We start from the raw sequence: 72,089 nt of genomic DNA, 5'->3' as shown, positions 1-72,089 counted from the left end.
GGTCTACAATGACTTGAAAAACAGAAACTTCACGGTGGGATGTAGAATTGCAGAACTCAAATATATAGATTGCACATATAAAGATGAAAAAAACAAGATAGCACAAAGAATGTCTACCTATTAAAATATATTTTTGAACCTAAATACATCATAAAGTACATGGCCTCAAGCATGCTAGAAGTGGATTCAGAGTATTTATGTGTTCCAGTCGTACACCAAGGAGTAACTTGTGTTTGGTGGATGTGTGATATCTGCAAAAATTGAAGAATGCCCTGCCCACCTAAAGTGTACACATAACACTCTAAATATGAAGGATAAGACATCGCCAATTTCTGGTGGATACCTGGCATACGCCAAAAATTGACAGATACCTCGTCTTCCTACTTAAAGTGTATTCATACAATCTAAACTTGAGGACAGTAAGTACATATGCCAATTTTTGATGGATGTTCCAAATTCACAAAATTATAAGTATCCTCCACAGACATGTTTGCACTGTTTTCATTTTGGTAGTCCAAATTTGTGAGGCTTTATAATATTCATGTCTGTAGTCTCACATGGGGAGACTGTATCACAAGATCAATGCACGAGTTGAGGGCACACGCTACTCACTCTTTTCACAGGGTGGACACCGTCTACCCTGGCAAGAGGTTGGACCCTACAGAAATATGCTAAACTTGTCCAAGTGTAATTTTCAGATACCAGGACACATTTAGTAGTAACTGCATGTTGTCTGTTACGGTTCCGAGCAACAATGTGCAGGGGCTTATCAGATTCTAGCTAGACCCATAACAAAGTTTAAAGTTAAGATACCATAAGGCATCCTTTTGTTGGAGTATCCGGCCTGGGACCTATAGGTAGCCTCAAACCTATATGGAATGCAGGGGAAACAAAGGCACATAGCTTATCAATTCACAGGTACTTAAGTGAGACATGCTTTTGACTCTGTTAATTACCTATATATAAGAGATATGCATGCACTTTAAGACTATCAGATGTGTTGGTCTGTCACAGTATTTAAACAAATAATAATATAAAAATCTCTATTGTTTTACTTCTTTTATAGTTCTATAGTGCTGCTCATCCCAATGCAGGGTGTCTTAACACCTTACATCACGTGTACACATTATACAATATATTGTATGTGTGTAAATCAATGTGCAGGGTGTGTTACATAAAACAGTGAGGTTTACAAGGTGTCAGAGCCACATGTCCTTCATAGCTCTCTGTACAATTTTATAAGGATTCCAATTTATGAACAGCAAGTGACAAAAGGATCTCAGTGTTGAAAGCAGTAGCCCACTTACACATTTACATAAAATAAAAATGTGTAATCTGTGTGTTACATAATGTGCTTTGCAGGAGACATATTAACTCTTTATGCTACTTTGATTCCAAACTGGGACTAGACAAAACACACATCGGTCCATCAAATATATTAACCTGCAGAGTTCTTACCATTATCATTATTATTCCCTGAGATTTAATTGCCAGAAAAAGATCTCTGTGGGAGGTGCATTAACCACATAAGATATTTTAAAATGCAGACTTTGCAACCAGTGAAGTAGAACAGATGTACTGCCACATTTATCCTTGTTGCCAATTTCTTTGTGGGAGGATTTAAAAAGAATGTAAAAGTTGAGGCCCAGATTTTGTGTCAGGGTTGCAACACTTTTTTGGCACAACCCGATGCAAAATCTCATTTGTTAAATATTGTAACACACTCAAATGTACTAATGATAGACCTGCTAAATATATATGAGGTCTTGAGATCAAACTTCACTTCCTGTGAGGTCATGGGTTGTGACACCAAGTGTGATGTCACTTGCATAGTCCCCCCCATTTCGTTTTTTAGGACCCGAGCTTCAGCATGTGGTACCTCTGCTCGACTCCATGATGTTTTCAGTTTTGAAATTACTCATCAGAGTTGATTCAAAGGATGTGTTTCATATAGTTGATTACAAACATACAATGTGATCGGCCCTCCTGCGTTATTTATTTCCGGTAGAGGCAAGACCCTAAAGTGAATTGCCTGAACACCTAAAGAGGGGGGATTTCTTATCTCAAGAAAGGCGGGATCAATATAGCGAAATAATTGCATACATTTGGTTCTCACTAACAGTGGAGCAAACCAGCCTGCTATTATGATGTGGTAAATCCAATTTAACAGTTGATCCTGGACAATGCTTTAAATGGTAAAATAGAAATGCAGCTACTCTGTACCAGTGTACCTGCTTGTTTCTGAGAAATGCCGGTACTCTCCAATTAAAAGTATTATGTCTCTCTTGAGACATGCCAGTACTCTACCTCTCAAAATAAAAAAGTGCCAATACTCTATACTAGACAGTCCCGGCCCATTTAAAGCACTGATCCTGGAATTATTAAGAGTTAAGAACTGTGTCAGGGAGCACCAAGTTTCAAACAGTTCCTAACCCTCGGTTCTTGGTAAGCAGTTCCTTTCCTATGCCTGTGGATTTTGAAAAACTCACCTTCTCCTAGCAATGAATCTTAGTTTCTTCAAATGCGGAAAAATCAGGAGGGTGAAATTAGAAGGGCATTTATAGCTGCATGGGTTGCTCCAGAGACACCTCTTCGAATAGCATCTGTGCTTCAAATAATTCTCCGGGGATCAGGATGACAGAGGATCAAAAATGTATCTTTAATTTGATCCTTTGTGTCCCAGCAGATAGCAACAATCTTCAAGCGACAGTGGTCAGGGGAGCTACTCTACTGCACCTATTCCTTAGATGCATAGTTGGAGAGATAATGAATTATCAAGGGGTCCTCTGAAATTATTCACATGAATGCTGCTGTTACAGAAAGAGGCTGCATGTCAAACTGCGATCACTGCGTTTATGCTGAATAACAACCCTGCAACGTTATCAAAATATACAGCAAGCTTGGGTAGAAAACAAATACCAGAAAACTGAGCTGGTAATTTATTGATTTATTAATTTAAGTAGCTTCTAAAGCACATAAATGTCACTTTACTGTCCTTAATTCAATAAAGGACACTGGACACGGGAGCTCGTGTACTAGACCTCCTTTATTTTCCTCCGTCTATATTCCACTGCCCCTCCCCTTCCGCTTCCTCCCTAGCCCTTCCTTTTCCTGCCTGCCCTGTCTGTGGATCAGGGTCAGGCATAACGACATGACACCTCCCCTCTTTGTATTATAAGTGTTTGCTGTATTTCAGAGTTCTTCGATTAGTCAAACAGGTCTTCGAATGGTTCTTCGTGGTCGGTTGTCTTGTATCTGGTCAGGCGAGCTACTTTCTCTCGCGTTGTCAATTTCCAGCGCTTGTCTATATTCCTGTTCACTGTTTCCTTCTTGACTTGACGAGCCTATGTTCCAGTCAGGCTCTCGTACTCGGGTATAGGCAGAAAGGTTGCACCTTTTGAAGTGTAATATGTTTCTGGTCGTCCGCTTGCCTCCAGACTCGGGTGTAACCATGGTCCCTTTCCTTCCTGTCACCTGCAGGGGGTGGGTAAGGTATCGGCTGTCCTCTTTGGATCACTGAAACAATATCGATGTAAAGAATATCGAGTTACAAAAATATCGAGGTAAAAATATAGAATACCAAAATATCGACCTCCTATCTCCAAACAGGTAAGTACAAAAAAATCGAATCAAAAATATCGATGTAAAAAATATAGTTAGTCAAAATATGGAATTTTTTAAAATGCTTTAAATTAATTAATAATTAATGAAATCATAAATATAATTAACTTAAGCATACTCAAACTACTTAAATACCCTGAAAATGAATAAATAATTAATGTAAGTAAAAAAAATGTTTACAAAATATTTTGTTAATACATATATATATATATATATGTAATATTATTAAAATATGTACAATATTTTTACCGTAGGATAGCGGAAAGTGTAAAATTTACTATAATCACTCCATTAAGTGCAACAGTAGAGAAAGCGTTGGATAGCGTAGGGGTAAACATTACTATTTCAACTCCAGGGAGTGCAACAGTAGGGAAAGTGTTGGATAGCGTAGGGGTAAAAATTACTATTCCCACTCCAGAAAGTGCAACAGTAGGGAAAGCGATGGATAGCGGGAGTATTAAAATTACTATTCCCACTCCAGAGAGTGCAACAGTAGGGAAAGCATTGGATAGCGTAGGGGTGAAAATTACTATTCCCCCTCCAGAGAGTGCAACATTATAGAAAGCGTTGGATAGAGTAGGGGTAAAAATTACTATTCCCACTCCAGAGAGTGCAACAGTATGGAAAGCATTGGATAGTGTAGCGGTAAAAATTACTATTCCCACTCCACAGCGTGCAACAGTAGGGAAAGCGTTGGATAGCGTAGGGGTAAAAATTACTATTTCCACTCCAAAGAGTGCAACAGTAGAGAAAGCATTGGATAGCGTAGGGGTAAAAATTACTATTCCCACTCCAGAAAGTGCAACAGTAGGGAAAGTGTTGGATAGCGGGAGGGTTAAAATTACTATTCCCACTCCAGAGAGTGCAACAATAGGGAAAGCGTTGGATAGCGTAGGGGTTAAAATGACTATTCCCACTCCAGTGAGTGCAACAGTACGGAAAGCTTGAGATAGCGTAGGGGTGAAAATGACTATTCCTACTCCAAAGAGTGCAACAGTAGAGAAAGCATTGGATAGCGTAGGGGTAAAAATTACTATTCCCACTCCAGAAAGTGCAACAGTAGGGAAAGTGTTGGATAGCGGGAGGGTTAAAATTACTATTCCCACTCCAGAGAGTGCAACAATAGGGAAAGCGTTGGATAGCGTAGGGGTAAAAATTACTATTCCCACTCCAGTGAGTGCAACAGAACGGAAAGCGTTGGATAGCGTAGAGGTAAAAATTACTATTGTCACTCCAGAAAGTGCAACAGTAGGGAAAGCGTTGGATAGCGGAAGGGTAAAAATTACTATTCCCACTCCAGAGAGTGCAACAATAGGGAAAGCGTTGGATAGCGTAGGGGTAAAAATTACTATTCCCACTCCAGTGAGTGCAACAGAACGGAAAGCGTTGGATAGCGTAGAGGTAAAAATTACTATTGTCACTCCAAAGAGTGCAACAGTAGAGAAAGCATTGGCTAGCGTAGGGGTTAGAATTACTATTCCCACTTCAGAAAGTGCAACAGTAGGGAAAGTGTTGGATAGCGGTAGGGTTAAAATTACTATTCCCACTCCAGAGAGTGCAACAGTAGGGAAAGTGTTGCATAGCTTAGGGGTAAAAATGACTATTCCCCCTCCAGAGAGTGCAACAGTGTAGAAAGCGTTGGATAGTGTATGGGTAAAAATTACAATTCCCACTCCAGAGAGTGCAACAGTACGGAAAGCATTGGATAGCATAGCGGTAAAAATTACTATTGCCACTCCACAGCGTGCAACAGTAGGGAAACCGTTGCATAGCGTAGCGTTAAAAATTACTATTCCCACTCCAAAGAGTGCAACAGTAGGGAAAGCATTGGATAGCGTAGGGGTAAAAATTACTATTCCCACTCCAGAAAGTGCAACAGTAGGGAAAGCGTTGGATAGCGGAAGGGTAAAAATTACTATTCCCACTCCAGAGAGTGCAACAGTAAGGAAAGCGTTGGATAGCGTAGGGGTAAAAATTACTATTCGCACTCCAGTGAGTGCAACAGTAGGGAAAGCGTAGCATAGCGTAGGGGTGAACATGACTATTCACACTCCAGAAAGTGCAACAGTAGGGAAAGTGTTGGATAGCGGGAGGGTTAAAATTACTATTCCCACTCCAGAGAGTGCAACAATAGAGAAAGCGTTGGATAGCGTAGGGGTAAAAATTACTATTGCAACTCCAGGGAGTGAACCTGTAGGGAAAGTGTTGGATAGCGTAGGGGTAAAAATTACTATTCCCACTCCAGGAAGTGCAACAGTAGGGAAAGCGTTAGATAGCATAGGGGTAAAAATTATTATTCCCACTCCAGAAAGTGCAACAGTAGGGAAAGCGATGGATAGCGGGAGTATTAAAATTACTATTCCCACTCCAGAGAAAGCAACAGTAGGGAAAGCATTCGATAGCGTAGGGGTAAAAATTACTATTCCCACTCCAGAGAGTGCAACAGTAAGGAAAGCATTGGATAGTGAGAGGGTTAAAATTACTATTCCCACTCCAGAAAGTGCAACAGTAGGGAAAGTGTTGGAAAGCGGGAGGGTTAGAATTACTATTCCCACTCCAGAGAGTGCAACAATAGGGAAAGCGTTGGATAGCGTAGGGGTAAAAATAACTATTCCCACTCCAGTGAGTGCAACAGTAAGGAAAGCATTGGATAGTGAGAGGGTTAAAATTACTATTCCCACTCCAGAGAGTGCAACAGTAGGGAAAGTGTTGGATTGCGTAGGGGTAAAAATTACTATTCCCACTCCAGAGAGTGCAACAATATAGAAAGCGTTGGATAGCGTAGGGGTAAAAATGACTATTCCCACTCCAGAGAGTGCAACAGTAGGGAAAGCGTTGGATAGCGTAGGGGTAGAAATTACTATTCCCACTCCATGGAGTGCAACAGTAGGGAAAGCGTTGGATAGCGTAGGGGTAAAAATGACTATTCCCACTCCAGAAAGTGCAACAGTAGGGAAAGTGTTGGATAGCGGGAGGGTTAAAATTACTATTCCCACTCCAGAGAGTGCAACAATAGGGAAAGCGTTGGTTAGCGTAGCGGTAAAAATGACTATTCCCACTCCAGTGAGTGCAACAGTAGGGAAAGCGTTGGATAGCGTAGGGGTGAAAATGACTATTCCTACTCCAAAGAGTGCAACAGTAGAGAAAGCATTGGATAGCGTAGGGGTAAAAATTACTATTCCTACTATAGAAAGTGCAACAGTAGGGAAAGTGTTGGAAAGCGGGAGGGTTAGAATTACTATTCCCACTCCAGAGAGTGCAACAATAGGGAAAGCGTTGGATAGCGTAGGGGTAAAAATAACTATTCCCACTCCAGTGAGTGCAACAGTAAGGAAAGCATTGGATAGTGAGAGGGTTAAAATTACTATTCCCACTCCAGAGAGTGCAACAGTAGGGAAAGTGTTGGATTGCGTAGGGGTAAAAATTACTATTCCCACTCCAGAGAGTGCAACAATATAGAAAGCGTTGGATAGCGTAGGGGTAAAAATGACTATTCCCACTCCAGAGAGTGCAACAGTAGGGAAAGCGTTGGATAGCGTAGGGGTAGAAATTACTATTCCCACTCCATGGAGTGCAACAGTAGGGAAAGCGTTGGATAGCGTAGGGGTAAAAATTACTATTGCCACTCCAAAAAGTGCAACGGTAGAGAAAGCATTGGCTAGCGTAGGGGTTAGAATTACTATTCCCACTTCAGAAAGTGCAACAGTAGGGAAAGTGTTGGATAGCGGGAGGGTTGAAATTACTATTTCCACTTCAGAGAGCGCAACAGTAGGGAAAGCGTTGGATAGCTTAGGGGTGAAAATTACTATTCCCCCTCCAGAGAGTGCAACAGTATAGAAAGCGTTGGATAGCGTAGGGGTAAAAATTACTATTCCCACTCCAGAGAGTGCAACAGTACGGAAAGCATTGGATAGCGTAGCGGTAAAAATTACTATTCGCACTCCACAGCGTGCAACAGTAGGGAAAGCATTGGATAGCGTAGGGTTAAAAACTTACTATTCCCACTCCAAAGAGTGCAACAGTAGGGAAAGCATTGGATAGCGCAGGGGTAAAAATTACTATTCCCACTCCAGAAAGTGCAACAGTAGGGAAAGCGTTGGATAGCGGAAGGGTAAAAATTACTATTCCCACTCCAGAGAGTGCAACAATAGGGAAAGCGTTGGATAGCGTAGGGGTAAAAATTACTATTCCCACTCCAGTGAGTGCAACAGAACGGAAAGCGTTGGATAGCGTAGAGGTAAAAATTACTATTGTCACTCCAAAGAGTGCAACAGTAGAGAAAGCATTGGCTAGCGTAGGGGTTAGAATTACTATTCCCACTTCAGAAAGTGCAACAGTAGGGAAAGTGTTGGATAGCGGTAGGGTTAAAATTACTATTCCCACTCCAGAGAGTGCAACAGTAGGGAAAGTGTTGCATAGCTTAGGGGTAAAAATGACTATTCCCCCTCCAGAGAGTGCAACAGTGTAGAAAGCGTTGGATAGTGTATGGGTAAAAATTACAATTCCCACTCCAGAGAGTGCAACAGTACGGAAAGCATTGGATAGCATAGCGGTAAAAATTACTATTGCCACTCCACAGCGTGCAACAGTAGGGAAACCGTTGCATAGCGTAGCGTTAAAAATTACTATTCCCACTCCAAAGAGTGCAACAGTAGGGAAAGCATTGGATAGCGTAGGGGTAAAAATTACTATTCCCACTCCAGAAAGTGCAACAGTAGGGAAAGCGTTGGATAGCGGAAGGGTAAAAATTACTATTCCCACTCCAGAGAGTGCAACAGTAAGGAAAGCGTTGGATAGCGTAGGGGTAAAAATTACTATTCGCACTCCAGTGAGTGCAACAGTAGGGAAAGCGTAGCATAGCGTAGGGGTGAACATGACTATTCACACTCCAGAAAGTGCAACAGTAGGGAAAGTGTTGGATAGCGGGAGGGTTAAAATTACTATTCCCACTCCAGAGAGTGCAACAATAGAGAAAGCGTTGGATAGCGTAGGGGTAAAAATTACTATTGCAACTCCAGGGAGTGAACCTGTAGGGAAAGTGTTGGATAGCGTAGGGGTAAAAATTACTATTCCCACTCCAGGAAGTGCAACAGTAGGGAAAGCGTTAGATAGCATAGGGGTAAAAATTATTATTCCCACTCCAGAAAGTGCAACAGTAGGGAAAGCGATGGATAGCGGGAGTATTAAAATTACTATTCCCACTCCAGAGAAAGCAACAGTAGGGAAAGCATTCGATAGCGTAGGGGTAAAAATTACTATTCCCACTCCAGAGAGTGCAACAGTAAGGAAAGCATTGGATAGTGAGAGGGTTAAAATTACTATTCCCACTCCAGAAAGTGCAACAGTAGGGAAAGTGTTGGAAAGCGGGAGGGTTAGAATTACTATTCCCACTCCAGAGAGTGCAACAATAGGGAAAGCGTTGGATAGCGTAGGGGTAAAAATAACTATTCCCACTCCAGTGAGTGCAACAGTAAGGAAAGCATTGGATAGTGAGAGGGTTAAAATTACTATTCCCACTCCAGAGAGTGCAACAGTAGGGAAAGTGTTGGATTGCGTAGGGGTAAAAATTACTATTCCCACTCCAGAGAGTGCAACAATATAGAAAGCGTTGGATAGCGTAGGGGTAAAAATGACTATTCCCACTCCAGAGAGTGCAACAGTAGGGAAAGCGTTGGATAGCGTAGGGGTAGAAATTACTATTCCCACTCCATGGAGTGCAACAGTAGGGAAAGCGTTGGATAGCGTAGGGGTAAAAATGACTATTCCCACTCCAGAAAGTGCAACAGTAGGGAAAGTGTTGGATAGCGGGAGGGTTAAAATTACTATTCCCACTCCAGAGAGTGCAACAATAGGGAAAGCGTTGGTTAGCGTAGCGGTAAAAATGACTATTCCCACTCCAGTGAGTGCAACAGTAGGGAAAGCGTTGGATAGCGTAGGGGTGAAAATGACTATTCCTACTCCAAAGAGTGCAACAGTAGAGAAAGCATTGGATAGCGTAGGGGTAAAAATTACTATTCCTACTATAGAAAGTGCAACAGTAGGGAAAGTGTTGGAAAGCGGGAGGGTTAGAATTACTATTCCCACTCCAGAGAGTGCAACAATAGGGAAAGCGTTGGATAGCGTAGGGGTAAAAATAACTATTCCCACTCCAGTGAGTGCAACAGTAAGGAAAGCATTGGATAGTGAGAGGGTTAAAATTACTATTCCCACTCCAGAGAGTGCAACAGTAGGGAAAGTGTTGGATTGCGTAGGGGTAAAAATTACTATTCCCACTCCAGAGAGTGCAACAATATAGAAAGCGTTGGATAGCGTAGGGGTAAAAATGACTATTCCCACTCCAGAGAGTGCAACAGTAGGGAAAGCGTTGGATAGCGTAGGGGTAGAAATTACTATTCCCACTCCATGGAGTGCAACAGTAGGGAAAGCGTTGGATAGCGTAGGGGTAAAAATTACTATTGCCACTCCAAAAAGTGCAACGGTAGAGAAAGCATTGGCTAGCGTAGGGGTTAGAATTACTATTCCCACTTCAGAAAGTGCAACAGTAGGGAAAGTGTTGGATAGCGGGAGGGTTGAAATTACTATTTCCACTTCAGAGAGCGCAACAGTAGGGAAAGCGTTGGATAGCTTAGGGGTGAAAATTACTATTCCCCCTCCAGAGAGTGCAACAGTATAGAAAGCGTTGGATAGCGTAGGGGTAAAAATTACTATTCCCACTCCAGAGAGTGCAACAGTACGGAAAGCATTGGATAGCGTAGCGGTAAAAATTACTATTCGCACTCCACAGCGTGCAACAGTAGGGAAAGCATTGGATAGCGTAGGGTTAAAAACTTACTATTCCCACTCCAAAGAGTGCAACAGTAGGGAAAGCATTGGATAGCGCAGGGGTAAAAATTACTATTCCCACTCCAGAAAGTGCAACAGTAGGGAAAGCGTTGGATAGCGGAAGGGTAAAAATTACTATTCCCACTCCAGAGAGTGCAACAGTAAGGAAAGCGTTGGATAGCGTAGGGGTAAAAATTACTATTCCCACTCCAGTGAGTGCAACAGTAGGGAAAGCGTTGGATAGCGTAGGGGTAAAAATTACTATTGCCACTCCAAAGATTGCAACAGTAGAGAAAGCATTGGCTAGCGTAGGACTTAAAATTACTATTCCCACTTCAGAAAGTGCAACAGTAGGAAAAGTGTTGGCTAGCGGGAGGGTTAAAATTACTATTCCCACTCCAGAGAGAGCAACAGTAGGGAAAGCGTTGGATAGCTTAGGGGTAAAAATAGCTTTTCCCCCTCCAGAGAGTGCAACAGTATAGAAAGCGTTGGATAGCGTAGCAGTAAAAATTACTATTCCCACTCCAGAGAGTGCAACAGTACGGAAAGCATTGGATAGCGTAGCGGTAAAAATTACTATTCCCACTCCACAGCGTGCAACAGTAGGGAAAGCGTTGGATAGCGTAGGGGTAAAAATTACTATTCCCACTCCAAAGAGTGCAACAGTAGGGAAAGGATTGGATAGCGTAGGGGTAAAAATTACTATTCCCACTCCAGAAAGTGCAACAGTAGGGAAAGCGTTGGATAGCGTAGGGGTAAACATGACTATTCCCACTCCAAAGAGTGCAACAGTGGAGAAAGCATTGGATAGCGTAGGGGTAAAAATTACTATTCCCACTCCAGAAAGTGCAACAGTAGGGAAAGTGTTGGATAGCGGGAGGGTTAAAATTACTATTCCCACTCCAGAGAGTGCAACAATAGGGAAAGCATTGGATAGCGTAGGGGTAATATTTACTATTCCCACTCCAGTGAGTGCAACAGTAGGGAAAGCGTTGGATAGCGTAGGGGTGAAAATGACTATTCCCACTCCAAAGAGTGCAACAGTAGAGAAAGCATTGGATAGCATAGGGGTAAAAATTACTATTTCCACTCCAGAAAGTGCAACAGTAGGGAAAGTGTTGGATAGCGGGAGGGTTAAAATTACTATTCACACTCAAGAGAGTGCAACAATAGGGAAAGTGTTGGATAGCGTAGGGGTAAAAATTACTATTCCCACTCCAGTGAGTGCAACAGTAGGGAAAGCGTTGGATAGCGTAGGGGTAGAAATTACTATTCCCAATCCAAAGAGTGCAACAGTAAGGAAAGCATTGGATAGTGAGAGGGTTAAAATTACTATTCCCACTCCAGAGAGTGCATAAGTAGGGAAAGTGTTGGATGGCGTAGGGGTAAAAATTACTATTCCCACTCCGGAGAGTGCAACAATATAGAAAGCGTTGGATAGCGTAGGGGTAAAAATGACTATTCCCACTCCAGAGAGTGCAACAGTAGGGAAAGCGTTGGATAGCGTAGGGGTAGAAATTACTATTCCCACTCCATGGAGTGCAACAGTAGGGAAAGCGTTGGATAGCGTGGGGGTAAAAATTACTATTGCCACTCCAAAGAGTGCAACGGTAGAGAAAGCATTGGCAAGCGTAGGGGTTAAAATTACTATTCCCACTTCAGAAAGTGCAACAGTAGGGAAAGTGTTGGATAGCGGGAGGGTTGAAATTACTATTCCCACTTCAGAGAGCGCAACAGTAGGGAAAGCGTTGGATAGCTTAGGGGTAAACATTACTATTCCCCCTCCAGAGAGTGCAACATTATAAAAAGCGTTGGATAGCGTAGGGGTAAAAATTACTATTCCCACTCCAGAGAGTGCAACAGTACGGAAAGCATTGGATAGCGTAGCGGTAAAAATTACTATTCGCACTCCACAGCGTGCAACAGTAGGGAAAGCGTTGGATAGCGTAGGGTTAAAAATTACTATTCCCACTCCAAAGAGTGCAACAGTAGGGAAAGCATTGGATAGCGTAGGGGTAAAAATTACTATTCCCACTCCAGAAAGTGGAACAGTAGGGAAGCGTTGGATAGCGGAAGGGTAAAAATTACTATTCCCACTCCAGAGAGTGCAACAGTAAGGAAAGCGTTGGATAGCGTAGGGGTAAAAATTACTATTCCCACTCCAGTGAGTGCAACATTAGGGAAAGTGTAGCATAGCGTAGGGGTGAACATGACTATTCCCACTCCAGAAAGTGCAACAGTAGGGAAAGTGTTGGATAGCGGGAGGGTTAAAATTACTATTCCCACTCCAGAGAGTGCAACAATAGAGAAAGCTTTGGATAGCGTAGGGGTAAAAATTACTATTCCAACTCCAGGGAGTGCAACAGTAGGGAAAGTGTTCGATAGCGTAGGGGTAAAAATTACTATTCCCACTCCAGGAAGTGCAACAGTAGGGAAAGCGTTAGATAGCATAGGGGTAAAAATTACTATTCCCACTCCAGAGAGTGCAACAGTACTGAAAGCATTGGATAGCGTAGCGGTAAAAATTACTATTCGCACTCCACAGCGTGCAACAGTAGGGAAAGCGTTGGATAGCGTAGGGTTAAAAATTACTATTCCCACTCCAAAGAGTGCAACAGTAGGTAAAGCATTGGATAGCGTAGGGGTAAAAATTACTATTCCCACTCCAGAAAGTGCAACAGTAGGGAAAGCGTTGGATAGCAGAAGGGTAAAAATTACTATTCCCACTCCAGAGAGTGCAACAGTAAGGAAAGCGTTGAATAGCATAGGGGTAAAAATTACTATGCCCACTCCAGTGAGTGCAACATTAGGGAAAGCGTAGCATAGCGTAGGGGTGAACATGACTATTCCCACTCCAGAAAGTGCAACAGTAGGGAAAGTGTTGGATAGCGGGAGGGTTAAAATTACTATTCCCACTCCAGAGAGTGCAACAATAGAGAAAGCTTTGGATAGCGTAGGGGTAACAATTACTATTCCAACTCCAGGTAGTGCAACAGTAGGGAAAGTGTTGGATAGCGTAGGGGTAAAAATTAATATTCCCACTCCAGGAAGTGCAACAGTAGGGAAAGCATTAGATAGCATAGGGGTAAAAAGTATTATTCCCACTCCAGAAAGTGCAACAGTAGGGAAAGCGATGGATAGCGGGAGTATTAAAATTACTATTCCCACTCCAGAGAGTGCAACAGTATAGAAAGCGTTGGATAGCGTAGGGGTAAAAATTACTATTCCCACTCCAGAGAGTGCAACAGTATGGAGAGCATTGGATAGTGTAGCGGTAAAAACTACTATTCCCACTCCTCAGCGTGCAACAGTAGGGAAAGCGTTGGATAGCGTAGGGGTAAAAATTACTATTCCCACTCCAAAGAGTGCAAAAGTAGGGAAAGCATTGGATAGCGTAGGGGTAAAAATTACTATTCCCACTCCAGAAAGTGCAACAGTAGGGAAAGCGTTGGATAGCGGAAGGGTTAAAATTACTATTCCCACTCCAGAGAGTGCAACAATAGGGAAAGCGTTGGTTAGCGTAGGGGTAAAAATGACTATTCCCACACCAGTGAGTGCAACAGTAGGGAAAGCGTTGGATAGCGTAGGACTTAAAATTACTATTTCCACTCTAGAGAATGCAACAGTAAGGAAAGCGTTGGATAGCGTAGGGGTAAAAATAACTATTCCCACTCCAGTGAGTTCAACAGTAGGGAAAGCGTTGGATAGCGTAGGAGTGAAAATTACTATTCCCACTCGAAAGAGTGCAGCAGTAGAGAAAGCATTGGATAGCGTAGGGGTAAAAATTACTATTCCCACTCCAGAAAGTGCAACAGTAGGGAAAGTGTTGGATAGCGGGAGGGTTAAAATGACTATTCCCACTCCAGAGAGTGCAACAATAGGGAAAGCGTTGGTTAGCGTAGGACTTAAAATTACTATTCCCACTTCAGAAAGAGCAACAGTAGGGAAAGTGTTTGATAGCGGGAGGGTTACAATTACTATTCCCACTCCAGAGAGAGCAACAGTAGGGAAAGCGTTGGATAGCGTAGGAGTGAAAATGACTATTCCCACTCCAAAGAGTGCAACAGTAGAGAAAGCATTGGATAGCGTAGGGGTAACAATTACTATTCCCACTCCAGAAAGTGCAACAGTAGGGAAAGTGTTGGATAGCGGGAGGGTTAAAATTACTATTCCCACTCCAAAGAGTGCAGCAATAGGGAAAGCATTGCATAGCGTAGGGGTAAAAATTACTATTCCCACTCCAGAGAGTGCAACAGTAAGGAAAGCGTTGGATAGCGTAGGGCTAAAAATTACTATTCCCACTCCAGTGAGTGCAACAGTTGGGAAAGCGTTGGTTAGCGTAGGGGTAAAAATGACTATTCCCACTCCAGTGAGTGCAACAGTAGGGAAAGCGTTGGATAACGAAGGGGTGAAAATGACTATTCCTACTCCAAAGAGTGCAACAGTTGAGAAAGCATTGGATAGCATAGGGGTAAAAATTACTATTCCTACTATAGAAAGTGCAACAGTAGGGAAAGTGTTGGATTGCGGGAGGGTTAAAATTACTATTCCCACTCCAGAGAGTGCAACAATAGGGAAAGCGTTGAATAGCGTAGGGGTAAAAATTACTATTCCCACTCCAGTGAGTGCAACAGTAGGGAAAGCGTTGGATAGCGTAGGGGTAAAAATTACTATTTCCACTCCAAAGATTGCAACAGTAGAGAAAGCATTGGCTAGCGTAGGACTTAAAATTACTATTCCAACTTCAGAAAGTGCAACAGTAGGAAATGTGTTGGATAGCGGGAGGGTTAAAATTACTATTCCCACTCCGGAGAGAGCAACAGTAGGAAAAGCATTGGATAGCTTAGAGGTAAAAATTACTATTCCCCCTCCAGAGAGTGCAACAGCATAGAAAGCGTTGGATAGCGTAGCGGTAAAAATTACAATTCCCACTCCAGAGAGTGCAACAGTACGGAAAGCATTGGATAGCGTAGCGGTAAAAATTGCTATTCCCACTCCACAGCGTGCAGCAGTAGGGAAAGCGTTGGATAGCGTAGGGGTAAAAATTACTATTCCCACTCCAGAAAGTGCAACAGTAAGGAAAGCGTTGGATAGCGTAGGGGTAAAAATTACTATTCCCACTCCAGTGAGTGCAACATTAGGGAAAGCGTAGCATAGCGTAGGGGTGAACATGACTATTCCCACTCCAGAAAGTGCAACAGTAGGGAAAGTGTTGGATAGCGGGAGGGTTAAAATTACTATTCCCACTCCAGAGAGTGCAACAATAGAGAAAGCTTTGGATAGCGTAGGGGGAACAATTACTATTCCAACTCCAGGTAGTGCAACAATAGGGAAAGTGTTGGATAGCGTAGGGGTAAAAATTACTATTCCCACTCCAGGAAGTGCAACAGTAGGGAAAGCATTAGATAGCATAGGGGTAAAAAGTATTATTCCCACTCCAGAAAGTGCAACAGTAGGGAAAGCGATGGATAGCGGGAGTATTAAAATTACTATTCCCACTCCAGAGAGTGCAACAGTATAGAAAGCATTGGATAGCGTAGGGGTAAAAATTACTATTCCCACTCCAGAGAGTGCAACAGTATGGAAAGCATTGGATAGCGTAGCGGTAAAAATTACTATTCCCACTCCTCAGCGTGCAACAGTAGGGAAAGCGTTGGATAGAAATGAAATGAAATGAAAAATTACATTTCTATAGCGCATAACTACCCGGAGGCCTCGCAGCGCTTTATAGCGTAGGGGTAAAAATTACTATTCCCACTCCAAAGAGTGCAAAAGTAGGGAAAGCATTGGATAGCTTAGGGGTAAAAATTACTATTCCCACTCCAGAAAGTGCAACAGTAGGGAAAGCGTTGGATAGCGGAAGGGTTAAAATTACTATTCCCACTCCAGAGAGTGCAACAATAGGGAAAGCGTTGGTTAGCGTACGGGTAAAAATGACTATTCCCACACCAGTGAGTGCAACAGTAGGGAAAGCGTTGGATAGCGTAGGACTTAAAATTACTATTCCCACTCCAGAGAATGCAACAGTAAAAAAAGCGTTGGATAGCGTAGGGGTAAAAATAACTATTCCCACTCCAGTGAGTTCAACAGTAGGGAAAGCGTTGGATAGCGTAGGAGTGAAAATGACTATTCCCACTAGAAAGAGTGCAACAGTAGAGAAAGCATTGGATAGCGTAGGACTTAAAATTACTATTCCCACTTCAGAAAGTGCAACAGTAGGGAAAGTGTTGGATAGCGGGAGGGTTACAATTACTATTCCCACTCCAGAGAGAGCAACAGTAGGGAAAGCGTTGGATAGCGTAGGAGTGAAAATGACTATTCCCACTCCAAAGAGTGCAACAGTAGAGAAAGCATTGGATAGCGTAGGGGTAACAATTACTATTCCCACTCCAGAAAGTGCAACAGTAGGGAAAGTGTTGGATAGTGGGAGGGTTAAAATTACTATTCCCACTCCAAAGAGTGCAGCAATAGGGAAAGCATTGCATAGCGTAGGGGTAAAAATTACTATTCCCACTCCAGAGAGTGCAACAGTAAGGAAAGCGTTGGATAGCGTAGGGCTAAAAATTACTATTCCCACTCCAGTGAGTGCAACAGTTGGGAAAGCGTTGGTTAGCGTAGGGGTAAAAATGACTATTCCCACTCCAGTGAGTGCAACAGTAGGGAAAGCTTTGGATAACGAAGGGGTGAAAATGACTATTCCTACTCCAAAGAGTACAACAGTTGAGAAAGCATTGGATAGCATAGGGGTAAAAATTACTATTCCTACTATAGAAAGTGCAACAGTAGGGAAAGTGTTGGATTGCGGGAGGGTTAAAATTACTATTCCCACTCCAGAGAGTGCAACAATAGGGAAAGCGTTGGATAGCGTAGGGGTAAAAATTACTATTCCCACTCCAGTGAGTGCAACAGTAGGGAAAGCGTTGGATAGCGTAGGGGTAAAAATTACTATTTCCACTCCAAAGATTGCAACAGTAGAGAAAGCATTGGCTAGCGTAGGACTTAAAATTACTATTCCAACTTCAGAAAGTGCAACAGTAGGAAATGTGTTGGATAGCGGGAGGGTTAAAATTACTATTCCCACTCCGGAGAGAGCAACAGTAGGAAAAGCGTTGGATAGCTTAGAGGTAAAAATTACTATTCAACCTCCAGAGAGTGCAACAGTATAGAAAGCGTTGGATAGCGTAGCGGTAAAAATTACAATTCCCACTCCAGAGAGTGCAACAGTACGGAAAGCATTGGATAGCATAGCGGTAAAAATTGCTATTGCCACTCCACAGCGTGCAGCAGTAGGGAAAGCGGAGGATAGCGTAGGGGTAAAAATTACTATTCCCACTCCAGAAAGTGCAACAGTAAGGAAAGCGTTGGATAGCGTAGGGGTAAAAATTACTATTCCCACTCCAGTGAGTGCAACATTAGGGAAAGCGTAGCATAGCGTAGGGGTGAACATGACTATTCCCACTCCAGAAAGTGCAACAGTAGGGAAAGTGTTGGATAGCGGGAGGGTTAAAATTACTATTCCAGCTCCAGAGAGTGCAACAATAGAGAAAGCTTTGGATAGCGTAGGGGTAAAAATTACTATTCGAACTCCAGGGAGTGCAACAGTAGGGAAAGTGTTGGATAGCGTAGGGGTAAAAATTACTATTCCCACTCCAGGAAGTGCAACAGTAGGGAAAGCGTTAGATAGCATAGGGGTAAAATTATTATTCCCACTCCAGAAAGTGCAACAGTAGGGAAAGCGATGGATAGCGGGAGTATTAAAATTACTATTCCCACTCCACAGCGTGCAACAGTAGGGAAAGCGTTGGATAGCGTAGGGGTAAAAATTACTATTCCCACTCCAAAGAGTGCAAAAGTAGGGAAAGCATTGGATAGCGTAGAGTAAAAATTACTATTCCCACTCCAGAGAGTGCAACAATAGGGAAAGCGTTGGTTAGCGTAGGGGTAAAAATGACTATTCCCACACCAGTGAGTGCAACAGTAGGGAAAGCATTGGATAGCGTAGGACTTAAAATTACTATTCCCACTCCAGAGAATGCAACAGTAAGGAAAGCGTTGGATAGCGTAGGGGTAAAATTAACTATTCCCACTCAAGTGAGTTCAACTGTAGGGAAAGCGTTGGATAGCGTAGGAGTGAAAATAACTATTCCCACTCGAAAGAGTGCAACAGTAGAGAAAGCATTGGATAGCGTAGTGGTAAAAATTACTATTCCCACTCCAGAAAGTGCAACAGTAAGGAAAGCGTTGGATAGCGTAGGGCTCAAAATTACTATTCCCACTCCAGTGAGTGCAACAGTTGGGAAAGCGTTGGTTAGCGTAGGGGTAAAAATGACTATTCCCACTCCAGTGAGTGCAACAGTAGGGAAAGCGTGGGATAACGAAGGGGTGAAAATGACTATTCCTACTCCAAAGAGTGCAACAGTTGAGAAAACATTGGATAGCATAGGGGTAAAAATTACTATTCCTACTATAGAAAGTGCAACAGTAGGAAAAGAGTTGGATTGCGGGAGGGTTAAAAATACTATTCCCACTCCAGAGAGTGCAACAATAGGGAAAGTGTTGGATAGAGTAGGGGTAAAAATTACTATTCCCACTCCAGTGAGTGCAACAGTAGGGAAAGCGTTGGATAGCGTAGGGGTAAAAATTACTATTTCCACTCCAAAGATTGCAACAGTAGAGAAAGCATTGGCTAGCGTAGGACTTAAAATTACTATTCCAACTTCAGAAAGTGCAACAGTAGGAAATGTGTTGGATAGCGGGAGGGTTAAAATTACTATTCCCACTCCGGAGAGAGCAACAGTAGGAAAAGTGTTGGATAGCTTAGGGGTAAAAATTACTATTCCCCCTCCAGAGAGTGCAACACTATAGAAAGCGTCTGATAGCGTAGCGGTAAAAATTACAATTCCCACTCCAGAGAGTGCAACAGTACGGAAAGCATTGGATAGCGTAGCGGTAAAAATTGCTATTCCCACTCCACAGCGTGCAGCAGTAGGGAAAGCGTTGGATAGCGTATGGGTAAAAATTACTATTCCCACTCCAGAAAGTGCAACGGTAAGGAAAGCGTTGGATAGCGTCGGGGTAAAAATTACTATTCCCACTCCAGTGAGTGCAACATTAGGGAAAGCGTAGCATAGCGTAGGGGTGAACATGACTATTCCCACTCCAGAAAGTGCAACAGTAGGGAAAGTGTTGGATAGCGGGAGGGTTAAAATTACTATTCCCACTCCAGAGAGTGCAACAATAGAGAAAGCTTTGGATAGCGTAGGGGTAAAAATTACTATTCGAACTCCAGGGAGTGCAACAGTAGGGAAAGTGTTGGATAGCGTAGGGGTAAAAATTACTATTCCCACTCCAGGAAGTGCAACAGTAGGGAAAGCGTTAGATAGCATAGGGGTAAAAATTATTATTCCCACTCCAGAAAGTGCAACAGTAGGGAAAGCGATGGATAGCGGGAGTATTAAAATTACTATTCCCACTCCAGAGAGTGCAACAGTATAGAAAGCGTTGGATAGCGTAGGGGTAAAAATTACTATTCCCACTCCAGAGAGTGCAACAGTATGGAAAGCATTGGATAGGGTAGCAGTAAAAATTACTATTCCCACTCCACAGCGTGCAACAGTAGGGAAAGCGTTGGATAGCGTAGGGTTAAAAATTACTATTCCCACTCCAAAGAGTGCAAAAGTAGGGAAAGCGTTGGATAGCGTAGGGGTGAAAATGACTATTCCTACTCCAAAGAGTGCAACAGTAGAGAAAGCATTGGATAGCGTAGGGGTACAAATTACTATTCCCACTCCAGTGAGTGCATCAGTAGGGAAAGAGTTGGATTGCGGGAGGGTTAAAATTACTATTCCCACTCCAGAGAGTGCAACAATAGGGAAAGCGTTGGATAGAGTAGGGGTAAAAATTACTATTGCCACTCCAAAGATTGCAACAGTAGAGAAAGCATTGGCAAGCGTAGGACTTAAAATTACTATTCCCACTTCAGAAAGTGCAACAGTAGGAAATGTGTTGGATAGCGGGAGGGTTAAAATTACTATTCCCACTCCAGAGAGAGCAACAGTAGGGAAAGCATTGGATAGCTTAGGGGTAAAAATTACAATTCCCACTCCAGAGAGTGCAACAGTACGGAAAGCATTGGATAGCGTAGCGGTAAAAATTGCTATTCCCACTCCACAGCGTGCAGCAGTAGGGAAAGCGTTGGATAGCGTTGGGGTAAAAATTACTAGTCCCACTCCAGAAAGTGCAACAGTAAGGAAAGCGTTGGATAGCGTAGGGGTAAAAATTACTATTCCCACTCCAGTGAGTGCAACATTAGGGAAAGCGTAGCATAGCGTAGGGGTGAACATGACTAATCCCACTCCAGAAAGTGCAACAGTAGGGAAAGTGTTGGATAGCGGGAGGGTTAAAATTACTATTCCCACTCCAGAGAGTGCAACAATAGAGAAAGCTTTGGATAGCGTAGGGGTAAAAATTACTATTCCAACTCCAGGGAGTGCAACAGTAGGGAAAGTGTTGGATAGCGTAGGGGTAAAAATTACTATTCCCACTCCAGGAAGTGCAACAGTAGGGAAAGCGTTAGATAGCATAGGGGTAAAAATTATTATTCCCACTCCAGGAAGTGCAACAGTAGGGAAAGCGATGGATAGCGGGAGTATTAAAATTACTATTCCGACTATAGAGAGTGCAACAGTATAGAAAGCGTTGGATAGCGTAGGGTAAAAATTACTATTCCCACTCCAGAGAGTGCAACAGTATGGAAAGCCTTGGATAGCGTAGCGGTAAAAATTACTATTCCCACTCCACAGCGTGCAACAGTAGGGAAAGCGTAGGATAGCGTAGGGGTAAAAATTACTATTCCCACTCCAAAGAGTGCAAAAGTAGGAAAAGCATTGGATAGCGTAGGGGTAAAAATTACTATTCCCACTCCAGAAAGTGCAACAGTAGGGAAAGCGTTGGATAGCGGAAGGGTTAAAATTACTATTCCCACTCCAGAAAGTGCAACAGTAGGAAATGTGTTGGATAGCGGGAGGGTTAAAATTACTATTCCCACTCCAGAGAGAGCAACAGTAGGGAAAGCATTGGATAGCTTAGGGGTAAAAATTACAATTCCCACTCCAGAAAGTGCAACAGTAGGGAAAGCGTTGGATAGCGGAAGGGTTAAAATTACTATTCCCACTTCAGAAAGTGCAACAGTAGGAAATGTGTTGGATAGCGGGAGGGTTAAAATTACTATTCCCACTCCAGAGAGAGCAACAGTAGGGAAAGCATTGGATAGCTTAGGGGTAAAAATTACAATTCCCACTCCAGAGAGTGCAACAGTACGGAAAGCATTGGATAGCGTAGCGGTAAAAATTGCTATTCCCACTCCACAGCGTGCAGCAGTAGGGAAAGCGTTGGATAGCGTTGGGGTAAAAATTACTAGTCCCACTCCAGAAAGTGCAACAGTAAGGAAAGCGTTGGATAGCGTAGGGGTAAAAATTACTATTCCCACTCCAGTGAGTGCAACATTAGGGAAAGCGTAGCATAGCGTAGGGGTGAACATGACTAATCCCACTCCAGAAAGTGCAACAGTAGGGAAAGTGTTGGATAGCGGGAGGGTTAAAATTACTATTCCCACTCCAGAGAGTGCAACAATAGAGAAAGCTTTGGATAGCGTAGGGGTAAAAATTACTATTCCAACTCCAGGGAGTGCAACAGTAGGGAAAGTGTTGGATAGCGTAGGGGTAAAAATTACTATTCCCACTCCAGGAAGTGCAACAGTAGGGAAAGCGTTAGATAGCATAGGGGTAAAAATTATTATTCCCACTCCAGGAAGTGCAACAGTAGGGAAAGCGATGGATAGCGGGAGTATTAAAATTACTATTCCGACTATAGAGAGTGCAACAGTATAGAAAGCGTTGGATAGCGTAGGGTAAAAATTACTATTCCCACTCCAGAGAGTGCAACAGTATGGAAAGCCTTGGATAGCGTAGCGGTAAAAATTACTATTCCCACTCCACAGCGTGCAACAGTAGGGAAAGCGTAGGATAGCGTAGGGGTAAAAATTACTATTCCCACTCCAAAGAGTGCAAAAGTAGGAAAAGCATTGGATAGCGTAGGGGTAAAAATTACTATTCCCACTCCAGAAAGTGCAACAGTAGGGAAAGCGTTGGATAGCGGAAGGGTTAAAATTACTATTCCCACTCCAGAGAGTGCAACAATAGGGAAAGCGTTGGTTAGCGTAGGGGTAAAAATGACTATTCCCACACCAGTGAATGCAACAGTAGGGAAAGCGTTGGATAGCGTAGGACTTAAAATTACTATTCCCACTCCAGAGAATTCAACAGTAGGGAAAGCGTTGGATAGCGTAGGGGTAAAAATAACTATTCCCACTCCAGTGAGTTCAACAGTAGGGAAAGCGTTGGATAGCGTAGGAGTGAAAATGACTATTCCCACTCGAAAGAGTGCAACAGTAGAGAAAGCATTGGATAGGGTAGGGGTAAAAATTACTATTCCCACTCCAGAAAGTGCAACAGTAGGGAAAGTGTTGGATAGCGGGAGGGTTAAAATTACTATTCCCACTCCAGAGAGTGCAACAATAGGGAAAGCATTGGTTAGCGTAGGGGTAAAAATGACTATTCCCACTCCAGTGAGTGCAACAGTAAGGAAAGCGTTGGATAGCCTAGGACTTAAAATTACTATTCCACTTCAGAAAGTGTAACAGTAGGGAAAGTGTTGGATAGCGGGAGGGTTACAATTACTATTCCCACTCCAGAAAGTGCAACAGTAGGGAAAGCGATGGATAGCGGGAGTATTAAAATTACTATTCCCACTCCAGAGAGTGCAACAGTATAGAAAGCGTTGGATAGCGTAGGGGTAAAAATTACTATTCCCACTCCAGAGAGTGCAACAGTAGGGAAAGCATTGGATAGCGTAGCGGTAAAAATTACTATTCCCACTCCACAGCGTGCAACAGTAGGGAAAGCGTTGGATAGCGTAGGGGTAAAAATTACTATTCCCACTCCAAAGAGTGCAAAAGTAGGGAAAGCATTGGATAGCGTAGAGTAAAAATTACTATTCCCACTCCAGAAAGTGCAACAGTAGGGAAAGCGTTGGATAGCGGAAGGGTTAAAATTACTATTCCCACTCCAGAGAGTGCAACAATAGGGAAAGCGTTGGTTAGCGTAGGGGTAAAAATGACTACTCCCACACCAGTGAGTGCAACAGTAGGGAAAGCATTGGATAGCGTAGGACTTAAAATTACTATTCCCACTCCAGAGAATGCAACAGTAAGGAAAGCGTTGGATAGCGTAGGGGTAAAATTAACTATTCCCACTCAAGTGAGTTCAACAGTAGGGAAAGCGTTGGATAGCGTAGGAGTGAAAATGACTATTCCCACTCGAAAGAGTGCAACAGTAGAGAAAGCATTGGATAGCGTAGTGGTAAAAATTACTATTCCCACTCCAGAAAGTGCAACAGTAAGGAAAGCGTTGGATAGCGTAGGGCTCAAAATTACTATTCCCACTCCAGTGAGTGCAACAGTTGGGAAAGCGTTGGTTAGCGTAGGGGTAAAAATGACTATTCCCACTCCAGTGAGTGCAACAGTAGGGAAAGCGTGGGATAACAAAGGGGTGAAAATGACTATTCCTACTCCAAAGAGTGCAACAGTTGAGAAAACATTGGATAGCATAGGGGTAAAAATTACTATTCCTACTATAGAAAGTGCAACAGTAGGAAAAGAGTTGGATTGCGGGAGGGTTAAAAATACTATTCCCACTCCAGAGAGTGCAACAATAGGGAAAGTGTTGGATAGAGTAGGGGTAAAAATTACTATTCCCACTCCAGTGAGTGCAACAGTAGGGAAAGCGTTGGATAGCGTAGGGGTAAAAATTACTATTTCCACTCCAAAGATTGCAACAGTAGAGAAAGCATTGGCTAGCGTAGGACTTAAAATTACTATTCCAACTTCAGAAAGTGCAACAGTAGGAAATGTGTTGGATAGCGGGAGGGTTAAAATTACTATTCCCACTCCGGAGAGAGCAACAGTAGGAAAAGTGTTGGATAGCTTAGGGGTAAAAATTACTATTCCCCCTCCAGAGAGTGCAACACTATAGAAAGCGTCTGATAGCGTAGCGGTAAAAATTACAATTCCCACTCCAGAGAGTGCAACAGTACGGAAAGCATTGGATAGCGTAGCGGTAAAAATTGATATTCTCACTCCACAGCGTGCAGCAGTAGGGAAAGCGTAGCATAGCGTAGGGGTGAACATGACTATTCCCACTCCAGAAAGTGCAACAGTAGGGAAAGTGTTGGATAGCGGGAGGGTTAAAATTACTATTCCCACTCCAGAGAGTGCAACAATAGAGAAAGCTTTGGATAGCGTAGGGGTAAAAATTACTATTCGAACTCCAGGGAGTGCAACAGTAGGGAAAGTGTTGGATAGCGTAGGGGTAAAAATTACTATTCCCACTCCAGGAAGTGCAACAGTAGGGAAAGCGTTAGATAGCATAGGGGTAAAAATTATTATTCCCACTCCAGAAAGTGCAACAGTAGGGAAAGCGATGGATAGCGGGAGTATTAAAATTACTATTCCCACTCCAGAGAGTGCAACAGTATAGAAAGCGTTGGATAGCGTAGGGGTAAAAATTAGTATTCCCACTCCAGAGAGTGCAACAGTATGGAAAGCATTGGATAGCGTAGCGGTAAAAATTACTATTCCCACTCCACAGCGTGCAACAGTAGGGAAAGCGTTGGATAGCGTAGGGTTAAAAATTACTATTCCCACTCCAAAGAGTGCAAAAGTAGGGAAAGCGTTGGATAGCATAGGGGTGAAAATGACTATTCCTACTCCAAAGAGTGCAACAGTAGAGAAAGCATTGGATAGCGTAGGGGTAAAAATTACTATTCCCACTCCAGTGAGTGCATCAGTAGGGAAAGAGTTGGATTGCGGGAGGGTTAAAATAACTATTCCCACTCCAGAGAGTGCAACAATAGGGAAAGCGTTGGATAGAGTAGGGGTAAAAATTACTATTCCCACTCCAGTGAGAGCAACAGTAGGGAAAGCGTTGGATAGCGTAGGGGTAAAAATTACTATTGCCACTCCAAAGATTGCAACAGTAGAGAAAGCATTGGCAAGCGTAGGACTTAAAATTACTATTCCCACTTCAGAAAGTGCAATAGTAGGAAATGTGTTGGATAGCGGGAGGGTTAAAATTACTATTCCCACTCCAGAGAGAGCAACAGTAGGGAAAGCATTGGATAGCTTAGGGGTAAAAATTACAATTCCCACTCCAGAGAGTGCAACAGTACGGAAAGCATTGGATAGCGTAGCGGTAAAAATTGCTATTCCCACTCCACAGCGTGCAGCAGTACGGAAAGAGTTGGATAGCGTTGGGGTAAAAATTACTAGTCCCACTCCAGAAAGTGCAACAGTAAGGAAAGCGTTGGATAGCGTAGGGGTAAAAATTACTATTCCCACTCCAGTGAGTGCAACATTAGGGAAAGCGTAGCATAGCGTAGGGGTGAACATGACTAATCCCACTCCAGAAAGTGCAACAGTAGGGAAAGTGTTGGATAGCGGGAGGGTTAAAATTACTATTCCCACTCCAGAGAGTGCAACAATAGAGAAAGCTTTGGATAGCGTAGGGGTAAAAATTACTATTCCAACTCCAGGGAGTGCAACAGTAGGGAAAGTGTTGGATAGCGTAGGGGTAAAAATTACTATTCCCACTCCAGGAAGTGCAACAGTAGGGAAAACGTTAGATAGCATAGGGGTAAAAATTATTATTCCCACTCCAGGAAGTGCAACAGTAGGGAAAGCGATGGATAGCGGGGGTATTAAAATTACTATTCCGACTCCAGAGAGTGCAACAGTATAGAAAGCGTTGGATAGCGTAGGGTAAAAATTACTATTCCCACTCCAGAGAGTGCAACAGTATGGAAAGCCTTGGATAGCGTAGCAGTAAAAATTACTATTCCCACTCCACAGCGTGCAACAGTAGGGAAAGCGTAGGATAGCGTAGGGGTAAAAATTACTATTCCCACTCCAAAGAGTGCAAAAGTAGGGAAAGCATTGGATAGCGTAGGGGTAAAAATTACTATTCCCACTCCAGAAAGTGCAACAGTAGGGAAAGCGTTGGATAGCGGAAGGGTTAAAATTACTATTCCCACTCCAGAGAGTGCAACAATAGGGAAAGCGTTGGTTAGCGTAGGGGTAAAAATGACTATTCCCACACCAGTGAATGCAACAGTAGGGAAAGCGTTGGATAGCGTAGGACTTAAAATTACTATTCCCACTCCAGAGAATTCAACAGTAGGGAAAGCGTTGGATAGCGTAGGGGTAAAAATAACTATTCCCACTCCAGTGAGTTCAACAGTAGGGAAAGCGTTGGATAGCGTAGGAGTGAAAATGACTATTCCCACTCGAAAGAGTGCAACAGTAGAGAAAGCATTGGATAGGGTAGGGGTAAAAATTACTATTCCCACTCCAGAAAGTGCAACAGTAGGGAAAGTGTTGGATAGCGGGAGGGTTAAAATTACTATTCCCACTCCAGAGAGTGCAACAATAGGGAAAGCATTGGTTAGCGTAGGGGTAAAAATTACTATTCCCACTCCAGTGAGTGCAACAGTAAGGAAAGCGTTGGATAGCCTAGGACTTAAAATTACTATTCCACTTCAGAAAGTGTAACAGTAGGGAAAGTGTTGGATAGCGGGAGGGTTACAATTACTATTCCCACTCCAGTGAGAGCAACAGTAGGGAAAGCGTTGGATAGCGTAGGAGTGAAAATGACTATTCCCACTCCAAAGAGTGCAACAGTAGAGAAAGCATTGGATAGCGTAGGGGTAACAATTACTATTCCCACTCCAGAAAGTGCAACAGTAGGGAAAGTGTTGGATAGCGGGAGGGATAAATTACTATTTCCACTCCAGAGAGTGCAGCAATAGGGAAAGCATTGGATAGCGTAGGGGTAAAAATTACTATTCCCACTCCAGAAAGTGCAACAGTAGGGAAAGCGTTGGATAGCGGAAGGGTAAAAATTACTATTCCCACTCCAGAGAGTGCAACAGTAAGAAAAGCGTTGGATAGCGTAGGGGTGAAAATGACTATTCCTACTCCAAAGAGTGCAACAGTAGAGAAAGCATTGGATAGCGTAGGGGTAAAAATTACTATTCCTACTATAGAAAGTGCAACAGTAGGGAAAGAGTTGGATTGCGGGAGGGTTAAAATTACTATTCCCACTCCAGAGAGTGCAACAATAGGGAAAGCGTTGGATAGAGTAGGGGTAAAAATTACTATTCCCACTCCAGTGAGTGCAACAGTAGGGAAAGCGTTGGATAGCGTAGGGGTAAAAATTACTATTGCCACTCCAAAGATTGCAACAGTAGGGAAAGCATTGGCTAGCGTAGGACTTAAAATTACTATTCCCACTTCAGAAAGTGCAACAGTAGGAAATGTGTTGGATAGCGGGAGGGTTAAAATTACTATTCCCACTCCAGAGAGAGCAACAGTATGGAAAGCGTTGGATAGCTTAGGGGTAAAAATTACTATTCCCCCTCCAGAGAGTGCAACAGTATAGAAAGCGTTGGATAGCGTAGCGGTAAAAATTACAATTCCCACTCCAGAGAGTGCAACAGTACGGTAAGCATTGGATAGCGTAGCGGTAAAAATTGCTATTCCCACTCCACAGCGTGCAGCAGTAGGGAAAGCGTTGGATAGCGTTGGGGTAAAAATTACTATTCCCACTCCAGAAAGTGCAACAGTAAGGAAAGCATTGGATAGCGTAGGGGTAAAAATTACTATTCCCACCGCAGTGAGTGCAACATTAGGGAAATCGTAGCATAGCGTAGGGGTGAACATGACTAATCCCACTCCAGAAAGTGCAACAGTAGGGAAAGTGTTGGATAGCGGGAGGGTTAAAATTACTATTCCCACTCCAGAGAGTGCAACAATAGAGAAAGCTTTGGATAGCGTAGGGGTAAAAATTACTATTCCAACTCCAGGGAGTGCAACAGTAGGGAAAGTGTTGGATAGCGTAGGGGTAAAAATTACTATTCCCACTCCAGGAAGTGCAACAGTAGGGAAAGCGTTAGATAGCATAGGGGTAAAAATTATTATTCCCACTCCAGGAAGTGCAACAGTAGGGAAAGCGATGGATAGCGGGAGTATTAAAATTACTATTCCCACTCCAGAGAGTGCAACAGTAGAGAAAGCGTTAGATAGCGGAGGGGTAAAAATTACTATTCCCACTCCAGAGAGTGCAACAGTATGGAAAGCATTGGATAGCGTAACGGTAAAAATTACTATTCCCACTCCACAGCGTGCAACAGTAGGGAAAGCGTAGGATAGCGTAGGGGTAAAAATTACTATTCCCACTCCAAAGAGTGCAAAAGTAGGGAAAGCATTGGATAGCGTAGGGGTAAAAATTACTATTCCCACTCCAGAAAGTGCAACAGTAGGGAAAGCGTTGGATAGCGGAAGGGTTAAAATTACTATTCCCACTCCAGAGAGTGCAACAATAGGGAAAGCGTTGGTTAGCGTAGGGGTAAAAATGACTATTCCCACACCAGTGAGTGCAACAGTAGGGAAATCGTTGGATAGCGTAGGACTTAAAATTACTATTCCCACTCCAGAGAATTCAACAGTAGGGAAAGCGTTGGATAGCGTAGGGGTAAAAATAACTATTCCCACTCCAGTGAGTTCAACAGTAGGGAAAGCGTTGGATAGCGTAGGAGTGAAAATGACTATTCCCACTCGAAAGAGTGCAACAGTAGAGAAAGCATTGGATAGCGTAGGGGTAAAAATTACTATTCCCACTCCAGAAAGTGCAACAGTAGGGAAAGCGTTGGATAGCGGAAGGGTAAAAATTACTATTCCCACTCCAGAGAGTGCAACAATAGAGAAAGCTTTGGATAGCGTAGGGGTAAAAATTACTATTCCAACTCCAGGGAGTGCAACAGTAGGGAAAGTGTTGGATAGCGTAGGGGTAAAAATTATTATTCCCACTCCAGGAAGTGCAACAGTAGGGAAAGCGTTAGATAGCATAGGGGTAAAAATTATTATTCCCACTCCAGGAAGTGCAACAGTAGGGAAACCAAAGGATAGCGGGAGTATTAAAATTACTATTCCCACTCCAGAGAGTGCAACAGTAGAGAAAGCGTTGGATAGCGTAGGGGTAAAAATTACTATTCACACTCCAGAGAGTGCAACAGTATGGAAAGCATTGGATAGCGTAGCGGTAAAAATTACTATTCCCACTCCACAGCGTGCAACAGTAGGGAAAGCGTAGGATAGCGTAGGGGTAAAAATTACTATTCCCACTCCAAAGAGTGCAAAAGTAGGGAAAGCATTGGATAGCGTAGGGGTAAAAATTACTATTCCCACTCCAGAAAGTGCAACAGTAGGGAAAGCGTTGGATAGCGGAAGGGTTAAAATTACTATTCCCACTCCAGAGAGTGCAACAATAGGGAAAGCGTTGGTTAGCGTAGGGGTAAAAATGACTATTCCCACACCAGTGAGTGCAACAGTAGGGAAAGCGTTGGATAGCGTAGGACTTAAAATTACTATTCCCACTCCAGAGAATTCAACAGTAGGGAAAGTGTTGGATAGCGGGAGGGTTACAATTACTATTCCCACTCCAGAGAGAGCAACAGTAGGGAAAGCGTTGGATAGCGTAGGAGTGAAAATGACTATTCCCACTCCAAAGAGTGCAACAGTAGAGAAAGCATTGGATAGCGTAGGGGTAAAAATTACTATTCCCACTCCAGAAAGTGCAACAGTAGGGAAAGCGTTGGATAGCGGAAGGGTAAAAATTACTATTCCCACTCCAGAGAGTGCAACAGTAAGGAAAGCGTTGGATAGCGTCGGGCTAAAAATTACTATTCCCACTCCAGTGAGTGCAACAGTTGGGAAAGCGTTGGTTAGCGTAGGGGTAAAAATGACTATTCCCACTCCAGTGAGTGCAACAGTAGAGAAAGCGTTGGATAGCGTAGGGGTGAAAATGACTATTCCTACTCCAAAGAGTGCAACAGTAGAGAAAGCATTGGATAGCGTAGGGGTAAAAATTACTATTCCTACTATAGAAAGTGCAACAGTAGGGAAAGTGTTGGATTGCGGGAGAATTAAAATTACTATTCCCACTCCAGAGAGTGCAACAATAGGGAAAGCGTTGGATAGCGTAGGGGTAAAAATTACTATTCCCACTCCAGTGTGTGCAACATTAAGGAAAGCGTTGGATAGCCTAGGACTTAAAATTACTATTCCACTTCAGAAAGTGTAACAGTAGGGAAAGTGTTGGATAGCGGGAGGGTTACAATTACTATTCCCACTCCAGTGAGAGCAACAGTAGGGAAAGCGTTGGATAGCGTAGGAGTGAAAATGACTATTCCCACTCCAAAGAGTGCAACAGTAGAGAAAGCATTGGATAGCGTAGGGGTAACAATTACTATTCCCACTCCAGAAAGTGCAACAGTAGGGAAAGTGTTGGATAGCGGGAGGGATAAATTACTATTTCCACTCCAGAGAGTGCAGCAATAGGGAAAGCATTGGATAGCGTAGGGGTAAAAATTACTATTCCCACTCCAGAAAGTGCAACAGTAGGGAAAGCGTTGGATAGCGGAAGGGTAAAAATTACTATTCCCACTCCAGAGAGTGCAACAGTAAGGAAAGCGTTGGATAGCGTAGGGGTGAAAATGACTATTCCTACTCCAAAGAGTGCAACAGTAGAGAAAGCATTGGATAGCGTAGGGGTAAAAATTACTATTCCTACTATAGAAAGTGCAACAGTAGGGAAAGAGTTGGATTGCGGGAGGGTTAAAATTACTATTCCCACTCCAGAGAGTGCAACAATAGGGAAAGCGTTGGATAGAGTAGGGGTAAAAATTACTATTCCCACTCCAGTGAGTGCAACAGTAGGGAAAGCGTTGGATAGCGTAGGGGTAAAAATTACTATTGCCACTCCAAAGATTGCAACAGTAGGGAAAGCATTGGCTAGCGTAGGGCTTAAAATTACTATTCCCACTTCAGAAAGTGCAACAGTAGGAAATGTGTTGGATAGCGGGAGGGTTAAAATTACTATTCCCACTCCAGAGAGAGCAACAGTATGGAAAGCGTTGGATAGCTTAGGGGTAAAAATTACTATTCCCCCTCCAGAGAGTGCAACAGTATAGAAAGCGTTGGATAGCGTAGCGGTAAAAATTACAATTCCCACTCCAGAGAGTGCAACAGTACGGTAAGCATTGGATAGCGTAGCGGTAAAAATTGCTATTCCCACTCCACAGCGTGCAGCAGTAGGGAAAGCGTTGGATAGCGTTGGGGTAAAAATTACTATTCCCACTCCAGAAAGTGCAACAGTAAGGAAAGCATTGGATAGCGTAGGGGTAAAAATTACTATTCCCACCGCAGTGAGTGCAACATTAGGGAAATCGTAGCATAGCGTAGGACTTAAAATTACTATTCCCACTCCAGAGAATTCAACAGTAGGGAAAGCGTTGGATAGCGTAGGGGTAAAAATAACTATTCCCACTCCAGTGAGTTCAACAGTAGGGAAAGCGTTGGATAGCGTAGGAGTGAAAATGACTATTCCCACTCGAAAGAGTGCAACAGTAGAGAAAGCATTGGATAGCGTAGGGGTAAAAATTACTATTCCCACTCCAGAAAGTGCAACAGTAGGGAAAGCGTTGGATAGCGGAAGGGTAAAAATTACTATTCCCACTCCAGAGAGTGCAACAATAGAGAAAGCTTTGGATAGCGTAGGGGTAAAAATTACTATTCCAACTCCAGGGAGTGCAACAGTAGGGAAAGTGTTGGATAGCGTAGGGGTAAAAATTATTATTCCCACTCCAGGAAGTGCAACAGTAGGGAAAGCGTTAGATAGCATAGGGGTAAAAATTATTATTCCCACTCCAGGAAGTGCAACAGTAGGGAAACCAAAGGATAGCGGGAGTATTAAAATTACTATGCCCACTCCAGAGAGTGCAACAGTAGAGAAAGCGTTGGATAGCGTAGGGGTAAAAATTACTATTCACACTCCAGAGAGTGCAACAGTATGGAAAGCATTGGATAGCGTAGCGGTAAAAATTACTATTCCCACTCCACAGCGTGCAACAGTAGGGAAAGCGTAGGATAGCGTAGGGGTAAAAATTACTATTCCCACTCCAAAGAGTGCAAAAGTAGGGAAAGCATTGGATAGCGTAGGGGTAAAAATTACTATTCCCACTCCAGAAAGTGCAACAGTAGGGAAAGCGTTGGATAGCGGAAGGGTTAAAATTACTATTCCCACTCCAGAGAGTGCAACAATAGGGAAAGCGTTGGTTAGCGTAGGGGTAAAAATGACTATTCCCACACCAGTGAGTGCAACAGTAGGGAATGCGTTGGATAGTGTAGGACTTAAAATTACTATTCCCACTCCAGAGAATTCAACAGTAGGGAAAGTGTTGGATAGCGGGAGGGTTACAATTACTATTCCCACTCCAGAGAGAGCAACAGTAGGGAAAGCGTTGGATAGCGTAGGAGTGAAAATGACTATTCCCACTCCAAAGAGTGCAACAGTAGAGAAAGCATTGGATAGCGTAGGGGTAAAAATTACTATTCCCACTCCAGAAAGTGCAACAGTAGGGAAAGCGTTGGATAGCGGAAGGGTAAAAATTACTATTCCCACTCCAGAGAGTGCAACAGTAAGGAAAGCGTTGGATAGCGTCGGGCTAAAAATTACTATTCCCACTCCAGTGAGTGCAACAGTTGGGAAAGCGTTGGTTAGCGTAGGGGTAAAAATGACTATTCCCACTCCAGTGAGTGCAACAGTAGAGAAAGCGTTGGATAGCGTAGGGGTGAAAATGACTATTCCTACTCCAAAGAGTGCAACAGTAGAGAAAGCATTGGATAGCGTAGGGGTAAAAATTACTATTCCTACTATAGAAAGTGCAACAGTAGGGAAAGTGTTGGATTGCGGGAGAATTAAAATTACTATTCCCACTCCAGAGAGTGCAACAATAGGGAAAGCGTTGGATAGCGTAGGGGTAAAAATTACTATTCCCACTCCAGTGAGTGCAACAGTAGGGAAAGCGTTGGATAGCGTAGGGGTAAAAATTACTATTGCCACTCCAAAGATTGCAACAGTAGAGAAAGCATTGGCTAGCGTAGGACTTAAAATTACTATTCCCACTTCAGAAAGTGCAACAGTAGGAAATGTGTTGGATAGCGGGAGGGTTAAAATTACTATTCCCACTCCAGAGAGAGCAACAGTAGGGAAAGCGTTGGATAGCTTAGGGGTAAAAATTACTATTCCCCCTCCAGAGAGTGCAACAGTATAGAAAGTGTTGGATAGCGTAGCGGTAAAAATTACAATTCCCACTCCAGAGAGTGCACCAGTACGGAAAGCATTGGATAGCGTAGCAGTACAAATTGCTATTCCCACTCCTCAGCGTGCAGCAGTAGGGAAAGCGTTGGATAGCGTAGGGGTAAAAATTACTATTCCCACTCCAGAAAGTGCAACAGTAGGAAAAGCGTTGGATAGCGGAAGGGTAAAAATTACTATTCCCACTCCAGAGAGTGCAACAATAGGGAAAGCATTGGATAGCGTAGGGGTAAAAATTACTATTCCCACTCCAGTGAGTGCAACAGTAGGGAAAGCGTTGGATAGCGTAGGGGTGAAAATGACTATTCCCACTCCAAAGAGTGCAACAGTAGAGAAAGCATTGGATAGCGTAGGGGTAAAAATTACTATTCCCACTCCAGAAAGTGCAACAGTAGGGAAAGTGTTGGATAGCGGGAGGTTTAAAATTACTATTCCCACTCCAGTGAGTGCAACAGTAGGGAAAGCGTTGGATAGCGTAGGGGTAAAAATTACTATTGCCACTCCAAAGAGTACAACAGTAGAGAAAGCATTGGCTAGCGTAGGGGTTAAAATTACTATTCCCACTTCAGAAAGTGCAACAGTAGGGAAAGTGTTGGATAGCGGGAGGGTTAAAATTACTATTCCCACTCCAGAGAGCGCAATAGTAGGGAAAGAGTTGGATAGCGTAGGGGTAAAAATTACTATTTCCACTCCAGAGAGTGCAACAGTAGGGAAAGCGTTGGATAGCGTAGGGGTAAAAATTACTATTCCCTCTCCAAAGAGTGCAACAGTAAGGAAAGCATTGGATAGTGAGGGGGTTAAAATTACTATTCCCACTCCAGAGAGTGCAACAGTAGAGAAAGTGTGGGATGGCGTAGGGGTAAAAACTACTATTCCCACTCCAGAGAGTGCAACAATACAGAAAGCGTTGGATAGCGTAGGGGTAAAAATGACTATTCCCACTCCAGAGAGTACAACAGTAGGGAAAGCGTTGGATAGCGTAGGGGTAAAAATTACTATTCCCACTCCACAGAGTGCAACAGTAGGGAAAGTGTTGGATAGCGTAGGGGTAAAAAATACTATTCCCACTCCAGAAAGTGCAACAGTAGGGAAAGTGTTGGATAGCGGGAGGGTTAAAATGACTATTCCCACTCCAGAGAGTGCAACAATAGGGAAAGCGTTGGATAGCGGGAGGGTTAAAATGACTATTCCCACTCCAGTGAGTGCAACAGAACGGAAACGTTGGATAGCGTAGGGGTAAAAATTACTATTGCCACTCCAAAGAGTGCAACAGTAGAGAAAGCATTGGCTAGCGTAGGGGTTAGAATTACTATTCCCACTTCAGAAAGTGCAACAGTGGGGAAAGTGTTGGATAGCGGGAGGGTTAAAATGACTATTCCCACTCCAGAGAGTGCAACAATAGGGAAAGCGTTGGATAGCGGGAGGGTTAAAATGACTATTCCCACTCCAGTGAGTGCAACAGAACGGAAACGTTGGATAGCGTAGGGGTAAAAATTACTATTGCCACTCCAAAGAGTGCAACAGTAGAGAAAGCATTGGCTAGCGTAGGGGTTAGAATTACTATTCCCACTCCAGAGAGTGCAACAGTACGGAAAGCACTGGATAGCGTAGCGGTAAAAATTACTATTCCCACTCCACAGCGTGCAACAATAGGGAAAGCGTTGGATAGCGTAGGGTTAAAAATTACTATTCCCACTCCAAAGAGTGCAACAGTAGAGAAAGCATTCGATAGCGTAGGGGTACAAATTACTATTCCCACTCCAGTGAGTGCAACAGTAGGGAAAGCGTAGCATAGCGTAGGGGTGAACATGACTATTCCCACTCCAGAAAGTGCAACAGTAGGGAAAGTCTTGGATAGCGGGAGGGTTAAAATTACTATTCCCACTCCAGAGAGTGCAAAAGTAGGGAAAGCATTGGATAGCGTAGGGGTAAAAATTACTATACCCACTCCAGAAAGTGCAACAGTAGGGAAAGCGTTGGATAGCGGAAGGGTAAAAACTTACTATTCCCACTCCAGAGAGTGCAACAGTAAGGAAAGCGTTGGATAGCGTAGGGGTAAAAATAACTATTCCCACTCCAGTGAGTTCAACAGTAGGGAAAGCGTTGGATAGCGTAGGAGTGAAAATTACTATTCCCACTCCAAAGAGTGCAACAGTAGAGAAAGCATTGGATAGCGTAGGGGTAAAAATTACTATTCCCAATCCAGAAAGTGCAACAGTAGGGAAAGTGTTGGATAGCGGGAGGGTTAAAATGACTATTCCCACTCCAGAGAGTGCAACAATAGGGAAAGCGTTGGATAGCGGGAGGGTTAAAATGACTATTCCCACTCCAGTGAGTGCAACAGAACGGAAACGTTGGATAGCGTAGGGGTAAAAATTACTATTGCCACTCCAAAGAGTGCAACAGTAGAGAAAGCATTGGCTAGCGTAGGGGTTAGAATTACTATTCCCACTTCAGAAAGTGCAACAGTGGGGAAAGTGTTGGATAGCGGGAGGGTTGAAATTACTATTCCCACCCCAGAGAGCACAACAGTAGGGAAAGCGTTGGATAGCTTAGGGGTAAAAATTACTATTCCCCCTCCAGAGAGTGCAACAGTATAGAAAGCGTTGGATAGCGTAGGGGTAAAAATGAGTATTCCCACTCCAGAGACTGCAACAGTACGGAAAGCATTGGATAGCGTAGCGGTAAAAATTACTATTCCCACTCCACAGCGTGCAACAATAGGGAAAGCGTTGGATAGCGTAGGGTTAAAAATTACTATTCCCACTCCAAAGAGTGCAACAGTAGGGAAAGCATTCGATAGCGTAGGGGTAAAATTTACTATTCCCACTCCAGTGAGTGCAACAGTAGGGAAAGCGTAGCATAGCGTAGGTGTGAACATGACTATTCCCACTCCAGAAAGTGCAACAGTAGGGAAAGTGTTGGATAGCGGGAGGGTTAAAATTACTATTCCCACTCCAGAGAGTGCAACAATAGAGAAAGTGTTGGATAGCGTAGGGGTAAAAATTACTATTCCCACTCCAGGAAGTGCAACAGTAGGGAAAGCGTTAGATAGCATAGGGGTAAAAATGATTATTCCCACTCCAAAAAGTGCAACAGTAGGGAAAGCGATGGATAGCGGGAGTATTAAAATTACTATTCCCACTCCAGAGAGTGCAACAGTAGGGAAAGCATTGGATAGCGTAGGGGTAAAAATGACTATTCCCCCTCCAGAGAGTGCAACAGTATAGAAAGCGTTGGATAGCGTAGGGGTAAAAATTACTATTCCCACTCCAGAGAGTGCAACAGTATGGAAAGCATTGGATAGCGTGGCGGTAAAAATTACTATTCCCACTCCACAGCGTACAACAGTAGGGAAAGCGTTGGATAGTGTAGGGGTAAAAATTACTATACCCACTCCAGAAAGTGCAACAGTAGGGAAAGCGTTGGATAGCGGAAGGGTAAAAACTTACTATTCCCACTCCAGAGAGTGCAACAGTAAGGAAAGCGTTGGATAGCGTAGGGGTAAAAATAACTATTCCCACTCCAGTGAGTTCAACAGTAGGGAAAGCGTTGGATAGCGTAGGAGTGAAAATTACTATTCCCACTCCAAAGAGTGCAACAGTAGAGAAAGCATTAGATAGCGTAGGGGTAAAAATTACTATTCCCAATCCAGAAAGTGCAACAGCAGGGAAAGTGTTGAATAGCGGGAGGGTTAAAATTACTATTCCCACTCCAGAGAGTGCAACCATAGGGAAAGCGTTGGTTAGCGTAGGGGTAAAAATGACTATTCCCACTCCAAAGAGTGCAACAGTAGAGAAAGCATTGGCTAGCGTAGGACTTAAAATTACTATTCCCACTTCAGAAAGTGCAACAGTAGGGAAAGTGTTGGATAGCGGGAGGGTTACAATTACTATTACCACTCCAGAGAGAGCAACAGTAGGGAAAGCGTTGGATAGCGTAGGGGTAAAAATGACTATTCCCACTCCAGAGAGTGCAACAATAGAGAAAGTGTTGGATAGCGTAGGGGTAAAAATTACTATTCCCACTCCAGGAAGTGCAACAGTAGGGAAAGCGTTAGATAGCATAGGGGTAAAAATGATTATTCCCACTCCAGAAAGTGCAACAGTAGGGAAAGCGATGGATAGCGGGAGTATTAAAATTACTATTCCCACTCCAGAGAGTGCAACAGTAGGGAAAGCATTGGATAGCGTAGGGGTAAAAATGACTATTCCCCCTCCAGAGAGTGCAACAGTATAGAAAGCGTTGGATAGCGTAGGGGTAAAAATTACTATTCCCACTCCAGAGAGTGCAACAGTATGGAAAGCATTGGATAGCGTGGCGGTAAAAATTACTATTCCCACTCCACAGCGTACAAAAGTAGGGAAAGCGTTGGATAGCGTAGGGGTAAAAATTACTATTCCCACTCCAAAGAGTGCAAAAGTAGGGAAAGCATTGGGTAGTGTAGGGGTAAAAATTACTATACCCACTCCAGAAAGTGCAACAGTAGGGAAAGCGTTGGATAGCGGAAGGGTAAAAACTTACTATTCCCACTCCAGAGAGTGCAACAGTAAGGAAAGCGTTGGATAGCGTAGGGGTAAAAATAACTATTCCCACTCCAGTGAGTTCAACAGTAGGGAAAGCGTTGGATAGCGTAGGAGTGAAAATTACTATTCCCACTCCAAAGAGTGCAACAGTAGAGAAAGCATTGGATAGCGTAGGGGTAAAAATTACTATTCCCAATCCAGAAAGTGCAACAGTAGGGAAAGTGTTGGATAGCGGGAGGGTTAAAATGACTATTCCCACTCCAGAGAGTGCAACAATAGGGAAAGCGTTGGATAGCGGGAGGGTTAAAATAACTATTCCCACTCCAGTGAGTGCAACAGAACGGAAACGTTGGATAGCGTAGGGGTAAAAATTACTATTGCCACTCCAAAGAGTGCAACAGTAGAGAAAGCATTGGCTAGCGTAGGGGTTAGAATTACTATTCCCACTTCAGAAAGTGCAACAGTGGGGAAAGTGTTGGATAGCGGGAGGGCTGAAATTACTATTCCCACCCCAGAGAGCACAACAGTAGGGAAAGCGTTGGATAGCTTAGGGGTAAAAATTACTATTCCCCCTCCAGAGAGTGCAACAGTATAGAAAGCGTTGGATAGCATAGGGGTAAAAATGAGTATTCCCACTCAAGAGAGTGCAACAGTACGGAAAGCATTGGATAGCGTAGCGGTAAAAATTACTATTCCCACTCCACAGCGTGCAACAATAGGGAAAGCGTTGGATAGCGTAGGGTTAAAAATTACTATTCCCACTTCAAAGAGTGCAACAGTAGGGAAAGCATTCGATAGCGTAGGGGTAAAAATTACTATTCCCACTCCAGTGAGTGCAACAGTAGGGAAAGCGTAGCATAGCGTAGGGGTGAACATGACTATTCCCACTCCAGAAAGTGCAACAGTAGGGAAAGTGTTGGATAGCGGGAGGGTTAAAATTACTATTCCCACTCCAGAGAGTGCAACAATAGAGAAAGTGTTGGATAGCGTAGGGGTAAAAATTACTATTCCCACTCCAGGAAGTGCAACAGTAGGGAAAGCGTTAGATAGCATAGGGGTAAAAATGATTATTCCCACTCCAGAAAGTGCAACAGTAGGGAAAGCGATGGATAGCGGGAGTATTAAAAGTACTATTCCCACTCCAGAGAGTGCAACCGTATAGAAAGCGTTGAATAGCGTAGAGGTAAAAATTACTATTCCCACTCTAGAGAGTGCAACAGTATGGAAAGTATTGGATAGCGTAGCGGTAAAAATTACTATTCCCACTCCACAGCGTGCAGCAGTAGAGAAAGCGTTGGATAGCGTAGGGGTAAAAATTACTATTCCCACTCCAAAGAGTGCCACAGTAGGGAAAGCATTGGATAGCGTAGGGGTAAAAATTACTATTCCCACTCCAGAAAGTGCAACAGTAGGGAAAGCGTTCGATAGCGGAAGGGTAAAAATTACTATTCCCACTCCAGAGAGTGCAACAGTAAGGAAAGCGTTGGAAAGCGCAGGGGTAAAAATGACTATTCCCACTCCAGTGAGTGCAACAGTAGGGAAAGCGTTGAATAGCGTAGGGGTAAACATGACTATTCCCACTCCAAAGAGTGCAACAGTAGAGAAAGCATTGGATAGCGTAGGGGTAAAAATTACTATTCCCACTCCAGAAAGTGCAACAGTAGGGAAAGCGATGGATAGCGGGAGTATTAAAATTACTATTCCCACTCCAGAGAGTGCAACAGTAGGGAAAGCATTGGATAGCGTAGGGGTAAAAATGACTATTCCCCCTCCAGAGAGTGCAACAGTATAGAAAGCGTTGGATAGCGTAGGGGTAAAAATTACTATTCCCACTCCAGAGAGTGCAACAGTATGGAAAGCATTGGATAGCGTGGCGGTAAAAATTACTATTCCCACTCCACAGCTTACAACAGTAGGGAAAGCGTTGGATAGCGTAGGGGTAAAAATTACTATTCCCACTCCAAAGAGTGCAAAAGTAGGGAAAGCATTGGATAGTGTAGGGGTAAAAATTACTATACCCACTCCAGAAAGTGCAACAGTAGGGAAAGCGTTGGATAGCGGAAGGGTAAAAACTTACTATTCCCACTCCAGAGAGTGCAACAGTAAGGAAAGCGTTGGATAGCGTGGGGGTAAAAATAACTATTCCCACTCCAGTGAGTTCAACAGTAGGGAAAGCGTTGGATAGCGTAGGAGTGAAAATTACTATTCCCACTCCAAAGAGTGCAACAGTAGAGAAAGCATTGGATAGCGTAGGGGTAAAAATTACTATTCCCAATCCAGAAAGTGCAACAGTAGGGAAAGTGTTGAATAGCGGGAGGGTTAAAATTACTATTCCCACTCCAGAGAGTGCAACCATAGGGAAAGCGTTGGTTAGCGTAGGGGTAAAAATGACTATTCCCACTCCAAAGAGTGCAACAGTAGAGAAAGCATTGGCTAGCGTAGGACTTAAAATTACTATTCCCACTTCAGAAAGTGCAACAGTAGGGAAAGTGTTGGATAGCGGGAGGGTTACAATTACTATTACCACTCCAGAGAGAGCAACAGTAGGGAAAGCGTTGGATAGCGTAGGAGTGAAAATGGCTATTCCCACTCCAAAGAGTGCAACAGTAGAGAAAGCATTGGATAGCGTAGGGGTAAAAATTACTATTCCCACTCCAGAAAGTGCAACAGTAGGGAAAGTGTTGGATAGCGGGAGGGTTAAAATTACTATTCCCCATCCAGAGAGTGCAGCAATAGGGAAAGCGTTGGTTAGCGTAGGGGTAAAAATTACTATTCCCACTCCAGTGAGTGCAACAGTAGGGAAAGTGTTGGATAGCGTAGGGGTGAAAATGACTATTCCTACTCCAAAGAGTGCAACAGTAGAGAAAGCATTGGATAGCGTAGGGGTAAAAATTACTATTCCTACTCCAGAAAGTGCAACAGTAGGGAAAGTGTTGGATAGCGGGAGGGTTAAAATTACTATTCCCACTCCAGAGAGTGCAACATTAGGGAAAGCGTTGGATAGCGTAGGGGTAAAAATTACTATTCCCACTCCAGTGAGTGCAACAGTAGGGAAAGCGTTGGATAGCGGGAGGGTTAAAATTACTATTCCCACTCCAGAGAGAGCGACAGTAGGGAAAGCGTTGGATAGCTTAGGGGTAAAAATGACTATTCCCACTCCAGAGAGTGCAACAGTAGAGAAAGCGTTGGATAGCGTAGGGGTAAAAATGTCTATTCCCACTCCACAGAGTGCAACAGAAGGGAAAGCGTTGGATAGCATAGGGGTAAAAATTTCGATTCCTACTCCAAAGAATGCAACAGTAGGGAAAGCGTTGGATAGCGGGAGGGTTAAAATTACTATTCCACTCCAGAGAGTGCAACAGTAGGGAAAGCGTTGGATAGCGTAGGGGTAAAAATTACTATTCCCACTCCAGAAAATGCAACAGTAGGAAAAGCGATGGATAGCGTAGGGGTAAAAATTACTATTCCCACTCCAAAGAGTGCAACAGTAGAGAAAGTAAATACTTCATATATGAATAAAAATAAAATAAATATTAATAGCAAATACAAATTAATTAAAAGTAATTAAAAATTGTATATAATATAATAATTAATCAGAAAAAAATACTAAAAAAATATTCATTACAAATCATTACCTATTAATACAAATTATTTACCAATTAACAATTAATTAATTAACAATTAAATATGTATTAAAAATTACAACAAAACAAAACCAATAAATAAATAACAATATGTATTTATTCACAATTAAATTACTTCCCACACTATTCCCCTATAAACCCACAACCCGCTACAGAAAATAAATTAATAAAATTAACATAATTAACAATTAAACTATTAATTAAAATTAATTACCAATTATATTTTAATTAATTACCAATTAAAAATGTATATATCAATTAATTCCAAATAAATACCAAAAAATAAATTTAAAAATGTAATTAATTATAATTAAATTACTTCCCACCCTATTTCCCTATAAACCCACAACCCACTACATAAAATACATTAATACAATTTACATAATTATCAATTAATCAATTAATTAAAATGATTTACCAATTATATTTTAATTAATTAACAATTAAAATTTTAAAGATCAATTAATTCAAAATAAATACCAATAAATACATTTAAACATTTAAATAATCATATTTAAATTACTTCCCACCCTATTCCCCTATAAACCCACAACCCGCTACAGAAAATACATTAATAAAATTGACATAATTATCAATTAATCAATTAAGTAAATAATTAACAATTAAATGGTAATTAATTACCAAATAATTATCAATTTACAATTAATTCTAAATAAATACCAATAAATAAATTAATATATTTAAATATTTATAAATAAATTACTTCCCAAACTATTCCCCTATAAACCCACAACCTGCTATAGAAAATACATTAATAAAATTAACATAATTATCAATTAATCAATTAATTAAAATAATTCTCAATTATATTTTAATAATTACCTATTAATTATCAATTAACAATTAATTCTAAATAAATACCAATACATAAATTTACATATTTAATTAATTATAATCAAATTACTTCCCACCCTATTCTCCTATAAACTCACAACCCGCTACAGAATTATATTACGCCCAAAATAATACCATAAAATTAATTAATTAAAATAAATTATAAAATAAATATACACTTTTCACACATATGCTAACATAAAAAATACTTTAAAAAATTAATATTAACTTACTTACCCCAAATTCGATATTTTTGCTGTCCATATTCTGTCATTCTATATTTTTGTTGTCTATATTCTGTCATTCTATATTTTTGTTGTCTATATTCTGTCATTCTATATGTTTGTTGTCTATATTCTGTCCATTTGATATTTTGTCCATTCTATATTTTTTGATTCGATATTTATGCTATTCCATTCAATATTTTTGTAGTCTATATTCTGTTCATTCGATATTGTGTCCATTCTATATTTTTTACTCGATATTAATGTAACTCGATATTAAAAACTCGATATTTTGACTGTATACCGTCCGCTTTGGTTCTCCTGTCTTGTTTCACCAGCCCCCAATCTCCTTCACGGATATCGGATGTCTTTGTGTGTCTGCGGTTATCAGCATACTCTTTCATTTTTGATTTCTTGGCTTGATCAAGTTCTACAAAAGTGTCATGGTCTGTGGTTATGACTCGGGATTGTGTGACAGCATCCGTAGTCGAGAGCCGGGTGCGTGGGGTTCGCCCGAGCATTAGAGTGGCAGGACACTGGTTTGTGGTGCTATGTGGCGTGGTCCGATAGACTTGCAGCACTTCATTTAGTGCCGGTTGAATGTCACGAAGAGCCAGTTCAGCTTCTTGTATGGTCTTTTTGATTGTTTCCATAAAGCGCTTCACCATCCCTTGGCCTGGGGCCACAGGGGGATGATTTTCCGATGTTTGCAGTTCAGGTGCTTTGCAAAATCTGCAAACTCTTGTCCGTTCAATGGCGGTCCGTTGTCGTCTTTACCACCATAGGGATCCCCATGCCGCGAATGCTTCGTCGATGACAGGTATGGCGGCAGTCGCTTTGGTGGAGGAAATTTGATGAACGATGGGAAAATGTGAGTATTCATCCATGATGACAATGATGTATTTCCCTGACTTCAGCTGGCCGAAGAAATCAACAGCTACTTGTTGCCATACACTGTCCGGGAGGTCCGACATCTGCAATGGGGCGGGTGGTTCATCTCGTCCCACTAATTGCCAGGATGGACAGTCTTGGAGCGTGGCTTCCACCATCTGGTCAAGGGACGGGAACTAGATGCGTTCTCTCAGTGCTTTTTTCATGGCCACCACTCCTCTGTGTCCTTCGTGTGCCAGGTTGACAGTTCCTTGTTTTAATTACTGAGGGATCACAATTCTTCGATCTCTTAGTAACAGCCTGTCAGCACTGATGGAAAGTTAATCTTGGACGTGTTTGTATGCCACAAGTTCTTGAGTGTTGAGAGGGTCAGTCATGTTTGTGTTTTCTAAGTGTCTCCATGAGTTGGTGCAGATTCGGTGCATGATGTCTTGGATTTTGGGATCTTGGGCAGACGCTTCACGGATGACTTCTAGCGGGACAGCTGGTGGACAGGCTTGGTCAATGGTGAAGTGGAGGTATTCTTCCGCCACAGAGTGTCATACTTTCTTCCAGGTTTGAGGATGTCGCAACATATAGTCTGTTGGGTTTTCCACCTTCCCTGGTTTGTGGATGATGGTGTAGGTGTAGTCTTGTAGGCAAATTCCCGACCGTTCAATCCGTGGGGGCATCTTGGCCTGCGGGTTATCAAAGTATCAAAGATGGTTGTTAGCGCCTGGTGATCAGTGATGAGCGTGAATTGTTTTCCGTATATGAAGAGATGCAAATGCTCACACCCCCACACAATCGCAAGGCTCTCTTTTTCTAGTTGTGAATAGGCCTTTTCCGTGTCGGTATGGCTGTGACTGGCGTATGCAACGATGTGGCATTGGTCGGCTTCATCATCATATTATTCCAGAATTGCGCCTAGCCCCACTGGGCTGGCATCCACAGTAACTTTGGTCTTTCGTTTGGTGTTGAAGTAGGCTAGGTTGATGGCAGTGCTCACCGCCTCTTTGATCTTGCTGCAGGCACGTTCACATTTGGCTGACCATTGGAAATTTTGCCCTTGACCTGTCAGTTCTCTTAACGGGTAACTGATAGTGGCATAGTCTTTGATGTAACGGGCACAGTAGCTGGCCATCCCTAGGAAGGAACGGAGGTCACTGACATCACGTGGCTTTTGAGTGTCAAAAAGTGCAGATACTTTCTCCGGATCAGGTCTCATGCCATCCTTTGAGAAGATGTCGCCGTAGAATTTAAGTGTTGACTTGTGGAACTCACATTTGTCTTGGTTGAGGGTGAGGTTTGCGATGAGCTGAGCGTGACAAGTGCTTTGTCGTGTTCTTTCCGAGTCTCCCCGAACACCAGGATGTCATCGCTGTAGTTAAATGCGTTTGGGATGTTTTGAATCACACGCTGGACAGCCTCCTGAAAAATCTCGGCTGCCGATGAAATTCCGAAATTGAGACGTTTGTATCTGAAGAGGCCTTGATGAGTGGCGAATGTGGTAATGTATCTCGATTTCTCATGCAATTCTAGTTGGTGGTATCCCTTTTTAAGATCTAGTTTCGAGAAGACTGTCGCTCCGTTTAGGCGTGTGATCATGTCGCTAATGTGGGGTCCTGGGTGCTGCTCTCTCTCGATACCTGTGTTTGGGGCTCGCATGTCCACACACAGGCGTACCTTCTTGTCTTGACCTCTCTTGGGCACAACCACGACCCGCGACATCCATGGAGTGGGTCACATTGATAGCTCTATGATGTACGCTCTCAGCAGGTCTTGTAATTTGTCACCTACTGCTTGTTGCAAGTGGAATGACACTTTCCTGTGATGTTGCGCTATTGGTGTTATTTGTTCATTGATGTGTAACTTGACTTTGAAGTGAGTTAATTTCCCTAGTCCACTGAATAGTTTCGGAAATTTGTTGACAATGTCCGGCGAGTCATACACCTTGTATAGGATTTCAACTAGCTTCAGACGTTCTGCCTTTGGCAGGCTGAGGAGGCAATCTGCTGCTTCAGGGCCTTCAATTACATGAATGTGTGCTTGGATTTTCCGGTCCTTGTATGTTAGAGTAGTGCAGAACTGTCCTAGACATGGCAGTGGGTCTTTGGACATCCTGTGTACACTCGAATTGCCGCTGGTTCCAGTCTCGGTTTAGGATTCATGCTCTGATATTCTGTGGTGCAGATGTAGTTGAGCGATGCGCCAGTGTCTAGTACAAACTTGGCGGAGTGGCTTCCTATTTGAATATTTAGTCGCGGGTACTTCTTCTATCTATCTGGGTCCGACACCATACACACGTATTCATCATTGTCTTGTGATATGGGGTGAGAGAAGATGATTCTCTGGATGTCGACCGCTGGAATCTGTATGAGCTGACTGATTGAGCGCTTGACCTCGAAGAACTGGTGGAGCGGTCTCTCCGTCCCTGTACAGCTCTCAAGTGGTGACAGGATCCTATGTTCTGTTTTGTCTGTTTCATCTCGGAGCGGCATGTTTGCCAGACAGCTTCAAAGTGATTTTCTCTTCCGCATCGGGGACATTGTTGACCCATTGCCGGGCACTGGCCTGTGTGGGGTTAATCTTGGCCACACCGATAGCACTGCAGTGATTTTCTCTGGGGCTGGCTATTTCGGGTCCTGCTGCAAGAAGAATTTGCACAATGTGTTCTTGTGAGTCTTCCAGATTTGTGATGGGCAGGGCGACGCCTCAAGTCGGTGTGAGACTGTACTCGAAGAGCTTGTTCTCTTTTCTCGGTTTTGCTAGTCTCCATCTTCTTTGCGTGCTCTTCGGCTTGGTCACTGATGCAGGTGAGCTCTTCTATTTCCTCAAGAGTGTAGTGTTTTTCAGTAGTCGACTACGCAGTGACTCCGTTTGGCATCCCTTGATGATGCGTAGACAAATCACTCATGGATTCATCCTTCTCTTGGGATGCAAGGTTGAATGTGTAGCGCTCATAGTCTAGGTTCTGTTTGTGGAGAAACTTCCTATCTAGGGCTTCTTTCACATCGTCGTAGGATGCGGTATTGGCGGCAGGTAGTTCCTTGATGATTTGTCACAAACTTGCGACCCTGTCATGAAGTCTTCAAAGTCTTCAGCCCAGCTTTTCCATTTGGGCCCCATGCTGTTCCCCGATGTCAGCATCAAAGGCTCAGGAGGGCGTAAGAAGGATACCCCCATGAGCACCGGTCCTAGTAGCAGGTCATTTTGTTTGGACTCAGTTGCTGCTGGCTGCGTGGAATTGGCCTCCACGGACATGGTGAGTAAAGACGTGACTCAGGTAGACTCTGGGGGCTTCGGGATCACAGTTTGCAAGCTCCAGGAGTTTTTTGTGAGTGTCGCCTGGCTCCAAAATGGCAGCCGAGGTGAGGTCTGGGGTTAGCCAATGCACAGTGCCTGATTTCAAGATGGCCGCCGGAGGGAAATCATGCCTCACCCTCACTAGGGTAGTTAGAACTCCTGCTGCACCAGGGTATTTATCTGCTCAGACTTACACTGGTCTTTACTTGTTGGGCATCAGTGGGGTCACGCTCTCTGTTTCGCGGGTCGCTTTAGCGAGTCGGCCAGGTGCTCGCACCCTTCTCTCACTTCCGGAGCGCTCCGCAGCGCGTTCTCGGCCGTGCGCTCCTTCTAAGCCTCAGTGGTCGCGGGGAACACATGCGGTGGGTCAGCTCATCCCACCCTCGTTGCCAGTCTACTGTCCTTAATTCAATAAAGGACACTGGACATGGGAGCTCGTTTACTAGACCTCCTTTATTTTCCTCCGTCTATATTCCACTGCCCCTCCCCTTCCGCTTCCTCCCTAGCCTATCCTTTTCTACACGGTCCTGTCTGTGGATTAGGGTCAGGCATAACGACATGATAGTATTTTCTATTCAGAGACAGCTAAGACTGTGAGGGTTCTCTCAAACTACAAGGGAGGTTCACTGGAGAGAAAGACAGCTCATAGAGTGAAAAGGGTCAGGCGCCTCTGGCTTTCCTGTGTTGATCAGTGTGTTGTGGGTGAGGGATTACTTGAGCAAAGTCATTATGAAGGATTGCCTAAAGTGGCTCCGTCGCAAAGTACCCTCAGATAAGACTTCAGATATTCCAGCTTCATGATATGTACACACTGTTCTATCTCCTTTGTTCATGTTTGCACTTCTTGAGTAAAAGCTGGCTAATATACCTGAAGGGTGTTGGTCTGGGGGTCCTCTGTGATGTGAATTAGGGGCTAGCGCAATATGTTTAAGTAGCCAGAGGACACTGCCTTGTAAACCTCTGAATAGTGCCGAGCATATTGAACTGACTTCTCCTCCTCACTGAGATGCTGGGCTATATTTAGTAAGATTCTGCGCCATGTTTGCATCACAAAAAGTGACACAAAATCTTTTTTTTTCCCAATTTAGGGTCAGATATATGAAAGCTTTTACAAGGGGGCACATGGTGATGCAAAACCTAAAATGAGATATACAAAGTCATGCAAAGCCATCTTGAATGGCCCGGCATGGCCCTGCATGGCTTGGTAACAATGCATGGGTGTTACCATGCATTCTGACACATTCACAGATTTACCAACACTGGTACACCTGGAATTGCATCCGAATTGTATGCCTTCCCACTAGAGGAGCAACAAAGAGAAATATATTTACTTCTTCTAATTGTTGTCTCTTTCTAAGCGTGCTGCATTGTGCACCACACGTAGAAAGAGGAAAATGCTCTTTGGATTGCTTTTGTGCAGGAAGGTGACCATAACACGAGCACTCTTGCACCATTGTGCAAGGGTGCATAAGGTTGTGCACCTGCATAGGCAAAGTGTAGGAATGAGCCATATAAAGATTAATATGGTTCATTCCTGCCCTCTCCCTTTCACACAGTGCAGGAAGGATGATTGCTGCGTTGTGTGAATATTTGTTGAATATGCCCCTTACTTTGCAGTCCAAAACCTTTTTTTGCCCTGGAAATTCACTTTAAAGTAACACAAAGCAGTGCATAGCGCTGGTTTGCCTTACTATGCTCCAAGGCAGCTTTCCATGAGCTGTGCGTGGGCAATCCCATGCAACTACCCATATTTTTTAATAACAAAACCCTATTTACTAAAAAAAAGTAGACAGGGTTTTCTGTCAAAAACTAACACCCATTTCAAATAGGCACTATCAAGGCAAAATTGTTTGTTTTTCTCCTTCCATTTCCGACTTTACATGTGTGCTGTACTGAAAAGTTTTAAAGTTAGTCTAAGCCTAGTATTTTGCTCTGGAAGGGCATCCTTCCAGTACAAATCTTATGCTAGACTCACGCTGACACCCTTGCACTAAGGTGCAAAGGTATGTTTCTTGCGTTCTGCAAAGTGATTGTGCACCAGCGCTAGGGAGACTGTGGGAATGTACCATATATCTGTTGATTTGGCACGCTTCTGCTCTCTGCTTCTTACACAGCGCAGCACAGTATTTTTGGCTGCTGCTCTGCAGGAGAATTTGGTAAATAGACCCGCAAGTGTGGTGATTTATATGTGTTAGCAATATGATCAGAGATATAATAGAGTAATTTCATAGCTTGGGTTTGGTTTCTGTGGATACCTGAATACACAATATTACAATTGTCTAGGCAGGATAGAAATGCCTTTATGAAGCACTGCATGAGACAGTTTTAAAAAGAGCAGGCCCGTTCTGTGACGTTAGATCACAAAGTGGTGTTCTTGACAATTGTGCCGATTTGGAATGGATACGGTGAGTTACTTCCATGCCTAGAGTGATTTAACCCCTTCGATGCTGATGACGAGCTCAGCTCGTCATCACCCACGGGTGGCGTGTGCTGATGACGAGCTGAGCTCATCATGTATCGCGGTAATTTTAAAATTGCCGCACAGCGCAAAAATCGCCGCAGCAGCGATGCGGTTAAAGTGAACCAAGTCCATTTTCCTGTCACACATCAAAAGCATTGTGTTTTGGGTCTGATTAGCCACAAAGAGTTAACCTTAATCTAAATGTAAAATGTCTGAGACTTTAGGCCATGTTTGACATAATTTTCCTGGGGAATGTGAGTACCACGTGTGCGCCTGTAGGATGAGAGCTGAAGGTGCTTGACCAGCTCATCAAGGGATGCCCTTAGATATTGATAAGCAGTAGCACATATGCAGTTGTGGCTGCTACCTGGAAGCAGCAGTGGGGCAGGGGGATCGAGTTAAAACTAATAATCACTTACTCCCGGCTGGACGGCCGCCATGCCTCTCCTGCATCTTCTTCCTGACTTCTTGGGGGAAACAGGAATCAGGAAGCACCAGGGCTTCCACGATCCCTGCAGCCAATCGCACTGCTGTAATGCAGCATTGTGATTGGTCTGTGCACTGTGACACAGCGCTCAGCCAGGGGCTGGAGGGGTGGACATTTTCTCCACTAAGGCTGTAATGCAGCTTGCATGGAGAACATGCTATGTGTGCATGAATGTTTGGCTAGCCCGAGAGCTCCAGCCAATCATCATGCTAACATAGGAAGGGCAAACCGCTCCTCCCCTGCTCTGAGAGCAGCCCCGCCCCACAAAGACACCAAACTGGGAAAAAAATAAAATGATAATAACCTCGAGTTATCTTTTTATTTTTCCTGTTTTTTACACTTCATAAAGCAGTGGGGCAATGTTCCTCTGCCTTAGCAGACGAGCCGGTGCTGCACATATGAGGTACCTTTAGAACCAATCATGGATCATTTTGCTGAGGACATTAAAGTTCCGGTCTAATTTGAACACTTCAGTAAAAAAGAAGGTGTTGGTTTGTTTTAAAATCACATATGTTACCTCCCTCATTATCTAAGCAGTTTGAGCAGTCATGTGGCTAAACATGGCTGAGGCTTTAAGGGATGTTAATCACTTCACTGCTAACCCTTTTCCCTAGAATGTTGAGCCCTCTTTTGACATTTCGGTTAAGTTTAATTTGAGCCTTCATAGTATTTTCCACTTAAAAATATCCAGGCCACATGTGCATCCTTTCTTGCCCCATGTTGAAGAAACGGAGAAAATTGCCACATCGTGGCAATTTTTTTCTTTTTGAGAATTTGGAAAAAGTGTTGCTTAAAAAAGTGTGTTCGTGTTTTTCTTTACTAAGGGTATCAACAAAAAGTTAAAATAAATTGCCCTCTTTTCTGCTTACAGGAAAGGCAGCTTTGTAACATAAAATATTATTTTTCACCAAAATGTTTGCAGTTTTCTAAGTAATGGTCAATGTTTTCTTTTTTTCTGGTTCTACATACTTGCAGTTTGTGAGTGAAAGAGGAATGATAACTTTACTTCTCTGAAAAGCAGACAACATTTTGAATTCAGTAAGTGGTTGCTTGTGTAGATCACTACTGACTTCCCCAAATAAACCAATCCAATCGTTTAAAATCGTGAAAAAGGGTAGAAAACTAAGATTAAGTGACATTGTTTACATCTGTTGCCTTTTTTGCACAGATGGCCGATATGAAAAAGCAATATATTGTTTCGTTCAGCATATAGTGTTTGTTGGTTATCTAAAACATACGTTAATCAAAGCCATCAACTGTGCTACGGCTTATACTGAATTTTCATCGGATTTCGACCACGTCTCCACCCATAAGGTAAAGTCTAAAGAATGAACAATGGAAATAAAGTTAAGTATTTTTTAAACGTACCTAATAAGCAACATTTTTAAATAGTGGTTATTTTTCTACTTTGAACTTGGGGATACCCCTAATATTTGGTGATTTTGAGGGAGCTTTGTAAAATGTTTTTGTGTCTACTGATTTACATTTCGAAGCTGAGAAATTCAATAGATAATCACACCATTCTGTGTTCCAATCCTTTTCCCGGAAGAAATGGTAATCTACATGTTTCAGAAGACCTATCATATTTATTTAAAATCTTATATAGCGCGCAGCTACCCTTGGGCATCCCGGCGCTTAATATGGACAGGAAATGCAAAAAATCACATTAAGGCAAAAAATCACATTAAGGCAAATTCAATGGGCCTGATTCACAAAGGTAAACTTAGACCAAAAGTCTAAGTTTAGGCCTACATTCTAACTTTATTACTACTAAAGTTTGACTTTTGGTCTAATTTTAGACCTGAAGTCTAACTTTGACCTAAAGTCTAGCTTTACTACTACTAAAGTTAGACTTGTAATCTAAGTTTAGACCAAAAGTTTAACTTAGCCCAAAACCTTGATACTACTAAATTTAAACTTTTAATCTAAGTTAGACTTTTGATCGAACTTAAATATAAAGTCTAACTTTACTACTAGTAAAGTTAGATTTGTGATCTAAATTTGGACCAAAAGTCTAACTTAGACCAAAAGTCTAACTTTAGTAGTTGTAAAGTTATACTTTACGTCTAAACTTAGACTTCAGGTTTAAACTTAGACCTTTGGTCTACTTTTGTGAATCAGGTCCAATGTTTTTTATTTTAATGTCATCAATTTTTAGGATGGGAGTAGCTGTGGTACCTGGACCCGGGGTCCATGATCCCCTACTAATCCAAAACATTTTGATAACTAGACACCTAGTGGAGCCAGGATGGTGTTGCTTGTATGGATCCTATCGCTTTTTCTTACAAAGAATTCCCTGAAGATGTCAAAGTTTTGCTAAAATCACCGTATGTCCTCACATTTCTGTGAGTGGAAAGTTCTGAAATATGTGAAGATCAATAAAAGTCCTACCATTCAATGCACCCTCCCTTGCACTGATACAAAATGGTACCCTACTTGTGCTGGTGAGCTTTTTGTCTGAATCAAGAGAGAGCCACCAAAATACACAATGGAAAAATGTTCCCTTTGAATTTGAATCATTCAAAGGTTATGGAATGTTACGTAACTTGGATCATGAGGGTGGTTGACACACAGGAAAGCATACCAACCCCAAACATTTCTAAAAACTAATGGGGATATCTACAAATTTTTCAAACAATGCAGGGCAGCAAGTAAAGTTACTGTGCGTGTTGTATAAAAGGGTTACAGTGAAAATGTGCCATATCTACTAAGATACGACACATTTCTGCGTTTTCTGCTGTCTCCTAATATTGGTGCACCACGGGCATCTTAGGGCCAGTGAGGGCACCATAGTGCAAGGGTGCCTGTGTTACAAGCAGGATTATTTTTGTGCAGGAAGGGATAGCTTACTTCATAAGAACAGTCAGAGAGGCATTTTCCTATTTCTATTTGTAATGCAGAATGTAGCACACATACACTTCTCTGTGGTAGGCATTCCAATTTCACGCAATTCCAGCTTTACAAACTTTAGTAAATTGTGAATTGTGTGAAATCAATGGGCGGGTGCATGGGAACACCCATGTTTCAACCATGGAAAGCCTGCCACTAAAAAATGTAATGCAATGCAGCTCAAAAGGCTACATTGTATTTGATTTCTTTACAAAACCATGCAAGGCCATGCAAGGCTTTGCCTTCTGTGCTGTAAGGGAGGGACAAAGGCTAAGTAAATCTTCTGCCCCATAATACCTTAAGAATAGTGGGTTTTTCTAATTCTTTTTAACCATAATGCCCTCCAAATATCAAGCTTCAACTAAAATCATAGTTTTGTGAGGGAAAATTCTGAAATCTGAGAAGATGAAGGAAAGTGTCAAAGCCCTGCAGTCCCTCACTATTCCCAATATAAATGACATTGCACAGGACAGGAAATGCCTTAGAACAAAACTATGGCCAAGTCACAATTTTGAATTGACTATCATTGAGTTTTGGGATGGGAGTAGTCTCAGTATTTGCACCTGTGGTTGGCCGGCATCCAAAGAAACCTGCCAGCCTCAGACACTTCTGAAAATTAGAAATCCAGAGTGATGTGGCTTATCTGGATCCCACCCCTTTTTTAGGCTAAAATTCCAGATTGTTCTCACATATCCGAGAGCTAAAGTTCCATAATATGCAAGGATCAATAACAGTCAGAACACTCAGCATTTACACCAAATAAAACAGTACCCCACGTGTGTGTCAAGGCCCCAAAACACAACGGGGAAATATTTCGATTTTTCTTTTGAATTTCAATATTTGTGGCCAAGGGTTGGCCAGCAGCCCTAGAAGCCTATCAATCCTAAGCATATATGAAAACTAAACTCCCTGGCAAGTCAGGAGTGGTGTTGCTTGCATGAATCTTGCATGTCTGTAAGGGGAAGTGCTATTATTGACCACTTAGCATTCCTACTCTTCTGCCAATAAAAGTGGTACCTCACTTGTGTGGATGGGCTCGGATAAAGAAAGGCTCCAAAATACATTGTGAAAAATCAAGATTTTAGTTAGATTTTCTGAGGTTCTCGGTAACTGCATGTATGTATGTAAGAATATAGTATTTCTATAGCACAAATCTAGCCATAAGGCAATAGAACACTGTAATGGTCAAAGACAAGTTTAAAGTTAGATGAGTGATAGATGGTGAAGCTGAGTTGTGTGTGGTTAATGAATTGTGGTGTAGTGTTTGTCAAAGAATTGGGTCTTCAACTCTTTACTAAATTGGAGCAGCACTGGGGCAGTCCAGATGGATATGGGTATATTGTTCTAGATCCTGGGTGCATAGATAGATTAGGCCTACTATCTTGTTTTATCTTTTTACACTTCTTAGTCTGTTGTCTGATGGTGTCCTGGCTGCGGGTGCACTGAGAACCAGCATAGACAGTGAGGTTGTGTTCAACATAGGTTAAGCAGGCGTGCTGGTCTTGGTAGCTATGTAAATTATGCAGCTCGTTTTGAAGTAGGTGCTGGCCAGCAAGGGGAGCCAATGAAGTTCCATCAAGATGGAGGTGATGTGATCACATTTTTACAAGCCCTGGATAAGCATTATCATCATCCAGATACAAGAGTTCAAGGGCTTACATACCAGTCCCAAAATGGCTTACTGAAGGATGCCATTTGGCTCTGTTTAGAAGAGGGAGTTGGTACCAATGAAACCTACCAACCCCCAGATATTTCTGAAAACGAGACACCAGTGGGACTCAAGGGTGGTGTGGCTTATGTTGATCCCATTATGTTTTCTAACCTACAATTGCCAGCAAGTGTCAATTTGGGGGAAATCAATAAGCCTGGGCCTAAAACTCCGCTCCGCCCGCGGAGTTTGAGGAGTTTTGGTTAAAACGGGTAGTTGCCCAAAAATTCCATACTCCTAGATGGAGTGTCGTTTTTTTGTGTTGGCGTGCCCGAAATGCGTTTTTGCGGGAGTGGCTTACTTAGTGCCTGTGATCGCCGATGAGATTTTCCAAACCCTTCACGAGAACCACGTGATTTGCTAGGTGGCCGTGTTGTCTCGCAAGAGTTTGTGGTTACCAACAAGTCATTTGCCAGCGGACTTCCGGTGGGGGTTTTGTGAAGAACGCAATCCTGAATGCGCAGGATCTACCACAGCTGCAATCTGGAGAAGGTTCTCTCCCTGAGCAGCATCAAATCCTTCTTGAAATGATGATTTGGAGTAAAACAAACTCCTCAAATTGACATTTGGCTATACATTTTTGTGCAAGGAGTCCTTTTTCTTTTTTTTAAACTTTTTTTGCACGAGGAAGGAAGTGCCCCAGAGCCTCCAACTTCCTGTCCCGGTGCAGCAGGCTTCTACCAGTGCTTTGTCCATCTAATGGTCACTTTTCATTTGGATTAGGAGCTGGACGCATCACTCTTCGTGTCTGCTGCATAACATATAATTGGATTTGAGGACTTTGAATTTGAGATTTCACAAGTAAGTTGGAAAACTTGTGTTTGTTTGATTGGGGCCATGAACCTAGATTTATTTGTACCTTTCATAAATTTTTTAAAATTTATTGTGGTGGATGGCCTGTAGTTTCAGTAATGGCCTTGTTGTTTCTTTGTGGGTAATTTCTCTTAATTTATAAATGAACATGTTGCACAGTTCACTACATGTTCTCCATGTTTTGCTTTTGAAATCAATTTGCAATATTGATTTGATTCACTGTGTAGCCCAGTAGTCTGCCAATATGCCTTTCTCAGCCAGTAGGCCCAGAGCTACTTGAGGGTGCATGAAACAACAATTGTTTCTGTGGTGTCTGTTGAATTAAAACATAGGTTAGGGCATGGATGCCATTGGATTGAAATACAAAATGTGTTTTTTTGTGGTATTTCACTTTTTTTCATTTGATGTGTTGTTTAACATGCCTCCTTTGTCTGGCTAGTGTGTCAGTGTGTTTGCAATAGTAGCTCCCAGCATTTGCCTTGGCTCCCCATGTGGCCAAGGCCCTTTTATAAAGTCTGTGTCCATATGCCTACTTTTGTTCATTGTTTTCCAGGCCTCCTGCTTGTTGTTGTGACCATGTGGCTGATGGCCATTTTGTTAAGGCAGCCAGTGTGCTTTTGCCATAGGCCTGCATTGTCTTCCCCTTTTAGGCTTATTATTGTTTCTTGTCGTGGCCTTGCCTTGTGGCTGGTGGCCATTTTGAGAAGGCAGCCAGTGTGCTTCTGCCATAGGCCTGCATGCCTTCTTTTTGGGGGCCTTGTTTTCTTGCTGGTTGTTGTTTTGCATGCAATTCTTTATTCAGCAAAAATGTAGCACTGTTCACTACATTTTCACAATGTTTGTAATACATTTGCAATGTTGATTTGAATTTATTTACTATGTGTGTAGGAAAGTAGGATGTGCTTTTATGGTTACACCCACTTTTTGACTGATGCTAAGCTGTTTCTGACTAGTTTGACTGGGATCCTGCTAATCAGGACCCCTGTCTATTTGCTTTCTCCCTTAAATTGTTACGACAAGTACTTAGGTACATCCATGATTGGACACAGTTGTACCCTTATAAGTCCCTAGAATATGGTACTAAGCTATCCTAGGCATAGGTACCACAGAGGTCCCCAATGGGCTGAAGCATGCATTATGGCACCCATGGGGGACCATTCAAAATGGAACAACAGGCCTGTCATTGCAACCTGTGTAAGCTGGTGCTAGCACCACTTACTAAAAATATAGGTTTCCTATATCTATGGTCAATACACTTAAAACCTTTGTCACCCCTATAGCAGGCCTTTGCAATCCTGAAGGCAGGGTGCTTCGTTCTAAGTGAGAGGGTGCCCCTGCATGAGCAGGACACCCCTGCAGTCCATTCTCCCGGGTTGCCAGTGAAGCAGCCATATACCATATAGAGGGGCAGCGTGTAAATATGCGATGACCATCTGAAAACTGGCTGCAACAAATCCTATCATGCTCTGCATCAAACATGTTGGAATCATACCCCCACACCGTAAACAGTGTGGGAGGTATGATTCCAAGCACTGAAAGAGCCCTTCACTAGGCTCTCAGTGTTATTGGTGCCAATCTTCTAGACCCAGACAGCACAACATGGTTTCTGCTGACCTGAGACACATTTCTGCCCTCCTGCTGCTGAGCCAAGCTCAAGCAGGGGAAGGCAGAAAAATAGGCATCCTGTCACAGGGAGGTGTGACCACCTCCCATACAGGATTTAGTGTATTTGGACCGGATGGGTGTGCTTGCCAGCGCCACTGAGTCTGCATGAGGGGCACATTTGGTGTCCCCATTCATAGTCCAGTTCAAACCAGTCCTGGGAGCCATTGGCTCCCGCTCTGTCGTGAAACTAGACGAAGGTCATGAGAGTAACCTCCCCCTGTCCAGACCCTCCCCTGGGAGGGTTCCTTGAATCATCCCAATCCTTACCATAGGGTACTAAAGGGCCTACCTGGGTGTAGGTACCTAGATTCATCATGGGATAAGATTCAGATCAAACACCACTTCTACTTCTACTGTTGGGGCACTCTGGACTTCGTTGGGCTTTGTTTGGGCCAGATTTCGTCTCTCTTCCACTCTGCTGCATTGTCCGTGCCTGTGCACCATATAGGAACCTTCCAAGGCCTGGGGGCAACAAGGACACATGAAGGAATCTCCCTTGGAGTGAAGGAGCCACTCCCCTGCATTCGCAGGCACTACTACTAGGTCAACCGGTGTGCTGATCCTAAGCTCCTACAGACTCCGAAGGTTCTGCAAAACAGGTGGTGGTTTTCCACAGTTCCTGAGACCTGGTCTGCCCTCTTCCTAAGTTTGAGGCCAGTATCCCTTGTGAGGTTTGCCATAACCAACCCCCTGGGCACTGCGTCAACTTGCAGTTGCAAAGTCTTGTTGGTTTCCTTCCCAGAAAATCTTCGGGCCCCAACCTCGATCACCTCCAGTGACCAGAATCTTCAGCCACACCGCATCATGTGCATCGTGGCCTGCATATTTTGGTGAGCTGTTTGAGGTCCTCTATTGACTCCAGTGCCTCCGGCCTGTAGGTCCGATTGAGGGTTCCCTTTGCTTATGTTGGGCTCCCCTGATTGCTCGGGCCTGCCCTGACTCCTCGGCTTGTGGTTAGTCCCCTGGACCTTGCTGGTCCCGACGTTGCTCCATGTTCAATTCATGCATTGGTTGCATTTGCCAAGGCTTGTTGGTGCTCCCGCTGGACACTGACCCCCTCAGCACTTGACATCCTTCGTGGGACAGCTCTTGCATGGCTCCTGGTTTTCCTCAGCATTGCCTGGTCCTCACAGCTGCATAATCAAGGTCCTGGTCATTCATCCTGGAACACACGACATCGGAAGGCATTCATCTTCCAAGTCTCCTGGTCACTCCTGAGTGACATAGACTCTGTCCTCTCTGATTCCAGGTACCTCTCAACTAGAATCCACCTTCTGATTCCCCTGGACACTTTCTCCTTCTTCAGCAGGAGCACTTTTCTGAAGTCCTCCATTGGGTTTGAGGGCGGTTTCAGATACCACTTCACATGTATGCACCCTGCTTCCCTGGTAACATGGGTACTAGGTTATCCACCGCTGGCGTGGCTCTCCAACCTTCTGTCTTCCACAGGATCTCTTCAGGGTCCAATGGGAAGAGTCCTTAATCTTTATAAATCCAACCGTGACTTACACGTAGAGTTGTACAGAGCACACAGTTGTGTTCCCAAACTGCACACACTCTCAGTGGGGTCCCTATCTATTCACCTTAGGTGGTTCCTTGGGTCCCCAGCACTTCTACATCCTCTCAATCTTGTCTTGACCCCAGTCATGATTCTTATACCACTTTCTTAGTATATGGTTTGGTCCCCCCAGGTTCCACGGTGTATTCTGTGCTATTTACTGTATTTCTTTGCAGGTATTGTGTGCATTGTGAATCTCTCTGGGTAGGAGATAAATCCAATGTTACTTATGGGTACATGAAACAACTGTTTCTGTGGTGCCTGTTATATTTAAACATAATTTTGGGGAGACTCTTGAATTGAATTCTATCCTATTTGTCACAACTGAGGGCAGGCACTGTTGAATCCCTTACCTGAGAGGGAGTACTTCGGTTCGCCGGGGGTTTGTTGGAAGCCGCCACCGCCAGGAGTCAACTAAATTTCCCAGCGTCCCTGGCAGCGTGAGTCACGCTACCGCACCAGGATGCCCGAGGAGGTGGTCAAAAGGCAGCGAGAGCCCCAGCAGGAGCGGGAGACTCTTGAATTGAATTCTATCCTATTTGTCACAACTGAGGGCACGCACTGTTGAATCCCTTACCTGAGAGGGAGTACTTCGGTTTGCCGGGGGTTTGTTGGAAGCCGCCACCGCCAGGAGTCAACTGCATTTCCCAGCGTCCCTGGCGGCGTGAGTCACGCTACTGTGCCAGGACGCCCGAGGAGGCGGTCAAAAGGCAGCGAGAGCCCCAGCAGGAGCGGGAGACTCTTGAATTGAATTCTATCCTATTTGTCACAACTGAGGGTACGCACTGTTGAATCTCTTACCTGAGAGGGAGTACTTCGGTTCGCCGGAGGCTTGTTGGAAGCCGCCACCGCCAGAAGTCAACTACATTTACCAGCGTCCCTGGAGGCGTGAGTCACGCTACAGCGCCAGACGCCCAAGGAGGCGGTCAAAAGGCAGCGAGAGCCCCGCGTCGTGGGACGTGCGCTGGACGTGTCGGGCAAAGGGCGGGCCATCTGTGGCCATCAGGGGCCAGAAGAGGCCGGGCTGGGCCAGCCCCCTAACTCCTCCAACACGGTCTGGGACACAAGCTTAGTCAAGTAAGCTGCAAGTTGTTTATATTTTTGCTAGCACCAGTGTGGGAGTGGGAGTGATATTCTATCTTGGCACTCACATAGTACCTGTATATTAACATAACATATCCAAATTCTTAAATTTGATTAAGCAGGGGTGCAGTTTTCTAATTTTCCAATTGTAACGTATCTTGTATTATGAGCAAAACTACCCGTAAGGGGGGGACAGGGGTAGGGGCAGGGGGTGTGGGGACCTTAGACGCCTTTCTCCAACGCACTGAATCAGTGTTGATTAAGGAGATAGAGCTTACAGAGAGGAGGCTCTCACTTGATCCACTTAACCTGATTGTAAACCCGGTATTAGTGAAAGAGTCAACTGGAGTTAAACAAGTTTGTCCCCTAACCCCGCATGTGTTAATATCCTCTCCTCATGAGGATCCTATGCAGGATACACAAATGGCCAAAACCCCATGTTCATCTTTTTCCAGTTCCCCTCCTTCACCTCCTTCCACACGCACAAGACAGTCAAGGACTCCACTGGTTACTAGAGGCAAAGAACCACCTGGGAAAAGGAAAGCACATAGCGCTGCTAAAGGAAGCCGTCAGAACTCGAAACAGGCAAGGAATAAAAATCCTGCACATGAGTTGGGGACACAAACAGAAAAAGTTGTGGATTTGGAAAATAACCCTAGGGCGCATGGAGGGAGTAAGTCAAAGGGAACAATGTTAGGTCCTAGTCCCGTAGGTAACAATCTTAATTTTATTAGACAAATGGAGGAAAAGCTTCCGGCACTTATTGACCCAGTCATGGTGAAACTTGATTTAATTGACCGTAGATTAAATACTTCAGAAAGTCATTTGCTTAAAGAGCACCCCATCATCAATGAGACACAACCCACTGACGAACGTTCCACCAATGTTCACACCACTCCTTCTATTGGTCTGAGTCGCCCCCTTGTGGCCCCAACGGCCAACATAGCGGCCCCTCCAATATGTATTGATTCTGGAGTGAAGTTGGGACCCTGGGGTCCCGTAGGAAGATTTCATGGAGTGGGAAATACCTCTCCTAAGGAAGTGTTTCTTCATCTCCCTCCGGAGGCATGTCCCTACTCCATCATTTTGGCAAACTTTCCAAAAATCACAGATGGCGAGGAGGAGCATTGGTCCTCTCTCAAAAATAAGGCACTTCATTTTTTGAACAAAAAAACTGTGCTTGGGGATCATGTGAGAAGTTGGCCTGATATGCAGTGCTCACTATTCTAGTGGTCACTATGTATCAGTCCAAACAACCCTTATTGATGATTGGTTGTAAGTCAACCGTAGACCAGCTATCCTAGTAGCGTGGACAAGAGCAGTCTTTAGGCTAGACTCTAGAGGGCGTGTTAAGCCAGCTGTTATACCATCACATATACCCCTTGAACACCAAGTGAAAGGACACCACACAAGTGTTATGAAAATAAACAGTGTATTTATTTAGATCACAACAGCCCTGTACTCTTTATGAGGACAGGGTACTAAGCACACAACAAAACTCTTACGAAAATACTTTAAGTTGCACAATTTACACAAATGCCCGAGGGGCACGAAAAACCATATACTCTAAAAGTGGAATGCGAAATTACTAGCAGGTAAGTACAACTCTCATAGGGTTTGGAATCGCTAGGACTGGACTACTGAACCTTCAGATTACTAGCAGGAGGCCTAGGGGACTCGGGTGCAGAGTGTGCACTCTCACGCGGGATGCGGGACAAAGTCTATGGATACTAGTAAATGCAAAGTTAGTGTTCTCGGGCGAACCCGACTAGGTAGGTCAAAAATGAAAGTGGATCTAGGCACTTAGAGAGTTGTTCTACACTGGAGCACCGGGGTACTCGGTTTACCTAGCCCAGGGGCTGCGGCTGCATAGGGTTCAAGTGTCGTCGGAAACCCTTGTTGACGAACCAGGAGCCTGAAAGAAGAAGTTGCTGGCAGGCGACCAGTGTTGAAGTTTGAAGTGATCCAAGCCTGGATCGAAGATGGAAGACACCTGTAAGCAGAGGGGACCAAGTTCTGAATCACTAGCCAGTGATTAGATGGGCACCAGGAGGGCACCGGATGCAGTCACCTCGACCAGGTGAGTGGGCGACGCTGGGCTCTGCAGTCTCACGGACCAGGAGGCGTTGTCGGCGACCAGGATGGAGGTGCGAGCTGTCCCACGATGGTTGCTGCTGTCGACGTCGCTGGAGCCAGGATTGGGGCAACAAGTCTTGGCAAATTCAAGCCCACGCTGTGGACTCAAAATGGCATCTGGAGTGGACCAGGAGGGTCCGGGGTGCTCCTCTTTTGGAGGGGAGCAAGGGCCAGTCTGGAGCAACCAGACCAGCGGCGTTGATGTCGTCGTTCGTCGTCGGGAAGGCCACAAGCCAGCGGGCTAGTAGCCAGACAACGCGGTGAGCAGCAAAAAGCAGAAGGGCCCCACGCAGATCTGGTGGATGCTGGAGGGCTGAACTTCGGTGCTGGAGCTGCTCAGGGCTGGGGCTTCTCGGACCCCAAAGCACTCACTTGAGGATCCCTCGGCGGTCGTGCTGGGCAAGCGTCGTGCAGTCTTGAAGATGGCTGGTCCCTCGAGGTCTTGTCGCACCCACGGGTCTCAGCTGAGCTGACGATGTGGGTAGAGGTCAGAGGTGCCAGGGAAGCCAGTTCTCGTCGAGCTGGGCAGTCTTGATCCGGAGGAGAGACTTACAGCAGACCGCGATGCTTGGATGGTGCCTGCGGATGCAGGGTGACTACTCCTTAGCCACAAGGGAGAAATCTTGAGAAGAAGTCGAGAGTTCCTTTCGTAGAAAGTAGTTTCAGGATTCAAAGATGATCTAATTTGGAAGGGGGCCCGCTCCTATCTTTATACTAGGAAAAGGGGCTGGCACGCGACTAGGTCCTGCCCATGGGTGGGACCAGGAAGGGGGGTGGTTACACCCCTCTCCCATGCCGGACTTTCCCCAGCTCAGGGGCTGGTGTGCCCCTGGAACTGGTTCTAGCCGGCAGATGCATAGTGAGCACCAGGGTGCCACTTGCAGTCACCTTCCTCTAAAGCCCTGCCGACCCAGGATACACAAAACCCTGTCTGGGATGGTGCTAGCACCGCCCCTGACAGGAAACCCTTTGTCCAAGCCTCCCTCGCTGGAAGGACTCCCAGCAGCAGGGGGCCAGACTTGTGTCTGTGGTGGCAGCATCCATTTTGTGATGCTGAGGCTTGAGTTAACTTTAACCGGGGTTCACAGTTACATACATGTCGTGTCCCTCTAGAAGGGTGGAATGCTAACCCCGTCGCCAGAATTGGCGAGGGGTTAGTATTCCAATTCGTATAACACCTTACTCGACATTTTTTGATAAAGCGATACCAGAGTTAGCATATAACCGCGAGGATTATAATGCACTTAAGAGTATATGGTATGCGTTATCATGGAACAGCTATTAGGACTTGGTTCCGCAAGCTGCAAACGGGCTCAGCTCATGCCAGAGCACCATCTCACACGATTCCAAGCACTCTGCCTTCAGGATTGTCAAGGCCTGCCATAGGAGTGACTGATAGGAATACGGGTGTCCATTTTAGGGTTAGATATAGGTATACTATATCTAAAGCAAAGGGTGATTACACCACCTTGCCCCAGCTGTCGTGCAGCCAGTTGTGTCAGATTTAGATGGCCAGCCAGGGGTGGCATAATACATGCTGCAGCCCCTGGTAGGCCCTGGGTACACCTATGCCCTGAGTTACAGGGTCTGATAAGGTGGCCCAGCACCAATTGGATATGTACCTAAGGTACAGGGAATCCATTTTACAGAGAGAGCAGTAGGCCTGGGACCCTGAATAGCAGGGTCCCAGGTCAACTAAGTCGTAAAACCAGCAAAACACCAGGCAAAAAGTTGGGGGCAACCATAGTCAGGTATCCACCTTCCTACACAACCCCCCCCCCCCCCAAACGAAAGGAGATAAGGCTATCCTTGACCAGGTAAGCCTATATTGCCTGAGTGGCCATATGAGGTGGTACCTGCACTGGCATGGTTACCCCCTATATCATGGTCCACTAAGCAACCCCTCACCCTAAGGGTATCTGAGGGTCTCCACCATAGGGAATCACTACCTGTGGTGTGTTTTGGCAAAGTAACAGGCTGATGTGGGAATGGAGTACTGAAGTGAGACTCCACTACTGTTGGGCCCAACTTCCTCCAATCACTATCCACCATATGTGCCTTTCTTTCCAGTACTGAGTTGCTATGAGCTCTCAGGGTCAACCTCTGGCTACCTAAAGCTGGAGGCTGAGTCCCTCTGTTTGGCTTACTGGAGGGACAGGTCAGGTTAGGGGTTTTTAGGCGCCATGTTTGGCTGTGCCCAACAGTGTCTAGCTGTGGGAGGTCCCTAACTACTTTTAAGGGTGATCCCTCAGGAGTCTGTTTTATTTTCACTTGGCTAGGTCTACTAGCTTCAGTGATCCTAATCTGTTGATTGGGAAGTTCTTTTGGACAGGGGGCCCTTGGGGTCCACCACTGGCCTCCCTGACCTTTACAGTCCTGGGCTGATTGAGGCAGGGTTGAGAGGTGCTTTTATGGTTACACCCACTTTTTGACTGATGCTAAGCTGTTTCTGACTAGTTTGACTGGGATCCTGCTAATCAGGACCCCTGTCTATTTGCTTTCTCCCTTAAATTGTTACGACAAGTACTTGGGTACATCCATGATTGGACACAGTTGTACCCTTATAAGTCCCTAGAATATGGTACTAAGCTATCCTAGGGATAGGTACCACAGAGGTCCCCAATGGGCTGAAGCATGCATTATGGCACCCATGGGGGACCATTCAAAATGGAACAACAGGCCTGTCATTGCAACCTGTGTAAGCTGGTGCTAGCACCACTTACTAAAAATATAGGTTTCCTATATCTATGGTCAATACACTTAAAACCTATGTCACCCCTATAGCAGGCCTTTGCAATCCTGAAGGCAGGGTGCTTCGTTCTAAGTGAGAGGGTGGCCCTGCATGAGCAGGACACCCCTGCAGTCCATTCTCCCGGGTTGCCATTGAAGCAGCCATATACCATATAGAGGGGCAGCGTGTAATTATGCGATGACCATCTGAAAACTGGCTGCAACAAATCCTATCTTGCTCTGCATCAAACATGTTGGAATCATACCCCCACACCGTAAACAGTGTGGGAGGTATGATTCCAAGCACTGAAAGAGCCCTTCACTAGGCTCTCAGTGTTCTTGGTGCCAATCTTCTAGACCCAGACAGCACAACATGGTTTCTGCTGACCTGAGACACATTTCTGCCCTCCTGCTGCTGAGCCAAGCTCAAGCAGGGGAAGGCAGAAAAATAGGCATCCTGTCACAGGGAGGTGTGACCACCTCCCATACAGGATTTAGTGTATTTGGACCGGATGGGTGTGCTTGCCAGCGCCACTGAGTCTGCATGAGGGGCTCATTTGGTGTCCCCATTCATAGTCCAGTTCAAACCAGTCCTGGGAGCCATTGGCTCCCGCTCTGTCGTGAAACTAGACGAAGGTCATGAGAGTAACCTCCCCCTGTCCAGACCCTCCCCTGGGAGGGTTCCTTGAATCATCCCAATCCTTACCATAGGGTACTAAAGGGCCTACCTGGGTGTAGGTACCTAGATTCATCATGGGATAAGATTCAGATCAAACACCACTTCTACTTCTACTGTTGGGGCACTCTGGACTTCGTTGGACTTTGTTTGGGCCCGATTTCATCTCTCTTCCACTCTGCTGCATTGTCTGTGCCTGTGCACCATATAGGAACCTTCCAAGGCCTGGGGGCAACAAGGACACGTGAAGGAATCTCCCTTGGAGTGAAGGAGCCACTCCCCTGCATTCGCAGGCACTACTACTAGGTCAACCGGTGTGCTGATCCTAAGCTCCTACAGACTCCGAAGGTTCTGCAAAACAGGTGGTGGTTTTCCACAGTTCCTGAGACCTGGCCTGCCCTCTTCCCAAGTTTGAGGCCAGTATCCCTTGTGAGGTTTGCCATAACCAACCCACTGTGTACTGCGTCAACTTGCAGTTGCAAAGTCTTGTTGGTTTCCTTCCCAGAAGATCTTCGGGCCCCAACCTCGATCACCTCCAGTGACCAGAATCTTCAGCCACACCGCATCATGTGCATCGTGGCCTGCATATTTTGGTGAGCTGCTTGAGGTCCTCTATTGACTCCAGTGCCTCCGGCCTGAAGGTCCGATTGAGGGTTCCCTTTGCTTATGTTGGGCTCCCCTGATTGCTCGGGCCTGCCCTGACTCCTTGGCTTGTGGTTAGTCCCCTGGACCTTGCTGGTCCCGACGTTGCTCCATGTTCAATTCATGCATTGGTTGCATTTGCCAAGGCTTGTTGGTGCTCCCGCTGGACACTGACCCCCTCAGCACTTGACATCCTTCGTGGGACAGCTCTTGCATGGCTCCTGGTTTTCCTCAGCATTGCCTGGTCCTCACAGCTGCATAATCAAGGTCCTGGTCATTCATCCTGGAACACACGACATCGGAAGGCATTCATCTTCCAAGTCTCCTGGTCACTCCTGAGTGACATAGACTCTGTCCTCTCTGCTTCCAGGTACCTCTCAACTAGAATCCACCTTCTGATTCCCCTGGACACTTTCTCCTTCTTCAGCAGCAGCACTTTTCTGAAGTCCTCCATTGGGTTTGAGGGCGGTTTCAGATACCACTTCACATGTATGCACCCTGCTTCCCTGGTAACATGGGTACTAGGTTATCCACCGCTGGCGTGGCTCTCCAACCTTCTGTCTTCCACAGGGTCTCTTCAGGGTCCAATGGGAAGAGTCCTTAATCTTTAAAAATCCAACCGTGACTTACACGTAGAGTTGTACAGAGCACACAGTTGTGTTCCCAAACTGCACACGCTCTCAGTGGGGTCCCTATCTACTCACCTTAGGTGGATCCTTGGGTCCCCAGCACTTCTACATCCTCTCAATCTTGTCTTGACCCCAGTCATGATTCTTATACCACTTTCTTAGTATATGGTTTGGTCCCCCCAGGTTCCACGGTGTATTCTGTGCTATTTACTGTATTTCTTTGCAAGGTATTGTGTGCATTGTGCATCTCTCTGGGTAGGAGATAAATCCAATGTTACTTATGGGTACATGAAACAACTGTTTCTGTGGTGCCTGTTATATTTAAACATAATTTTGGGGAGACTCTTGAATTGAATTCTATCCTATTTGTCACAACTGGGGGCACGCACTGTTGAATCCCTTACCTGAGAGGGAGTACTTCGGTTTGCCAGGGGTTTGTTGGAAGCCGCCACCGCCAGGAGTCAACTACATTTCCCAGCGTCCCTGGCAGCGTGAGTCACGCTACCGCACCAGGATGCCCGAGGAGGGGGTCAAAAGGCAGCGAGAGCCCCAGCAGGAGCGGGAGACTCTTGAATTGAATTCTATCCTATTTGTCACAACTGAGGGCACGCACTGTTGAATCCCTTACCTGAGAGGGAGTAATTCGGTTCGCCGGGGGTTTGTTGGAAGCCGCCACCGCCAGGAGTCAACTGCATTTCCCAGCGTCCCTGGCGGCGTGAGTCACGCTACCGTGCCAGGACGCCCGAGGAGGCGGTCGAAAGGCAGCGAGAGCCCCAGCAGGAGCGGGAGACTCTTGAATTGAATTCTATCCTATTTGTCACAACTGAGGGTACGCACTGTTGAATCTCTTACCTGAGAGGGAGTACTTCGGTTCGCCGGAGGTTTGTTGGAAGCCGCCACCGCCAGGAGTTAACTACATTTACCAGCGTCCCTGGAGGCGTGAGTCACGCTACCGCGCCAGACGCCCAAGGAGGCGGTCAAAAGGCAGCGAGAGCCCCGCGTCGTGGGACGTGCGCTGGACGTGTCAGGCAAAGGGCGGGCCATCTGTGGCCATCAGGGGCCAGAGGAGGCCGGGCTGGGCCAGCCCCCTAACTCCTCCAACACGGTCTGGGACACAAGCTTAGTCAAGTAAGCTGCAAGTCGTTTATATTTTTGCTAGCACCAGTGTGGGAGTGGGAGTGATATTCTATCTTGGCACTCACATAGTACCTGTATATTAACATAACATATCCAAATTCTTAAATTTGATTAAGCAGGGGTGCAGTGTTCTAATTTTCTAATTGTAACGTATCTTGTATTATGAGCAAAACTACCCTAAGGGGGGGACAGGGGTAGGGGCAGGGGGTGTGGGGACCTTAGACGCCTTTCTCCAATGCACTGAATCAGTGTTGATTAAGGAGATAGAGCTTACAGAGAGGAGGCTCTCACTTGATCCACTTAACCTGATTGTAAACACGGTATTAGTGAAAGAGTCAACTGGAGTTAAACAAGTTTGACCCTAACCCCGCATGTGTTAATATCCTCTCCTCATGAGGATCCTATGCAGTCTACACAAATGGCCAAAACCCCATGTTCATCTTTATCCGGTTCCCCTCCTTCACCTCCTTCCACACGCACAAGACAGTCAAGGGCTCCACTGGTTACTAGAGGTAAAGAACCACCTGGAAAAAGGAAAGCACATAGCGCTCCTAAAGGAAGCCGTCAGAACTCGAAACAGGCAAGGAATAAAAATCCTGCACATGGGTTGGGGACACAAACAGAAAAAGTTGTGGATTTGGAAAATAACCCTAGGGCGCAGGGAGGGAGTACGTCAAAGGGAACAATGTTAGGTCCTAGTCCCGTAGGTAACAATCTTAATTTTATTAGACAAATGGAGGAAAAGCTTCCGGCACTTATTGACCCAGTCATGGTGAAACTTGATTTAATTGACCGTAGATTAAATACTTCAGAAAGGCATTTACTTAAAGAGCACCCCATCATCAATGAGACACAACCCACTGACGAACGTTCCACCAATGTTCACACCACTCCTTCTATTGGTCTGAGTCGCCCCCTTGTGGCCCCAACGGCCAACATAGCGGCCCCTCCAATATGTATTGATTCTGGAGTGAAGTTGGGACCCTGGGGTCCCGTAGGAAGATTTCATGGAGTGGGAAATAGCTCTCCTAAGGAAGTGTTTCTTCATCTCCCTCCGGAGGCATGTCCCTACTCCATCATTTTGGCAAACTTTCCAAAAATCACAGATGGCGAGGAGGAGCATTGTCCTCTCTCAAAAATAAGGCACTTCATTTTTTGAACAAAAAAACTGTGCTTGGGGATCATGTGAGAAGTTGGCCTGATATGCAGTGCTCACTATTCTAGTGATCACTATGTATCAGTCCAAACAACCCTTATTGATGATTGGTTGTAAGTCAACCGTAGACCAGCTATCCTAGTAGCGTGGACAAGAGCAGTCTTTAGGCTAGACTCTAGAGGGCGTGTTAAGCCAGCTGTTATACCATCACATATACCCCTTGAACACCAAGTGAAAGGACACCACACAAGTGTTATGAAAATAAACAGTGTATTTATTTAGATCACAACAGCCCTGTACTCTTTATGAGGACAGGGTACTAAGCACAGGACAAAACTCTTACGAAAATACTTTACGTTGCACAATTTACACAAATGCCCGAGGGGCACGAAAAACCATATACTCTAAAAGTGGAATGCGAAATTACTAGCAGGTAAGTACTACTCTCATAGGGTTTGGAATCGCTAGGACTGGACTACTGAACCTTCAGATTACTAGCAGGAGGCCTAGGGGACTCGGGTGCAGAGTGTGCACTCTCACGCGGGATGCGGGACAAAGTCTATGGATACTAGTAAATGCAAAGTTAGTGTTCTTGGGCGAACCCGACTAGGTAGGTCAAAAACGAAAGTGGATCTAGGCACTTAGAGAGTTGTTCTACACTGGAGCACCGGGGTACTCGGTTTACCTAGCCCAGGGGCTGCGGCTGCATAGGGTTCAAGTGTCGTCGGAAACCTTCGTTGACGAACCAGGAGCCTGAAAGAAGAAGTTGCTGGCAGGCGGCCAGTGTTGAAGTTTGAAGTGATCCAAGCCTGGATCGAAGATGGAAGACACCTGTAAGCAGAGGGGACCAAGTTCTGAATCACTAGCCAGTGATTAGATGGGCACCAGGAGGGCACCGGATGCAGTCACCTCGACCAGGTGAGTGGGCGACGCTGGGCTCTGCAGTCTCACAGACCAGGAGGCGTTGTCGGCAACCAGGATGGAGGTGCGAGCTGTCCCACGATGGTTGCTGCTGTCGACGTCGCTTTACCCAGGATTGGGGCAACAAGTCTTGGCAAATTCAAAGCCACGCGGTGGACTCAAAATGGCGTCTGGAGTGGACCAGGAGGGTCCGGGGTGCTCCTCTTTTGGAAGGGAGCAAGGGCCAGTCTGGAGCAACCAGACCAGCAGTGCTGATGTAGTCGTTCATCGTCGGGAAGGCCACAAGCCAGCGGGCTAGTAGCCAGACAACGAGGTGAGCAGCAAAAAGCAGAAGGGCCCCACGCAGATCTGGTGGATGCTGGAGGGCTGAACTTCAGTGCTGGAGCTGCTCAGGGCTGGGGCTTCTCGGACCCCAAAGCACTCACTTGAGGATCCCTCGGCGGTCGTGCTAGGCAAGCGTTGTGCAGTCTTGAAGATGGCCGGTCCCTCGAGGTCTAGTCGCATCCACGGGTCTCAGCTGAGCTGACGATGTGGGTAGAGATCAGAGGTGCCAGGGAAGCCAGTTCTCGTCGAGCTGGGCAGTCTTGATCCGGAGGAGAGACTTACAGCAGATCGCGATGCTTGGATGGTGCCTGCGGATGCAGGGTGACTACTCCTTAGCCACAAGGGAGAAATCTTGAGAAGAAGTTGAGAGTTCCTTTCGTAGAAAGTAGTTTCAGGATTCAAAGATGATCTAATTTGGAAGGGGGCCGCTCCTATCTTTATACTAGGAAAAGGGGCTGGCACGCGACTAGGTCCTGCCCATGGGTGGGACCAGGAAGGGGGGTGGTTACACCCCTCTCCCATGCCGGACTTTCCCCAGCTCAGGGGCTGGTGTGCCCCTGGAACTGGTTCTAGCCGGCAGATGCATAGTGAGCACCGGGGTGCCACTTGCAGTCACCTTCCTCTAAAGCCCTGCCTACCCAGGATACACAAAACCCTGTCTGGGATGGTGCTAGCACCGCCCCTGACAGGAAACCCTTTGTCCAAGCCTCCCTCGCTAGAAGGACTCCCAGCAGCAGGGGGCCAGACTTGTGTCTGTGGTGGCAGCATCCATTTTGTGATGCTGAGGCTTGAGTTAACTTTTACCGGGGTTCACCGTTACATACATGTTGTGTCCCTCTAGAAGGGTGGAATGCTAACCCCGTCGCCAGAATTGGCGAGGGATTAGTATTCCAATTCGTATGACACCTTACTCGACATGTTTTGATAAAGCGATACCAGAGTTAGCATATAACCGCGAGGATTATAATGGACTTAAGAGTATATGGTATGCGTTATCATGGAACAGCTATTAGGACTTGGTTCCGCAAGCTGCAAACGGGCTCAGCTCATGCCAGAGCACCATCTCACACAATTCCAAGCACTCTGCCTTCAGGATTGTCAAGGCCTGCCATAGGAGTGACTGATAGGAATACGGGTGTCCATTTTAGGGTTAGATATAGGTATACTATATCTAAAGCAAAGGGTGATTACACCACCTTGCCCCAGCTGTCGTGCAGCCAGTTGTGTCAGATTTAGATGGCCAGCCAGGGATGGCATAATACATGCTGCAGCCCCTGGTAGGCCCTGGGTACACCTATGTCCTGAGTTACAGGGTCTGATAAGATGGCCCAGCACCAATTAGATATGTACCTAAGGTACAGGGAATCCATTTTACAGAGAGAGCAGTAGGCCTGGGGCCCTGAATAGCAGGGTCCCAGGTCAACTAAGTCGGAAAACCAGCAAAACACCAGGCAAAAAGTTGGGGGCAACCATAGTCAGGTATCCACCTTCCTACACAACCCCCCCCCAAACGAAAGGAGATAAGGCTATCCTTGACCAGGTAAGCCTATATTGCCTGAGTGGCCATATGAGGTGGTACCTGCACTGGCATGGTTACCCCCTATATCATGGTCCACTAAGCAACCCCTCACCCTAAGGGTATCTGAGGGTCTCCACCATAGGGAATCACTACCTGTGGTGTGTTTTGGCAAAGTAACAGGCTGGTGTGGGAATGGAGTACTGAAGTGAGACTCCACTACTGTTGGGCCCAACTTCCTCCAATCACTATCCACCATATGTGCCTTTCTTTCCAGTACTGAGTTGCTATGAGCTCTCAGGGTCAACCTCTGGCTACCTAAAGCTGGAGGCTGAGTCCCTCTGTTTGGCTTACTGGAGGGAC

The sequence above is a fragment of the Lissotriton vulgaris genome, unplaced genomic scaffold (genome assembly GCF_964263255.1).
Source record: "Lissotriton vulgaris unplaced genomic scaffold, aLisVul1.2 SCAFFOLD_3410, whole genome shotgun sequence".
In the NCBI taxonomy this organism is placed as follows: domain Eukaryota; kingdom Metazoa; phylum Chordata; class Amphibia; order Caudata; family Salamandridae; genus Lissotriton; species Lissotriton vulgaris.
Note: the sequence above shows the minus strand (reverse complement) of the source record.